We start from the raw sequence: 72,089 nt of genomic DNA on the forward strand, positions 1-72,089 counted from the left end.
GGTTCAGATCTTTTTCTTATGAGTTGTTTGAATTCCGCGTCATGAGAGGTCAGTACTAGCCTTCTTTCACATGATTCTGCAGTGTGCTTTCATATGTTGTGCTACTTGTACAGTAATGTTGCTTGATTTTAGTGAACTGCACAAATGGAGACAAGACTTCCAATCTGTATGTGCACAGTAATATCCCATTGAGGTAAGATAAGGATATTTCACAACTGTTAGCCTGTATTTTGCCACTTTCATCAGAAAATTAATGTCATTGTTTAGTGCTATAGTTGTGCTCCCTAATTGACATGCCAAATCTTACATTGAAGGCGAAGCTTGTCTGTTATTGAACCAAGTGATGAAGGGGAAGAACCAGCGGAAGAAAAACAAAAATAAACTCCCGGTGCTGTAATGAAGCACTGCAACTGTGATGACACAAGTAATGATATAGTTTTGCATCTTAATTTATTGCTATGGCTGGAACGAGCAATTGTTTTGCCACTGATTTGATGCCATTCTTAATGTAATACGTAATTATCTCTACTTGTGCAAACAAGGATCTTCTTTGAAGATACCATATATTTTAGTGGAACTGCACAAGAAGATGTTGGAAACATTAAATGAATCGAGGAGTATATAGTAAGAATGGCCACCACAGTAGATAGCAACAGATGGTTCTAGAGAAGTGCTTCATCTGTATGCTCTACACAATAAGCTTCCTGACAAAGGTTGGTACTCGCCCACTGATTTCATCCATATGATTGAGCTTTGTCATCTCTATTGGTGTTGAGCTACTATTTAGATACTTTCATGAAAAAGTGGTATTGTCATTGAGAAGTGCTTCGTTTGTTCTGTTTTAAATATTTCCTTTCCTTTTTTGAGCAAACAGGGATGCTAGCATTTAGTTGTCCTCTTGTCTTTGCACAACAGGATCATCCTCCTCTGAAGACTGACAAATCTCCATGGACCAAACTAACTTCATTAGAAGGAGCAGTTGAAGGATGGTTACATTACTCCCCACAAGACCAAACTATCTTCAGCTCAGAAGGACTGACAAATCTCCATTTTCTTGCTGTGATGCGCGAGTACAATGTTGTTCTAGGATTCTTTCCAGTGAGTTCCATTTTTCTAAAAGTGTGCTCTACATGGACCATGTAGGTGATTGTTTAAACTGCCAATCCAAAGTACAATTTGCTTTATACTAATCACTTTTTTTGTATTTGTGCAAACAGGGGTGCTCAGCTTGATTTCAATGGGAACTGCACAAAATGTTCACGAATACATCAAACCATTCATTTCCACCACAAGAAAGGAGGTGCTGATAAGTTCTATGTGTTGCAACATATAAGGGCGAAATCATACAAGCTACGTGCGAATTTGGTTGATTTTGGTGGAACTGCACAAAAAGAACAGCTGGTTTATTTAGCACGAGGTGCCATGTCAATGTCTGAACAGATGGCAAACCCTGCCCATTCCACAATCATAGGCATTTGATATTTTGGAATGGGACAACCTTGTCAAATTTTGCTCATTGATTTTAGCAAGAAGACATGTGTTTGATATTTTTGAATGGGACGCCCTTTGCTGTCAGCAGCGTCGATCAATTTTTTCTTTATTATTTAGTTGTGAAGTAAATATTGGCTCTGACATGTGAATCACTGAGATGCATAATCATCGATTGTTTTGATTGTTCTCTATGAATTTCCAGGCCTGTGTGTTTGATTGCAATGTACAGGAACGTTAAAAAGCTGCTCAAACTCTTTGTACTCCTTCTGTTCCTTTTTTACTTCACACATTGTGAAAGTGCATACTTTTTTCTATAAGATTGGTCAAAGTAGAAATACTTTGACTGGAGACAAAACTTGTATGCAGACTAGAAAGGACCGGAGGGAGTACATGTGAAACTACTGCAAACGAGGTGATCACCCTGGGAATAATGCTAGTACGTATTGTTTTGCATGTTCATCCAATGCCAGTGATACAAGAATTCGAACTAATAGAAATAAATTCATTCATATATGGTCAGATTTCATATAAACATGTCGGATTTCATTACATTTCATACATTCTTCAACTAAAAAGGGGTGCGCTGGAGGTATAATTAATCAACTGAAGCTACCCACATGTGTCCGGCTGAGCCGAACAAAAGCTTCAGTGACTTAACTGCAGGTGCAATTGTGTAACTGACATGTGGCCTAGACGCCTGTTGGGCACATGTGTCAGTCAGCCAACTGCACCAGCAGTTAAGTAGAAGCAGCGTTCTTCTCCAACATAGCTCTCCGACTCCACGTCGCCGCGAAGAAGCTAATCGGCCGTCAATGGTCAACCCACCTAGCTTGGCTTCAACCGGAGGGTAGCAGTGGTGGCCTTACTTGGACCCGAGTGGCGGCAACTTGTCGTGCTCTACTCTTCCTTGTTTTCTGTGTGGCGCGGCCTCGTTGGCAGCGGAGTGGGGGCTCGACGGAGTAGGGCCTCTACCTTGATGTCATCCGGGTGGGGCCACGGCGGAGCCGGTGATGTCCTCTGTCTCGTTGCCGGTGGGAGGCGCCTCGGTGGAGCGTGGGAAATCCTCCCCCTCGTTGCCGGCAGGGTGGGGCCTCGGCTGAGCCGGCGATGTCCTCTGCGTCGTTGTTGGATATGGTGCGACCTATGATGCGATCTATGGTGTGTCCGAATGTCGTAACCGTACTTTAGTGGATATGGTGCGATCTATGATGTCTCTTACTAATTTACCGCTATTGTTTTGGGGTTATGCTTTAGAGACGGCTGCATTCACTTTAAATAGGGCACCATCAAAATCCGTTCAAACGACGCCTTATGAACTGTGCTTTGGCAAGAAACCAAAGTTGTTGTTTCTTAAAGTTTGGGGCTGCGATGCTTATGTGAAAAATCTTGAACCTGATAAGCTCGAACCCAAATCGGACAAGTGTGCCATGACGTAATTGTACCTTCTCCCTTATGGAAAGTAGTTCATCACAGAAATCAGTTCCAGTGATTCCTACACCAATAAGTGAGGAAGCTAATGATCATGATCATGAAACTTCAGATCAAGTTACTACCAAACCTCATAGGTCTTCCAGAGTGAGATCCACACTAGAGTGGTACGCTAATCCTGTTCTGGAAGTCATGTTACTAGACCATGGTGAACCTACGAACTATGAGGAAGCGATGATGAGCCTAGATTCCGCGAAATGGCTTGAGGCCATGAAATCTGAGATGGGATCCATGTACGAGAACAAAGTGTGGACTTTCGTGGATTTGCCCAATGATCGGCAAGCTATAGAAAATAAATGGATCTTCAAGAATAAGACTGACGCTGATGGTAATGTTACTGTCTACAAAGCTCGAATGGTTGCGAAAGGTTTTCAACAAGTTCAAGGAGTTGACTATGATGAGACTTTTTCACCCGTAGTGATGCTTAAGTCTGTCTGAATCATGTTAGCAATTGCCGCATTTTATGATTATGAAATTTGTCAGATGGATGTCAAAACTGCATTCCTGAATGGATTTTTGGAAGAAGAGTTATATATGATGCAACCAGAAGGTTTTGTCGATCCAAAGGATGCAAGCTCTAGCGATCCATTTATGGACTGGTGCAAGCCTCTCGGAGTTGGTATAAACGCTTTGATAGTGTGATCAAAGCATATGGTTTTATACAGACTTTTGGAGAAGCCTGTATTTACAAGAAAGTGAGTGGGAGCTCCGTAGCATTTCTAATATTATATGTCGATGACATATTGTTGATTGGAAATGATATAGATTTTTTGGATAGCATAAAAGGATACTTGAATAAAAGTTTTTTGATGAAAGACCGCGATGAAGCTGCTTACATATTGGGCATCAAGATCTATAGAGATAGATCAAGACGCTTAATTGGACTTTCACAAAGCACATACCTTGATAAAGTTTTGAAGAAGTTCAAAATGGATCTGTCAAAGAAAGGGTTCTTGCCTATGTTACAAGGTGTGAGGTTGAGTCAGACTCAATGCCCGACCACTGCAGAAGATAGAGAGAAAATGAAAGTCATTCCCTATGCTTCAGCCATAGGTTCTATCATGTATGCAATGTGGTGTACCAGACCTGATGTGTGCCTTGCTATAAGTATAGCAGGGAGGCCAAAGTAATCTTGGAGTGGAGCACTAGACAGTAGTCAAGAACATCCTGAAATACCTGAAAAGGACTAAGGATATGTTTCTCGTTTATGGAGGTGACAAAGAGCGCATCATAAATGGTTACGTCAATGCAAGCTTTGACACTGATCCAGATGACTCTAAGTCGCAATCCGGATATGTATTTTTATTGAATGGAAGAGCTATCAGTTGGTGCAGTTCCAAGCAGAGCATCGTGGCGGGATCTACATGTGAAGCGGGGTACATTTCTACTTCGGAAGCAACAAATGAAGGTGTCTGGATGAAGGAGTTCATATCCGATCTAGGTGTCATACCTAGTGCATCAGGTCTAATGAAAATCTTTTGTGACAATACTGGTGGAATTGCCTTGGCAAAGGAATCCAGATTTCACAAGAGAACCAAGCACATCAAGAGATGCTTCAATTCCATCCGTCATCAAGTGTCGGAAGGGGACATAGAGATTGGCAAGATACATATGGATCTGAATGTTGCAGACCTATTGACTAAGCCTCTTCCAGGAGCAAAACATGATCAACACCAAAACTCCATGGGTGTTTGAATAATTACTTTGTAATCTAGATTATTGACTCTAGTGCAAGTGGGAGACTGAAGGAAATATGCCCTAGAGGAAATAATAAAGGGGGAAACTTTGTTTTTGCCAATCTAGCTTTTGCCAATTTTGCTTATGCCACTCTAGAATTTGACATCTCACTTTTTCCATTCTTGGCTTTTGACAATACATCACAAATGCCATTCCATGGCAAAAATGATAATTTTTCATTTCACTTTTGCCACTCTTAGCTTTTGACAATGTATCACAATTGCCACTCTGAAAATTTTGCTTTTCCCATGGAATGGCAAAAGTGATATATTGTCAAAAGCTAAGAGTGGCAAAAGTGAAATGTCAAATTCTGGAGTGGCATAACGAAGTGGGAAAAAACTAGAGTGGCAAAAACAAAGTTTTCCAATAATAAAGTTATTATTTATTTCCTTAATTCATGATAAATGTTTATTATTCATGCTAGAATTGTATTAACCGGAAACTTAGTACATGTGTGAATACATAGACAAAACATACTGTCCCTAGTATGCCTCTACTTGACTAGCTCGTTCATCAAAGATGGTTATGTTTCCTAACCATAGACATGTGTTGTCATTTGATAAAAGGGATCACATCATTAGGGGAATGATGTGATGGACATGACCCATCCTTTAGCTTAGAAATATGATCGTTACAGTTTCATTGCTACTTCTTTCTTCATGACTTATACATGTTCCTCAGACTATGAGATTATGCAACTCCCAAATATCGGAGGAACACCTTGTGTGCTATCAAACGTCACAACGTAAATGGGTGATTATAAATATGCTCTACAGGTGTCTTCGAAGGTGTTTGTTGAATTGGTATAGATCGAGATTAGGATTTTTCACTCCGTATTTTGGAGAGGTATCTCTGGGCCCTCTTGGTAATGCTTGATACGTCTCCAACGTATCGACTTTGTCTCACGCTTTTCCTCTTGTTTTGGACTCTAATTTGCATTATTTGAATGAAACTAACCCCGGACTGACGTTGTTTTCAGTAGAACTACCATGGTGTTGTTTTGTGCAGAAATAAAAGTTCTTGGAATGGAACAAAACTTTGCGAGGATTTTTATATCAATAATAAGAATTTCTGGAGCCAAGACTTGCAGGAAAGGGGCACCTGGGTGGGCACAACCCACCAGGGCGCGCCCCCCTATCCTGGCGTGCGTAGGTGGGTTGTACCCACCTGGTGACCCCGTAGACGAACCCTCGGATACTATAAAATCACATATTTCCAGAAAAAAATAAGGGAGAAAGAATTATCATGATCCACGAGACAGAGCCGCCGTCAAGCCCTGTTCTTCCTTGGGAGGGCAGATTTGGAGTCTGTTTGGGGCTCTGGAGAGGGGGTTCTTTGTTCTTCGTCATCACCAACCCATCTCCATCGCTAATTCCATGATGCTCCCCACCGAGAGTGAGTAATTCCTTTGTAGGGTCGCTAGTCGGTGAGGAGTTGGATGAGATTCACCATGTAATCAAGTTAGTTTTGTTAAGGCCTGGTCTGTAGTATCCACTATGTTCTTAGATTGATGTTGCTATGACTTTGTTATGCTTAATGCTTGTCACTTTGGGCCCGGGTGCCATGAACTCAGATCTAAACCGTTTATAAATTCATCATTATATCCATGTTTTAGATCCGATCTTGCAAGTTATAGTCACCTACTACGGTTATGATCCGACAACCCTGGAGTGAAAACAACCGGGCCCACTCTTGGTGATGACCATAGTTTGAGGAGTTCATGTAGTCACTATGTGTTAATGCTTTGTTTTGTTTATCTACTAAAAGGAGGCTTAATATCCCTTAGTTTCCAATATGGACCCCGCTGCCACGGGAGGGTAGGACAAAAGGTGTGATGCAAGTTCTTTTAATAAAGCACATATGAATATTTAAGGAATACATGCCTGCCATATCGCCCTAGGTTATAACTGTCACATGATGAATATCATCCAACAAGTCATCGATCCAATGCCTATGAATTTATCTCATATTGTTCCTGCTAAGTTACTACCGTTTCTACTGCTATCATTACTGCTACAATATATCACTGCTATCACTGTTACTGTTACTCTTGCTACTGCTACTATCATCATAACTATCATACTATTGTGCTACTAATCACTTTGCTACAGATAATTAATCTTCAGGTGTGGTTGAATTGACAACTCACTTGCTAATACCTTCAAATATTCTTTGGCTCCCCTTGTGTCGAATCTATAAATTTGGGTTAAATACTTACCCTTGAGAACTATTGCGATTCCCTATACCTATGGGTTATCAAGACCTTTTTCTGGCGCCATTGCCGGGGAGCATAGCTATATTTATTGAGTCACTTGGGATTATTATCAATTTATCACTATGAAGAATCTGAAGGATGCTAAGACTAATATATTTCCCTCAAAGACGAGGGGAGGTAAGGAGCTACCATCCAGTTCTGCTTTAGATTCACCTTCTGTTATGAGTAAACTTGCAACGCCACCACATGCTATTAATTCTGATATGTCGCAAGTTATTGGTGATGCTACTTCTACTATGAATGATGCTTATGATGATGCTAGTACCATGCTTGATAATGATGATGTGCCACTTGGTGAATTTCTTGATGAACACATTGCTAGAGTAATACAACATGATGTTGTTGAATCTGATGATGAGCTTGAAACTGAAACTCATGAAACACTTGCTGGAGCTAGCCATCCTAGATATTAATTGCCTAAGGTACCGGAAGGCTATGTTATGAGTGAAGAGGCAACTAGAGATATTCTTGCTTGTAAAGATAGAGATGATCTAGAGAAATTATTACACAAGTATAAAGAAAAATCTCTGAATTCTAGAATGAACTGTGATCCTAAATTTCCTACTTCACCTATTTCTATTGCTGATAAGGATTATGAATTCTCTGTCGACCCAGAGTTAATCACTTTGGTTGAATCTGATCCTTTCCATGGTTATGAAACTGAAACTGTTGTGGCACATCTTACTAAGTTGAATGATATAGCCACCCTTTTTACTCATGATGAGAAAACTTGATACTACTTTATTATCAAATTATTTCCTTTCTCATTAAAGGGTGATGCTAAATATTGGTACAATACTCTTGCTCCTCGTTATGTGCATAGTCCCTAGGATATGATTTACTACTTCTCTGAAAATTATTTTCCTGCTCATAAGAAACAAGCTACCTTACAGGAAATATTTAACTTTGTTCAAACTAAAGAAGAGAGTCTCCCACAAGCTTGGGGTAGGCTTTGCCAGTTACTTAGTCCTTTGCCTGATCATCCTCTTTAGAAAAATGAAATACTTGATATCTTCTATAATGGACTAACCGATGGTTCTAGGGACTTCCTAGATAGTTGCGCTGGTTGTGTTTTCAGGGAACAAACTATTGCTCAAGCGGAAGAATAATTGAATAACATATTCAAAAATTATGATGATTGGACTATTCCTGAACCACCGCCTAAACCCACTCCGAAGAAGAGGGGTATCTTATATCTCAATCGTGAAGATATGCAAGAGGCAAAAAAAATCTATGAAGGAAAAGGTATTAAGGCCGAGGATGTTAAAATTTTACCACCTATCAAAGAAATACATGGGCTTGAAGCACAACCACCACCCAAGGTGGTAGATGTAAAATCTTTAAGGAAATTCAATGATAGTGATGATCCTCATAATAAGCATCCTAGTCAATGCCTTTATGAGTTTGATAATTACATTAGGAAGCAAGATCACTTTAATGCAAATGTTATGAAACAATTGAAATATAATTCTGATATGATTGCTCGCTTGAGTGACTTGTTATTTAGAATCTCAAATGATGTTAGAGGTGTTGGAAAACATGCTTCGATGGTTCAAACCTAGTTAGAACAAGATGCTAAATCACAAAGAGAATTACTTGATGAAATGAATCATTATATACATGACTTTGCTGTTAGAGTTGCAACAAGAGGGGGTAAAATGACTCAAGAACTACTTTATCCTGAGGGCCACCCAAAAAGAATTGAACAAGATTCACAAAGAAATAAACTAGTGCACCTAGTCCTTCTGAAAAGAAAAGGAAAAACAAAAATGACAGGACTTTGCATGCTTCTAGTGAACCTGAAATAGACAAACCTCCTGATAAAGAAAATGAAACTTCTATCTCTGATGCTGAAACTCAATCTGGTAATGAACATCCACCTAGTGATAATGAAAAACATAATGTTGAGGTTCATGAAGACACTCAACCAAATAATGAAAAAGAACCAGATAATGATGTTGAGATAGAACCACCTGTTGATCTCTATAACCCACAACCTAAGAATAAAAGATATGATAAAGGAGACTTTGTTTCTAGAAAACATGGTAAAGAAAGAGAACCATGGGTTCAAAAACCTATGACTTTTCCACCCAATTCAACTAAAAAGAAAGATGATGAAGAATTTGAACGCTTTGCTGAAATGTTGAGGCCATTCTTTTTGCGTACTCGCTTGACTGATATCCTTAAAATGCCTCCTTATGCCAAGTATATGAAAGATATCATCACAAATAAGAGAAAAATATCGGAAGCTGAAATCTCCACTAGGCTTGCTAACTATACTTTTAAAGATGGAGTACCTAAAAAACTTGGAGACCTAGGAATACCAACTATACCTTGCTCTATCAAAAAGAATTATGTGAAAACTGCTTTGTGTGATTTAGGAGCTGGTGTTAGTGTTATGCCTTTCACTTTATATAAAAGACTTGACTTGAATAAACTCACACCTACTGAAATATCCTTGGAAATGGCTGACAAATCAACTGCTGTACCTATCGGTATCTATGAGGATGTGTCTGTTGTTGTTGCTAATCTTACTATTTTGACTGACTTTGTTATACTTGAGATGCCCGAGGATGACTACATGTCGATTATCCTTGGTAGACCCTTCTTGAATACTACAGGGGCTGTTATTGATTGCAATAAAATCAAGGTCACTTTTCATATTAATGGTAATGAGCATACGGTGCACTTTTCGAAGAAACAATTCCAAGTGAATGGTATTAATGTTATTGAAAAATATCCGACAATCACTATTGGAAGTTTTCAAATAGCTCTACCTACTGTTAAAAAGAAATATGAAATGCTTATTGTCGGGGCATTGCATATCGCCATTAAGGTAACTTAGTGATTTACGAAAGTTCTTCAGTTTCATGCTAATCAAAAGTGGTTGTTAATAAGACCTGATCAACCTTATTAATGAAGCATTTTTGAACTATATGAAGTTGATGAATTTAGTAAGCACTATCTTTTGCCCCTACTTTTGGTTTCGTGTTTTTACTAGTTAAATAAAATAAAATGCCATGTTTTATCTATTTTCTGAATTTCCCGTGCAATGAGAACTGACCCAAAAATAAAAGTTCACGGGATACTATGAAAACCTGATTTTCAGAATTTCTCGTGCGAATAATACGAGAGGGAGGTGCACCAGGGGGGGCACAACCCACTTGGGTGCGCCAGGACCCCCAGGCGCGCCCTGGTGGGTTGTGGTCCCCATGTGGGACCCCTCACTTATCTCTTTAGCCCACATCATTACTTCCCTCCAGAAAAAACTCTCCATTGCTCTCTCTCCCGTGTTCTTGAGCTCAAACCCGCGGATTTTGATCTCTTAGCTCGAAGCTACGTTTCCGAAACTGTTTCGGGGGATTGTTGCTTGGTATGTGACTCCACCATTTGTCCAATTAGTTTTTGTTTTAGTGATTGATACTTTGAATAATTAGCTACTATTGGTGCTGCTGTAGATGAGCTTGCATGTTGAATTTTTAGTGTTCTAAGTAGTTTGAATGATTGCTATGGCCTCTATGTATCCCTATGAGTAGCTGCTATCAATCTTATAAAGTTCTATTGACAAATTTTTGTCACCCCACAATTTTTATTTTTAGAAAATTGTACGCGAACATAAATATCTTCAGGAAGTTTGGCTCGAGGAAGAACTCCAAGGGTGTTATTGGGGAGTCTTCTGACAGTGATCTCCTCCCTTGGAGGTTGGCGGAAGTACGACCGTGCGAATGGTCGCACACCCCTTTCCTACAACAGGCTGGAATTCTTGAGCAGTTCATGCAATATATTGCTAATTCCGGCCTCACTAACTTCATCACAGATGAGTGTGACCAGCACCAAATCTTCACACACATCTTTGTTCAAAGTTTTACTTTCCTGCCTAGGAATAATTCTCCTGAAGTGAGCTTTGATTTATATGCTGAAAACCATCAGATACCACTTACTAAAATTTGTAACATATGCATGACCCCTTCTGATGGGAGCTTGGCTGAGCCTAGGCCGACCGAGTTTGAGGCCTTTTATCACACTTTGATGGTGGGTGATGAGAGAGGAGTGTCAGCCATCACTGCCGCTGGCTTACATTTTCCTGTTGTTCGTTACTTTGCACTTTTCATTACTAAATGCTTGCTTGCTAGGGAGAAGATGGCTGCACTTAGTTCACCAAACCTTGCTGTTTTACCTCGTGCACTTGAGGGCGACGACACGCATAGCTTGGGAGCTATCGTGGATCATCGCCTGCATCTTAATAAATCTCAGGGCAAAATACATGGTGGGGTTTATGCTACTCGTTTGGCGGCTCACTTTGACCTTGAGATACGCCCTCATGATTACCCTCTGACTAAGGTTTACCTAGATCGTGCAGCCATGGAACACCATCACTTTCTTATACATGATCGTCCTGACATCCCTATTCCGTATAACCTAGTCTATAGCGTTGAAACTTGTGATGTTATTCCATTGCTTGCGCCTGCTTTGTTTGATTCTGCTGCCAGGGGCGGATACCGGATTATGCCTGCGGACATCATCGCCTACTGGAATGCTCACGTTGCTGCAGAGGCTGCGGAGGAACCTCGGCAGTTGGATGAGTGGATGCCTGCTCCTCAGCACCCCTTCTACCCTCCAGGCTACTGATCGATTACCAAGTTAGGCCAAAAGCCTAAGCTTGGGGGAGTACGTGTCTCCACCGACCTTACATTCATGTCCCCATAATTTATTTGTCGGTGTTCACACTTTTTCATTGTATCATCCATGCTTAGATTTATTTTGTCGCTTTCTTCTTGTGTGTTTCAAAAACTTTAGGGAAAAAATTAGTTGTAGAAATTTACTTTCTATGCATGCTTAGTAATATAATTGAAAAGAAAATCCAAAAAGATTTCCTTGTTCTTCTTTTGCTTGTTGGTAGCTTTCCCGTGTAAATAGTTTTTCTCATTTTTGCTTTTCCCTTTTATTTGCCCATTCTAGAAAATCAAAAACTCCAAAAATATTTCAGCGTGTTTCTCTGAATTTCTTTTCCTTTTACTCGAGTTGTACCAAGGAGAAGACCACAATGAAAATGTTGAGTGGCTCTCATATGAATAACTGTTGAACTAATAAAGAGCACATTTTACCCTGTCTTCTCCTGTTGAATAAAATGTTTGCAGATTCTAGCTTAGTCCATGGAATTGTTGCACTATTATTATTTTCATATCGTTCGGTCATGCAAGTGAAAGGCAATAATGACGACATCTGATGAACTGGCCATGGTAGGGAGAAACTGGTATGAACTCAACTTTTTTTGTTTTTGTAAATATGTTTAACCTAGTATCCATGATCCATCCCATTATGATTAAACATGTTTGCAATGACAATTAGAGATTATAGTTTCTCATGCCATGCATAAGTAGCTGGGAGTTGATAATGATTTATCTTGGATATCAACATAGCATTAAAATGATTGTGATGTAGTATGATGATATGGTATCCTCCTATCAATGTTCGAGTGGCTTGACTTGGCACATGTTCATGCATGTAGTTGAATCAAAACCAACATAGCCTCTATGATATTTATGTTCATGGTGTCCATATCCTACTCATACTAGTGTCCAGTGTTACTTACACATAATGCATGGTTATGATCGTTGTTGCTCTCTAGCTGGCCGCTTCTCAATCTAAATTGCTAGCCTTCGCATGTACTAAGTGGGAACTCTGCTTGTACATCAAAAACCTAGAACCCAAAGTTATTCCAGATGAGTCCATGGTACCTACCTATATGCGGTATTACCATGCCGTCCTAAGTAAATTTGCATGTGCCACCTCTAAAAACTTCTAAAATTTATCCTTTTTGTGTGCCTGGATCGTCCGTGGAATGACAAGAGGTGGTCGGTATCTTCCATGCTAAGCGGATTATTCTCAGGTCGAGTGTTTATTAACTCGCCATCGCATGAGAAAATGGGCAGTAATAGGGATTCCCAGTCCTGAAGTCAAAAATGCAAATAATTAAACAAAACTCCCCCGGGGCTGATGTTGGTATGGATGGCACCCGTTGTTTCGGACAAGCCGTGGAGTGTGATTGATGGTGGAGGGGGAGTAAACCTTTATTTTTATCGCGTGGGAACCACCACTAGCGTGCTTAGCATGGAAGATATTGATAACTGATGGTCGTGAAGTGAATAAGAAGGGTGCATGTCTCAAAATATCATTTATCTCTGTTTTAAAAATTGAGCTCTAGCACCTCTACAAATCACTGCTTCCCTCCGCGAAGGGACTATCTGTTTACTTTTATGTTGTGTCACCACCTTCTAAAACAAGCGCCAGAAACTGAGTAGAGCACAACTTTCATGATTTATGCATTATGTGTAGTTAATGTTGGGTGCATCATGACTGGATCTTTTCTACCATGAATTACAATGTTTAGTCACTGCTTGAACTTTGGAGGTGCTCTGCATTTATGTTTTGTGGTCTCATAAAGGGCTAGCGAGATACCACTATTGTCATATTATATCATGGTTGTTTTAACAACGTGTTGCTGTTTGAGAAATTTTATTATTTCTCGCTAGCTGATTATGTCATTGATATGAGTCATTATAATCTTTAATTGTTATTTTGACATGGTTAGTTATAATGTGGCTGAAAACCTTGGTGTTGTTTAAGCTTATTTATGCAAACAAGAGCAAAAGAGTTTTAAAAGTTCTTCTTTCTCACTTTCATTTTATCAATTGAATTGCTTGAGGACAAGCAAAGGTTTAAGATTGGGGGAGTTGATACGTCTCCAACGTATCGACTTTTTCTCACGCTTTTCCTCTTGTTTTGGACTCTAATTTGCGTGATTTGAATGAAACTAACCCCGGACTGACGCTATTTTCAGCAGAACTACCATGGTGTTGTTTTTGTGCAGAAATAAAAGTCCTCGGAATGTAACAAAACTTTGCGAGGATTTTTATATCAGTAATAACAATTTCTGGAGCCAAGAACTGCAGGAGAGGGGCACCTGGGTGGGCTCAACCCACCAGGGCGCGCCCCCTCTCCTGGCGCGCCCAGATGGGTTGTACCCACCTGGTGGCCCCGCAGATGACCCCTGAGACTATAAAATCACATATTTCCAAAAATAAATCAGGGAAAAAGAGTTATCGCGATCCACGAGACGGAGCCGCCGCCAAGCCCTGTTCTTCCTTAGGAGGGCAGATCTGGAGTCCGTTTGAGGTTCCGGAGAGGGGGATCTTCGTTCTTCGCCATCACCAACCCATCTCCATCGCCAACTCCATGATGCTCCCCACCGGGAGTGAGTAATTCCTTCGTAGGCTCGCTGGTCGGTGAGGAGTTGGATGAGATTCATCATGTAACTGAGTTAGTTTTGTTAGGGCCTGATCCCTAGTATCCACTATGTTCTTAGATTGATGTTGCTACGACTTTGCTATGCTTAATGCTTGTCACTTTGGGCCCGGGTGACATGAACTCAGATATGAACCGTTTATGAATTCATCAATATATCCATGTTTAGATCCAATCTTGCAAGTTATTGTCACCTACTACGGTTATGATCCGACAACCCCGGAGTGACAACAACCGGGCCCACTCTTGGTGATGACCGTAGTTTGAGGAGTCCATGTATTCACTATGTGTTAATGCTTTGTTCCGGTTCTCTATTAAAAGGAGGCTTAATATCCCTTAGTTTCCAATATGGAACCCGCTGCCACGGGAGGGTAGGACAAAAGATGTGATGCAAGTTCTTTTAATAAAGCACATATGAATATTTAAGGAATACATGCCTACATTATATTGATGAACTGGAGCTAGTGCCATATCGCCCTAGGTTATAATTGTCACATGATGAATATCATCCAACAAGTCAGCGATCCAATGCCTACGAGTTTATCTCATATTGTTCCTGTTAAGTTACTACCGTTGCTACTGCCATCGTTACTGCTACAATATCACTGCTATCACTGTTACTGTTACTCTTGCTACTGCTACTATCATCACAACTATCATACTACTGTGCTACTCATCACTTTGTTGTAGATAATTAATCTCCAGGTGTGGTTGAATTGACAAATCAGCTGCTAATACCTTCAAATATTCTTTGGCTCCCCTTGTGTCGAATCTATAAATTTGGGTTAAATACTTACCCTCGAAAACTGATGCGATCCCCTATACTTGTGGGTTATCAATGCTCATCACGATAAGCCTTGAAAGCAATGTGACTAATGAGTTAGTTGCGGGATGAAGTATTACAGAGCGAGTAATGAGACTTGCCAGTAACGAGATTAAACTACGTATGATGATACCGACGATCGAATCTGGGGCAAGTAACATACCGATGACAAAGGGAACAACATATGTTGTTATGCGGTTTAACCGATTAGAATATGTAGGAGCCAATATGAGCATCCAGGTTTCGTTATTGCTTATTGACCAGAGAGGTGTCTCAATCGTGTCTACATAGTTCTCGACCCCGTAGGGTCCGCACGCTTAATGTTCATTGATGATATAATATTGAATGAGTTATGTATTTTGGTGACCGAATGTTGTTCAGAGTCCCGGATGTGAACGACAAGATGAGGAACTCTGGAATGGTCCGGAGATAAAGATTGATATATGGGATAATAGTGTTTGGTCTCCGGAAGGGTTCCGGAATTTGCCAGAAGGGGTTCCGGATGTTTCCCGAAATGTTTGGGTATGAGAACATTTTATTTGGGCTAAAGGGGAAAGCCCACAAGGTTTTTGGAAAGCACAAAAGGAAGTTTTGTGGAGTCCAGGGGCCAGTCGCCAGTGTCCCTAGCATTTGGGTCTAGACGCCAGGAACCCTGGCGTCTGGCCCTGGAGTCCGAGAAGGACTCTTGCCTTTCGGGTGAAACCGACTTTGTGGAGGCTTTTACTCCAAATTTCGACCCCAGGGCTCAACATATAAATAGAGAGGTAGGGATAGCACCAAAGAGAGATGAAGATACACAAGTTTCTCTTAACCGTGTGCGGTGCCCCCCTCCACAATTACACACCTCGATCATACCATCATAGAGCTTAAGCGAAGCCCTGCGCCGGTAACATCATCATCACCATCGCCACGCTGTCGTGCTGACAGAACTCACCCTCATCCTCAACTGGATCAAGAGCATGAGGGGCATCATCGAGATGAACGTGTGCTGAACATGGAGGTGCCATATGTTCGGTACCTGATCGGTTGGATCGTGAAGAATTTCAACTACATTAACCGCATTATTGAAACGCTTCCGCTTTCGGTCTACGAGGGTACGTGAACACACTCTCCCCTGTCGTTGGTATGCCTCACCTAGATAGATCTTGCATGATCGTAGGAATTTTTTTTAAATTACTGCGTTCCTCAACAATGTTGTTACTCAAATCAATGTTGCCCAAACCAACTCATCCCTCGCAAAAGAAAAAGGAAAAAAACATTCAAACTACCCCGGCCATTGCCTACGAAAATTGCCAGAAAAGTGCCGGAAGGAATGGAATTGGGGCCGTGCGCTTTCCCGCCATTGGCAGCGGTTGCGAAATCCATTGCTCGCTCCAATGGACAGACACAAGGCCGCCGCTCGCGTGCAGGAGCCCTCCCTCCTGCAGCCAGCAACCAGTAGTACTGACTTTTCACTCCATACATGCCAACAGTGAATTTCTTTCTTTTTCAACGAGCAAGTCGAGCGAGACTACTACCTGCACAGTGAATTACCCCTAAAAACCTGCTCATCAAATTGGAACAAGTGGTGGACATAACAAACATTTAACAGAAAAGGATGCCACTTGGGCTCTCCCTGATTCAGCGAATCCCCCGATCTGGTGCATCCCACGCCTATATAAATACACATTCCACACCGCCGGTTCATCTGGCTCCCATCTTCACCGCCCCAAAAATCCCAAACTCAGCAACCCCTCCCCAAGCACAAGCAGCATGGAGTCCATGGCAGCAAATTCGCTGCGCTACCAAGCGACGAAGAGCTCATGGCAGCAATATCACAGCAGCAACGCCACGACGGGAGCGGCATCTTCCATAGTGGCGGCCTCATGTCCACTACCGGCACGTCAGCCAGCAACCAGATCACCCCGACCTCGAGCGACCCATCTCAGTCCCTCACCAAGGCAGTCATCGAGGACGAGGATGAGGATGTCATCTACCTGGTGAATGTGGATCTCCCCGTGGCTGAGGGAGTGGGAGGGGAGGCATAGGTACACTATCCCGCAGCATACGCAGAAGCTATGGTCGTAGACCACTGCCGGTGAGTGGAGCTCTCGGAGCTGTTCGCATCGAAGCTCCACCAGGGGAGCGGCGGATCCGTCGCCACAACCGCACGCATCACCGCCTCCGAGCTGGCCAGACAAAAGGAGCGGCCGCCACGGGCCCCAATGTAACAGCCCCAAAATTGGTTTATCAATTTTTGTGTTGTTATTCCTTCCTGGCACTCATTTTCAAAATCCTTCTCCTGAGTTTGTTAGATGACTCTGAGAAATTTGTCTTTTCCAACCTTTCAAAACCTTGCTCATGTCTTTGTCAGTGGGCAAGACCTGTTTTGCATCATCTCAAATCCTCTCAAACCCTAATTCCGAAATTTTGGAATTTGAATGTGGCCTTTGTGATTACAAAGGAGCCATCATTTTCCTTGATCTGTTGATCATCCCATTTGTTCAAAGAGAACCTCCTATCCTTCTAATCCTTGGATATGCAAAAATATTGCTAAGTCTTATGCAATATTTTTGAATTATGATTTATTCCTTTTCTTGCCTTTCTGAGGAATAAAATCCAAAGGCATAGCTAGCCATCTCCTAAATTCATGTGAATTGGTTGAGTTGATATTTAGTCCTAATCCAATCCCTCACAATTATATTGGCCATAATTAAATAAGGAAAATTGCCTTTTCCTATTTAATACCAATATTGCATTCCTGCCCTTTTCTAAAGGAACTACTATTTTATAGCAGGTAAAATTGTCACATAAATTGTGAAGCTTGTCCTTGCTATATAATCACTAGTTCCATTCTTTTCTCATGTTCCACAGATCAAAAATTGGGCACATGATCCAATGCAAGTCTCTGCCTTCTTTGAAATTTTGCAAAGGAAGTGCTTTATTACTAATTCCTTTTGAGCTACAATTTGGCAGGGTGATTTACCTTCATAAATCACCCATGGATACCAAAGATGAGCTCAATCCATTCACCCTAGCTCCATGTGCAATTTTTCAAATTTTCTGGCCAGAATGCAACTTTGTGAAGGAAGTTTCCAAATGGGATGAAACTTTGAAATCCTCTCAAGTATTCCAAATAATTATCTTACACCCAAATTCAGATCATTTCATTGATCTATGTGAGCACAGGAGCAATTCTTGTTTTTTGTCCAAATTTTCAGTTTGTGTAGCAAGTATATTTTATCTTGCTCCATTATGGCTGAAAATATTTCCAAACCTTCTCCTATCCATAAAACCCACCTACCCAAGAGAATGGATCATTTCATGTAGCTAATATTTTCCTAGAATTTTCTCAATTTTCTGGTCAAAAGAGATGCTTGTGAAGCAAGTACCAATTTGGCAAGTCCATTTGGTATGATCTTTTTGCAGCATCTACATATGACCAAATCATAAGGAATTGCCAAGTGGTAGCCCAATCCAACACACCTAGTGAGTGTTTCTTTCTCTTTTGTTTTCTGGACCAGATTTGGCAGTTACACTGCAACTATGTTAAATACTTGTACAAATGCCCTCATAATTCCCAGGACCGTAGTCCTTACCACCCTAAACCTCCTAGGCATCACGCTTAGTCCTTAATTTCTCTAGTTGATCACCAATATGTGGCCAAGTTTGCAACAACAAACTTGGCGAGCCTATTTCCCTCTGCTCCCTGCATTTCTGCCCGTGCCATCACCCCAGTTATAATGAGCCTTGGAAGGACTCCACTGCTGACAAGGTTTGGCAGGATGTAGGTGGCCAGAGCATGCAATGCCCATGGTGATCACGAGTGGTGCCAGCCAAATCGATGGTCTAGTTCCTGTTGGCCACAGTAGAGCAACTCCGGCTGGCTCTGGCTCATACAAGCTTGTCAACCAGCTTAGCCTCATGGTAGCCGTGCGCCTTGACCCGTTTCCCCCTTCGTTTGCTTCCTCGGTGAGCCGTCGCCGTCGACCAAATAGTGCGCGCCCGTGAGCTCGTCTTCTTCCTCGCCTCTGTCCTCTTCTTCCGTTCGTCCGCAAATATTGCTCGTCTCCGTGACCTCCTGCGCATCGTCCGCATCCCCCTCGTCGCCTTCCCGCCGCTACCCGTGACCCTTGGACGCGCGTGCGCATCGCCGGCGCACGGACACGTAGCCGAGCCGCGTGTCACCTCGCCCCTCCCTCTAGAGCTCGTCCCTATGGCTATATAAGTAGCCCTCGAGCTCTCTCGCAGCTCACAACCCCTCCCAAGCATCTCCCTGAGCCCAGAGCTCCTCTCAGACCCCTCCCCATCGCTATGGCCGCCGCCTCGGGCTCCTCTTGATTCAGCCCCCGAGCCCCGTACACACCCTGGATGGATGCACCACACCTCGGTGGACCTTCCCGTAGCCTCGGCCCATCCTCTCCCCCACCCTAGCCCCGTGTCCGCCGTGACCGAACCCCTCTCCGCCGCAGGCCCTGCAGCTCGCCCTCTGATGCTCCTCGGCGCCAGAGACCACCACCCGAAGATGCACCTGTTGTCGCTGATCGTCTTGGTAAGTCGGGCATCACGAACGCTGCCCGGAGTCGCCGGTGATGGCCATCGAGGAGACCGTAGCCCTCGGCTCGTCGCGCTCGAGCGGGAGGAAGAGGGAGGAGCTGACCTGGCCAGGCGGGCCCCGCGCCGTTTCCCCGACCCCACCTGGCAGCGACACAGGCGCCCGGCCCCGCCGCTGCCGCGTTGACCTGGTCCTGCCAGCGTGGATAAGTGGAAGCGTACTCCATGGAGTACGTTTTCCCTTTAAAAAAACATATTCGGCCCAAAGGAGCGTTCACTTTTTCCTCCAGGGGCCTGTTTGCAGAAAAAATTGCACCGATAGGTCCCTGAACTACAACCCTTCGTATCTCGACAACCGTAACTCCGATTAAGGTGATTCCAACGCTCACGTCTTCGTCTCATCGAACTCTTTCCGTTGGTATCATTTTCATAATGTTTTCACACAATTAAAATAACCACTTTACCCTTGACCGTAAACAGCCCCCTCCGAGAGAGAACAATTTCTAGCAAATCTTTCCACGATCGTTTCACACTTCTTCCCGAAGTATTTGTTGATCCCAGGCAAGCCAACCTCTTATCATGAGCCCCGAACTTGCATGTTGACTTTGCTTGCACCTCGTATGTGTGTTTAGTTGCAGTAGTTTCCCGTCTGTTCCGTGTGCTATTATTTTAGTCGTGCTATATATTTTTGTTATCTGTCTTGCATGCTTATGATTTCATCAAATAAGTTGACATGCTAGTTTGATGTTGTTACTAATAATAGCATGCCTCTGTCCTGTTTAGTTTCATGTTAGTAGTATCGATGTTATGATAATTCTGTTGCACTGTTAAGTTTGCTAGTACTTGGTATTGCCATGTTTCGCATGCTATCATTGTTCTTCTGAAATGCTTGATGTTTTGTTACTGCATCGGTATGTTGCATGTTAGTTGTTGCATTCATGTTAAAATGCTCGCATAATGATTGATCATGGAGAAGTTAATAATATGACTTAATAAGAAACCTCCTCCGTCATCACTGGGATATCATAGTGCCAACCAAATCGAGCTTTCTCCAGTGCAACCACATTTACCTTATGGGGAGGTCCTAGCTGAGTATATTGTCATGCCTCTCGTCGGTGCCTCCCGCGAGGGAAGGTTATGGGAATGCGATACCCTAATCTGGTAGGTGGACATAACCTTGTGTGCTCGTTTTGGTACCTTGTCCCTGTTTGGGACCGTTTTGCCACGATGGTGGCCCTTGGTGTCTTTGGTAGACACGGGGCCACCCAGGACTGAACCCCAAGGGGGTGTTGGTCGGAGTGGCCGGGAGAGTTTCATGGCAATAGCTCAGTTTTGTCAGAACGCCGTGGCCGCACGTATGGGAGTGTGAGGCAATGGGTTCTGTGGTGCGGGTACAGTGTGCTACCTCTGCAGAATGTATTCAATCTATCGATAGCCACGTCCTCGGTCATGGGCACACGTTCGTAGTAGGTCACATTATTGGGTCTTGGTCGAAATGGAGGATAAAACTAAAATAACTAAGTTGATGATTAAAATGTGCAATAAAAGAATGTGATGACTTGGACTATGAGATAATCATGAGAGGTCACGATGATGCGTTGATATGACCCTGAGACGAGGTCTAGGTAAGTCATGAGTGTGATGAAAGGAGCCGTGGCAGAGTAAGTGATTGTTGCATAAGGTTGATACAACATATCTTCACGGGAGGTAACTGGTAGTTTATTTTCAGCATAGTTTCCTGATGCCATGCCATGTTTTGATATGCTATGCTTTGTTGTTGCTTTGCTAGAAGTAAGTTTGATATGCCATGCTAGTAGATGATGTGTTGTTATTCATGCTTAGTTTGCTTTATGATTAATATCATGCCATGCTTAGAAGTTGTGTGAAGTATACCGTTGCATATGCTTGGTTCTTGCTTTGTCATCTGTTTGTTTGGATGCTATGTATTTGGTTGTCTTGCAAGTACATTCAATGTACTGACCTGGTGTGTCGTGCCAGTTTTGTAGGTCGTGCCCAGATTATTCGCTTGTTCTGTCGTGCTAGGTCGTAATCTTGCCAGTCCTGTGAGTTATGGAGCCCAGCCAGAGAGAGACGCTACCAAACCACGACTTCCGCCACCATTTATATGGACTTCCGCTGCCATGTAAATAGCCTTAGGGCTATGCCAGAAGATTGTACTCATCAATGATGTAATCTTTTACACCTATATTTGATGAATATTCTTGTACCTGGAATGTTGTATCATGGACATGTCGTGCGTCAGGTGTTATCCCGTGTGACGTGCGAAGGCCCCCTTCTCCAAGCGGATCGGGGTGCCACAGGAGTTGGTATCAGAGCAGCCAGGCTGGCATAGGTTATCCTAGCATTAGATCACCGCTACCATCAACCTGTAATGACCCTAAGGGATTTGACCCATCCTTGGCATCCGGCATGGCCGCTGTTAATCAACAGGTGGTGCAGCCGGGACCAACACATCATCACCCCGCTGTCCCCGCCTAGTTATCCGTGGAGCGAATATCAACCCTATCTTTTCTGTTCGGTCGCACCGCTTTCCCTTCGCCATTAAGGTGAAGGGGCCACACCATGCTGGCTTGTCCTGCATAGCTGCCTATAAAACCCCTTTCTGCTAGCCGTATCGCTCACTCCTCAGTCAGCCATGTCCCTACAGAAAAGCTTAGCTAGTAGCTCCCCAACCATGGCTAGCACCTTCAGAGCTCCCAAGTTTTACACCCGCACCTGTGCCGTCAACCACACTTGCTTTCCACCCCTTCTCGTCGAGATGCTCACCTTCATCGACTACCTGGTGTTCCAACCGACACCCGTCCCTCACCGCTATTTGATGCAAGAGTGCACATCAGCCTAGGTCCCGCAGTAGATGTCCAACCTTTGGTTTTTCAGGGTAGAGCCATGCCTACCGCTGATTTAGCCATTCAGGCCGCTGCTGTGGAGGCCATCCTATACCTCCGAACCAAGTTCCCGCATGTGGCAACAAGGCGCGAGTTCTACTTTTTCCCTATTGTGGTCGAAGCAGGAATTCAGCCTTCTCCCGCTATCCAAGGAGAGGATCCCGCAATCGCTCGCCTAGTGCAATATATCACTGCCCAGGGGATGATGATTTCAAAGATGCTTGCCGAGTTTAGAACCATGGACAATGATGTGGTAGGAGTCGTCAAGGAAGCTTATCGTGAGGCTCGTAAGTTTGCATCTCAAGCTGTTTGCCCAACGCCATCCGAACCAGTGCTATCCTCTCAGCTTGTGCTGTGGCCTAAGCCCAACATCATCACCCTTGACAAGGCTCTTTTATGGATCCACCAGCAGCATTTGCTTGGATCGATTTCAGCCACACCTCCAGCAGAAGAGCTCCAACCCATAGTATTGTCAAACGATGAAGATGGAGATTGGCTCAGTCTTCGTCCTCCAAGAGAGCCCCAGCAAAGCCAGTCTTCTGCATGACCTCACTCACGCAGTCGATGGTTTCTACTAGTAGGTCAGTCTGTCGTTTCATCCCTGATATGAGGATAGAACCATGTATACCGCAGCGAGTAGTTTCGATTAGCGCATAGTGCGTTCATGCTTTGTTGTATGATGGTACTGTTGTAATCAGTATGCTGTGTTCTATGTATGCTTGCTTGCTTTTGTTTGTGCCTTTGTTTTTGCGTGTGTCTCTGTCAAGCAGAAATGTTTGATAGGGTTGGCACTGTGTTGTTAACAAGATTTTAATTAGTACGACACATACACTAAAAACAACAATGGCTCATCCCGAGTCTCTAGTAAAATGCGTGCTGGTGTAGGTATATGTATGCCAGGAGTACATATACCCACTAGCATTAAAACACCTTAGTGTGATTTTCCTGGTGTTTTTTTGCTGCCTGTATGTTGCACCTATCTACTTGCTAGTTAGTTTAGACTACATTGCATCCTACACGCATACCCGGTTCCACCATGAGTACATTAGGGCCGTACTCGTGGGAATGCAAAGTCACATATCCCTCTCTATTTGTGCATAGCCCATGTGCCAGATTTTTAAACCAAGAGCCTCGAAGAGGCATTTCAATCTGGCCATTTCTCATCCCTAGTTCTTTTTCGTTAACCCAATCGTGTTTCTGGAGAAATGCTGCCAGCTTTATTCCACTTGATCCAGTACAACTCCCTGATGTCGGCGTTCTGGGAACGGGGGTCCCCAGACTTGCCTACCTGCGGCCTGCGGCGTGGCTCAAGTGGGGGCCCAATGCAGCCCAGCTTCATCAGCTCAAGCTCAAGACCCTCGCGAGGGGCCAAGCCTCACGGGGCGGACGACAGGGAGCTTCCTCAAGAGCAGCCTCCTCAGGCAGGCTCGCGAGGAGGCGGAGAGATCAAGGCAGGGCACCTCCCGAGGGGCCCATGACGCAAGCCATGACGATCGAGGACCAGGCGGGCGCCAGGCAGGCGTCAGCCTGTGCAGTGTCCTTGCTTCCCTTTCGGTGCAAAGGGGGCAAGCACAGGCCAAGGCATTAGGCAAAGGTTACCGTTTCGGTGCAACAAGACCAAGACCAACAAAACGGCAGGATGGAGGTCATCATGGAGCCCAGGGCGGCGTCACCGTCAGAGCCTTTGGCAGCCGAAGACCAACTTTAGTCAGGATAAGTGTACCAGATGTTCCCCTACAAAATGGCCAATTGTTGGCGCCCTTCCTGCTCATTATTTGGGGAGAGGCCCAGGGCCTCGCTCTATAAATAGGACTAGGCACCCATAGGGTAGAGGATCGAGATCATCTAGAGATCAACCGAAGAGAGAGAGAGAGAAGCGACTGAACTCACCAAAGCAGTTCATCGCACCAGCTCAAGAACAGCCCCTCACGAGGTTGTTCTCCATTTGTACTATTCATCATCAGCCCATGAGGCAATCCACCACACCACACACTGGAGTAGGGTATTACACCACAATGGTGGACTGAACCAGTATAAATCTCGTGTCCCTTGTGTGTTCATCTTTCTTGCTTAGATCTTTGCGAGACTTAGAGACATGAGCTTGTAGGGGAGAGATCTTCGTGCGCACCCCAGTGTTCGAACCTCAAGGGTGTGCCGGAACCCGAAATCCGACATTTGGCGTGCCAGGTAGGGGTGTGCCGGAGTCCTCCTTCCACCTCCTCGCGTTTCGTCGCCCCGTCGTCCTGATGTCAAGCGACCCGACTGCCAACGCCGACCGATGGGCAGCATGGCCCATCCACGCCGTGCCGCCAACCCAGGGAGACCGCAACCTTGCGCCTCAGGCAGCCCGCGCTCTACAGGGCGCTGCGGGGCGTGGGCGACGCGGCCAAACACCGCCTGCCCTCACACCACGGCAGGTGCGGTCAGCAGCAAGAGCTTTGAACCACGCTGCGGCCACATCACTGCATACCCGACGGGAGCAGGCGAACTCCAGGTCCGCACTCACGGTGGCCCAAGAACTGCTATGGTGCCGACTGTTGGAGGGCAGCCCTGACGTGTTGCTGGAGCGAGTAGCCGAACTCCTGGACGCCGCCGCCTCGGGAGCGCCTCCCTTCTGCGTCCAGCTGCCACCCCAGGTCCAGGGCGGGCCGTATGGCGGCCCCATACGTGCCCACATGACTCCGAGTGGGCTCCAGGCCCAGCTCAACGCCAACCCGGCCATCAGCACCGGGCGCCAAGTCGCACCACCCCCATCTGTGGCCAGCGAAGGAGCACACCCCGCGACCTTCGGCCTTGACGGGCCACCGTGCCATCACCCTCAAGACAACGCTCAAGGCCGAGCTGCGTGGCATGTGGGGCACTACGGAGAGAACCGTGGAGTTGCGGTGCCAGAAGCTTATGTGCCCCACATGGTGGACCGAGAATGCGCACTGGAAGAATAACATGGCTCGTTCCTTGGGCCAAGCTGGGGCGAGGAGCCACCAGAAGCTGAGCTCTTTCAAGAGCCCTAAGAGGGCCTCGACGACCGCGCCGGTGGCAACAACTATCTGGTACCACTACTTCCTCAGTAGCAAACTTATACTAACCATGGGTCACAGGAGGTACAGGTCGCCGGAGCAGATGGCTGCCCCAATGCTGCAGCTTCCTACCCCTCTGGAGGAGGGCACTGGGGGCTGCAGGAGAGGGGCTGGGATCCGGGTTCGTCCCCGTGGCGCTCGGCATCAGGCGCACTCCGGAGGTAGGCCCTCTGCCGGGGAGGTGCCATAGGGCCTGCCCCCGGCAGAGGACCCATGGTCGTCGGGGGAACCGCTGGCGACCGCTCTACCCCATTGGCGTCGTCCTTGGTTTCCGGTCGCCGTCGGTGGTGGTAGAGTGTGGCGCAAGGCGGGGCCCTCGTCTGGCGATATGAAGCAAGGCCGGTACCTGTGAAGAAGGCCCAGTGCCTGTGAAGCTCGCCACCCCGTGACACTCTCACGTAATAATGAGTGGGGCTGTACACACCCCGAGTCTCCGGAGAGCCGCCCTCAGGCCTCGGGGGCTCCCGCCCACGCCTAGTGGCAGCACTTAGCTCCGCGTTGGTGAGAAGACGTCGAAGACTAGACTAGGTGTCGGACGCGGCTTTTTGCCTTTTGCCTTTTCCTCTGTTGACAAGTTTCTTTGATTTGAATTTAATTTGGATTTGAACTTGAGGCTTGCATGTGTTTGGGGAAGGGGAGCTTAGTCTCGTTCAAGCAATCTCTTGTGTTCTGGTTTCGGCTTTACGTCCAAGTTAGCGTCAGCTGCCTCCCCTCGTGAGCCCCTCGCGAGCCGGGCCAGGCCATGCACGTATACAATTTGGACTGCTGTCGCCACACCCTCTCCGGAGGTTCTCACCGCAGGATCGACAGGACCATTCAGAAGACACTTGAGGCGTAGCAGCCCCCACAGGCCCACTTGGGACTCGTCGGGGTTAGGAGGTAAACAGGTCAGCTGACCCATCACCAGGCCAGTGGCTGAGCTCACGCGCAGCGTTACACTTACAGGGATATTGTGCGCAAACCTTTACATGAGGGGCTTCCCCTCCCAAAATGCTCTTACAATCTTCAGGGCCGAGCCCGAACTTTCTTCACGCAGGGTGGACTGCGAGGACGCACGATCAGTCGGACATATCACTCGTCGCGTCATCTGGGGCGCCTCCAGAGGCGTCCCTGGCGTCCCTGGCGTCATCACCGTCACCACCCATACCTCCGCCAGCGCCAGGTGCGTCCACCATGCCACCTTCATCGGCGGCCACGATCACGCCACCATCATCAGACGTGAAGGCCCTAACGAGGGTGTCCACGTTGTCTTCCACCCATTGCGCCAGGTCGCCCCAGATGGCTATGGGCACGGGTGCAATGGCGGCGTCGAAATCGAAGTGGGGGTCCATGTTTTGCAGATGGCTGAAGACACGGGAGAAGGCACGCCCAAGCAAGGCTCGGCTCCTATCCTCTACGAGCCAACAAGACCTCTCGGAGCGGTTCTCCAGAAGCGTCACCACGCTAGTGAAATATTGGAGGTTGCCGGCATAATTGGTCTCATGCGGTGCCTCGGCAGCGGCCTCACAAATGTTGCCCAGGGCCGTGTTAGCCCATTCGCTGAGCGTTCGGAGCATGGGGGCGTGCTCATGCTCCATAAGCCACCTGTGACGGATCTCGTCCTCGTTCTGCCGCGCGATGGCCTCGACGCCATCGACCCTCTGTCGGAGAAGAAGCAGGTCGGCGCGGGAAGAGGCCAGCTCCGCCCGTGCTGCGCCAAGGGCAGCTGCTGGGAGGTCTGTGCCCCGCGTCACTTCGTCCAGCTTGGCCTTGAGTGCCGCAGTCCTACCTTCAGCTTCGGCCCTGATCAGCTCCAACCTTGCTTCGTATTGGCACTCGAGACTCGAACGAGCTTCCACCATGCAGCGGTCAACCTCTTCCTGGGCTCGGGTTTCGCGCGCGGAGACGTCATCCTCCGCCCGAGCAACCAGGCGCTCCCTCATCTCCAGCCGGTCAAGGTCACGGTTGCGCTCGGCGGCCTCCAGCTTCGGCGTTTCCTCGCGCTTTTGGAGCTCCACCTGGTCGATGGAGGCCTCCTTCAGCGACACAAGGGCCACCTGGTGCAACTCCACTTGCTCCTCCAGGGAGTTGCTCCAGGCTTGGAGCTCCCACACGCGCTCCTCCACGTCCTTGCACCAATGGTCTGCTTCCCGGGCCTCCTCGACGGCTCGGGAGCAGGCCTCCCGCGAGGCCACCAGTGAAGCTTCAGCCTTCACGTTGTCAAGGTCACGCTGGTGACGTGCAAAGGCAACGGCTACCTTCAGCTTGTGCCTCTCTTCAGCGAGGCGCAAGCCGTCGGCCTCAAGGCGCGCATCCTCGCTAGCAAGCTCTGCTCTGATCCGGCTTACTACGTCTGTTGCCCGCTGGAGGAATTCTTGGCGAAGGGCGCGGCGCTCGCAAGCACGCCTGAGTACATCTTCCTCGTCATCCTCCGCCGCTGGGGAACCAGGGGGGCACTGGGGTGGCATGCCCCCTCCAGCAATCGCCAGACGGGCCGCACCAGGAGCCCGGCTGGGTACCGGTCCGTCCCTAGAAGAGAAGCTTAAGGCTGACTTCAACCAATCGCCGCTCACGATCAGGGAAGGAGCACGGGGCAAGCTGGTCGTGCCCCAGGATAGCTCGTGAAGGGAGGACAGCAGGCGCTCGACGCCCTACAGGACGGGCCACTTCTCCGACTGGCCGAGCGGCAGGAGCGTCGCTCGAGCCCGGCACGCCCAGGGTCAGCAGCAAAGGCGAAGCTTGGGGAGATGGCTCCTTGGCCGTCTCCGTGAATTCAGCAGGAAGGGCCCTAAGAAGGCCGCGGTCAGCTACAAGAACTGGGAGATAAAGGAGCAAAGAAGAAAGATGACTTACTCATCCGTGGCAAAGTACTTCCTACGCTTCAGTAGGCGGCAAGGGCGATCCTCGCTGCCTGAGGCCTCCTTCCTCCTGCGGAGGGCCTTGAACTCTACTCGTTACTTGGCGCAGGAGTCGACTTGCAGCATGTTGGAGGCGTCGGGATGATCGGTGCTAATGGGACCGGCCTGAGGAGCGCCACCGGGAGCCACCTCGTGAGGGACGACCGGGGCCTCGAGAGCCCCAACCTCGGGAGTCGAAGGCCGGAGCTCCTCGCCAGCCACTGCCCCAGGGCAGGCTTCATGGGATGTCACCTCCGGATCCCCGCGAGGCATCTGCACCTCCACAACATCATCCTTTTTGGCTCCCCGCAGTTCTCGTCTCCCTGCTTCGTCAACTGGGACGAGGCCGCTTTGGGCAACTAGAAGGGCAACCATGGCGAGAGGATTCTCGCGGGGCCCCCTGAGGCCAGTCGGGAGCGGTCCCCATTCATCGAAGTTGGGCATCTGCTTCACAAAATCGGCCCTCCCCGAACAAAGGTACATGAGGGGACCATCGTGTCGGAGGCTGCCCGAGGAAGGGTCGCCAATCAGGACCTTGAGCACCGTCCTCAGTGCTTCAGGCGCCAGGTCCTCCTCCTGAAGCCGCGTGCGGTCCTTGTGCCCCGCATAATCCCACATTCGGCGAGAGTGGCGCTGGCGAGGAGCAATGCGACACTGGAAGAACTCCTTCACCACCTTGGGCGCCGTCACGTTGAGCGCCCTCAAGGTCTCAAAGCGGCGCTAGATGAAGACAAGTCGGGGGCTCATGAGCGCCTCATGAGCCCAGACTGAGCTGGGAACAGCCGGCGCGGTTGGGTGCGAGAGCAGGGGGCTAGGTACCCCAACGTCCACGTATAGCCACCGCTCTCTGAACTTGGCCTCAGAAGGAGGGAGGCCGAAGTCGATCCCTGAAGCAGCCGTCTCTGGCACGGCAAGAAAGCTCACACGCCTTGAGGATTGAGTAGGATCGCTTAGGCGCAAGGAGAAGAATGGCGCTGGAGGGCAACGGAAGGAGGATCGCCCACCATTGCCTCGCACACAAAAGCAAAGACGGCCAGGAGAGTAATGGACCCAGGTCCGAGGTGCATCATGTGGATCTGATAATGGGAGAGCACCGCATTGAAGAAAGCAGAGAAAGGGGGAACCAGACCCGCCAACAAGGCGTCGGCGAAGAACCGGACCTCTGTGGCGACCCTGTTGATAGAAGCATGGGACGCAGGCCAGGCCGTTGTCCGGCCGCACTCATTGAAGATGGTGGCGAGAGCATAGCGGACCTTACGCAAGGCCTCGGGATTGAGTATGATTGACCGATCGACGGCGGGGGCACCGCGGGAGGCGAGCGGGCGGAAGGCGCGGGCTTCTTCCCCTTTTCCTTCTTCGTTGGCGCCATGGCAGGCGAGGAAGGGGAGAGCTCGAGTTGGATTGGAGGCGGAGGTTGAGGTTCGAGGAAGAAGGAAGGGCAGGAAGCGCGCGGGCAGCAAGAAGGGAGTAGTTGTGTGCAACCACGGGTCCGCCTAGCTAGGCGTATAATGAGGCATCGTGGGGAAGCGGAGACGCCCACATCCAATCAACCGCCACGCGACGCTCGAGGCCGCAGGCTGTTGGGGCCCGCGGCGCTTCGCACTTGCCACTTCGCTTATCTGCTAAGCCAAGTCCTGGCGCCCCTTGGGCCCGGGGGCTACTGTCGGTGTTCTGGGAATGGGGGTCCCCGGACTTGCCTGCCTACGGCCTGCGGCATGGCTCAAGTGGGGGCCCAATGCAGCCCAGCTTCATCAGCTCGAGCTCAAGACCCTCGCGAGGGGCCAAGCCTCGCAGGGCGGACGACAGGGAGCTTCCTCAGGAGCAGCCTCCTCAGGCAGGCTCACGAGGAGGCAGAGAGATCAAGGCAGCGCACCTCCCGAGGGGCCCGTGACGCAAGCCATGACGATCAAGGACCAAGCGGGCGCCAGGCGGGCACCGGCCTACGCAGTTTCCTTGTTTCCCTTTCGGTGCAAAGGGGGCAAGCACAGGCCAAGGCATCAGGCAAAGGTTACCGTCTCGTTGCAACAAGACCAAGACCAGCAGAACGGCATGATGGAGGTCATCGTGGAGCCCAGGGCGGCGTCACCATCAGAGCCTTTAGCTGCCGAAGACCAACTTTAGTCAGGATAAGTGTACCAGATATTCCCCTTCAAAATGGCTAATTGTTGGCGCCCTTCCCACTCATTATTTGGGGAGAGGCCCAGGGCCTCGCTCTATAAATAGGACTAGCCACCCACAGGGTAGAGGATCGAGATCATCTAGATATCAACTGGAGAGAGAGAGAGAGAAGCGACTGAACTCACCCAAGCAGTTCATCGCACCAGCTCAAGAACAGCCCCTCGCGAGGCTATTCTCCCTTTGTACTATTCATCATCAGCCCCTGAGGCAACCCACCACACCACACACTGGAGTAGGGTATTACACCACAATGGTGGCCTGAACCAGTATAAATCTCGTGTCCCTTGTGTGTTCATCTTTCTTGCTTAGATCTTTGCGAGACTTAGAGATGTGAGCTGGTAGGGGAGAGATCTTTGTGCGCACCCTAGTGTTCGAATCTCAAGGGTCTGCCGAAACCCGAAATCCGACACCTGATACAGATTTCAACTCCGATTCTACCTCGAGACCTACATTTCGTGGAGCAATCCGCGAAATTTTTCTTGTTCCCTAGTTTGATTCCTGAGCTGGCGTAGCCACCTCACCTGCATTCGAAAGCCTTCACCACCACCATCAATGCCTTGTGTGACGCAGGCAAGTTGCCACCCCGCTCCACCGCAGCACGCGATTACTCCTACGGCGCAAAGCAACGGAGGATCAAGCATGGAGGAGGACCACCCCGTGCCCCATCTTCAACCGCGCCTCGAGCCACCACACCCAGCCGCGCATTGTCTCGAGCCCGCTTGTTCCTAATGAGTATCACCAGAAGGAACGACGAGCCGATCAGCTGTTGGGGAACGTAGTAATTTCAAAATTTTCCTATGCACACGCAAGGATCATGGTGATGCATAGTAATGAGAGGGGAGAGTGTTGTCCACGTACCCTCGTAGACCGAAAGCAGAAGCGTTAGAACAACGCGGTTGATGTATTTGTACGTCTTCACGGCCCGACCGATCAAGCACCGAAACTATGGCACCTCCGAGTTCTAGCACACGTTCAGCTCGATGACGATCCCCGAACTCCGATCCAGCAGGGTGTCGGGGAAGAGTTCCGTCAGCACGACGGCGTGGTGACGATCTTGATGTTCTACCATTGCAGGGCTTCACCTAAGCACCATTACAATATTATCGAGGACTTTGGTGGAGGGGGGCACCACACACGACTAAGAGATCAAGAGATCAATTGTTGTCTCTATGGGGTGCCCCCTCCTCCGTATATAAAGGGGGGAGGAGGAGAGGGCCGGCCAAGGGGAGGAGGCGCGCCAAAGGGGGGCAATCCTACTCCAAGTAGGATTCCCCCTCTTTCCTAGTCCAAGTAGGAGAGGGGAAGGAAGGGAAGGAGAAGGAGAAGGAAGGAGAGGGAGGAAAAGGAGGAAAGAGGGACCGCCCCCCTAGTCCAATTTGGTTTGGGCTAGGGGGGCTGCGCGCCCTGCCTCCTCTCTACCACCACTTGGCCCATGAGGCCCATTGCTTCTTCCTCGTATTCCCATAACTCCCCGGTACCCCCAAAAATACCAGAATCACTTGGAACCCTTCTGATGTTCGAATATAGTCGTCCAACATATCGATCTTTACGTCTCGACCATTTCAAGACTCCTCGTCATGTACCCGATCTCATCCGGGACTCCGAACTCCTTCGGTACATCAAAACTCATAAACTCATAATAAAACTGTCATCAAAACCTTAAGCGTGCGGACCCTACGGGTTCGAGAACTATGTAGACATGACTGAGACACGTCTGCGGTCAATAACCAATAGAGGAACTTGGATGCTCATATTGGCTCCCACATATTCTACGAAGATCTTTATCGGTCAAACCGCATAACAACATACGTTGTTCCCTTTGTCATCGGTATGTTACTTGCCCGAGATTCGATCATCGGTATCTCAATACCTAGTTCAATCTCGTTATCGGCAAGTCTCCTTACTCGTTCCGTAATACATCATCCCGCAACTAACTCATTAGTTACAATGCTTGCAAGGCTTTTAGTGATGTGCATTACTGAGTGGGCCCAGAGATACCTCTCCGACAATCGGAGTGACAAATCCTAATCTTGAAATATGCCAACCCAACAAGTACCTTCGGAGACACCTGTAGAGCACCTTTATAATCACCCAGTTATGTTGTGATGTTTGGTAGCACACAAAGTGTCCCTTCGGTAAACCGGAGTTGCATAATCTCATAGTTATAGGAACGTGTATAAGTCATGAAGAAAGCAATAGCAACATACTAAACGATCAAGTGCTAAGCTAACAGAATGGGTCAAGTCAATCACATCATTCTCCTAATGATGTGATCCCATTAATCAAATGGAAACTCATGTCTATGGTTAGGAAACTTAACCATCTTTGATTAACGAGCTAGTCAAGTAGAGGCGATACTAGTGACACTATGTTTGTCTATGTATTCACACATGTATTATGTTTCCGGTTAATACAATTATAGCATGAATAATAAACATTTATCATGAAATAAGGAAATAAATAATAACTTTATTATTGCCTCTAGGGCATATTTCCTTCAGTCTGCCACTTGGACTAGAGTCAATAATCTAGTTCACATCGCCATGTGATTTAACACCAATATTCACGTCTGTATGTGATTAATACCCATAGTTCACATCGTCATGTGATTAACACCCAAAGGGTTACTAGAGTCAATAATCTAGTTCACATCGTTATGTGATTAACAACCAAAGAGTACTAAGGTATGATCATGGTTTGCTCGTGAGAGAAGTTTAGTCATCGGGTCTGTCACATTCAGAGTCGTATGTATTTTGCAAATATTCTATGTCTACAATGCTCTGCACGGAGCTACTCTAGCTAATTGCTCCCACTTTCAATATGTATCCAGATTAAGACTTAGAGTCATCTGGATCAGTGCCAAAACTTGTATCGACGTAACCCTTTATGACGAACCTTTTGTCACCTCCATAATCGAGAAACATATCCTTATTCCACTAAGGATAATTTTGACCAATGTCTAGTGATCTACTCCTAGATCACTATTGTACTCCCTTGCCAAACCAGGGCAGAGTATACAATAGGTCTGGTCCATAGCATGGCATACTTTTATAGAACCTATGACTGAGGCATAGGGAATGATTTTCATTCTCTTTTCTATTTTCTGCCTTGGTCGGGATTTGAGTCTTACTCAATTTCACACCTTTGCAACAAAGGCAATAACTCTTTCTTTGACTGTTCAATTTTGAACTACTTCAAAATCTTGACAAGGTATGTACTTATTGAAAAAACTTATCAAGCGTCTTGATCTATCTCAATAGATTTTGATGCTCAATATGTAAGTAGCTTTACTGAGGTCTTTCTTTTAAAGAACTCCTTTCAAATACTCCTTTATGCTTTCCAGAAAAAATTCTACATCATTTCTGATCAACAATATGTTACTCACATATATTTATCAGAAAGGCGGTAGTGCTCCCACTCACTTTATTGTAAATACAGGCTTCACCGCAAGTCTGTATAAAACTATATGCTTTGATCAACTTATCAAACCGTATATTCCAACTCTGAGATGCTTGCACCAGTCCATAGATGGATCGCTGGAGCTTGCACATTTTGTTAGCACCTTTAGGATTGCCAAAACCTTCTGGTTGCACCATATACAACTCTTCTTTAAGAAAACCATTAAGGAATGCAGTTTTGACATCCATTTGCCAGATTTCATAAAATGTGGCAATTGCTAACATGATTCGGATAGACTTAAGCATCGCTATAGTTGAGAAAATCTCATTGTAGTCAACACCTTGAACTTGTCGAAAACCCTTTTGCGACAAGTCGAGCTTTGTAGATAGTAACACTACTATCATCATCTGTCTTCCTCTTGAAGATCCATTTATACAATATGGCTTGCTGATCATCGGGCAAGTCCACCAAAGTCCACACTTGTTCTCATACATGGATCCTATCTCAGATTTCATGGCCTCCGGCCATTTCACGGAATCTGGGCTGATCATCGCTTCCTCATAGTTCGTAGGTTTATCATGGTCTAGTAACATGACTTTCAGAACAGGATTACCGTACCACTCTGGTGCGGACCGTACTCTGGAAGATCTACGAGGTTCTGTAGTAACTTGATCCGAAGTTTCATGATCATCATCATTAGCTTCCTCACTAATTGGTGTAGGAATCACTGGAACTGATTTCTGTGATGAACTACTTTCCAATTCGGGAGAAGGTACAGTTACCTCATCAAGTTCTACTTTCCTCCCACTCACTTCTTTCGAGAGAAACTCCTTCTCTAGAAAGGATCCATTTTTAGCAATGAATATCTTGCCTTCGGATCTGTGATAGAAGGTGTACCCAACAGTTTCCTTTGGGTATTCTATGAAGACGCACTTCTCCGATTTGGGTTTGAGCTTATCAGGATGAAACTTTTTCACATAAGCATCGCAGCCCCAAACTTTAAGAAACGACAACTTGGGTTTCTTGCTAAACCACAGTTCATATGGTGTCGTCTCAACGGATTTAGATGGTGCCCTTTTAACGTGAATGCAGCTGTCTCTAATGCATAACCCCAAAACGATAGTGATAAATCAGTAAGAGACATCATAGATCGCACCATATCCAATAAAGTGCGGTTACGACATTCAGACACACCATAACATTGTGGTGTTCCAGGTGGCGTGAGCTGTGAAACTATTCCACATTGTTTTAATTGAAGACCAAACTCATAACTCAAATATTCGTCTCCACGATCAAATTGCAGAAACTTTATTTTCTTGTTACGATGATTTTTCCACTTCACTCTGAAATTCTTTGAACCTTTCAACTATTTCAGACTTATGTTTCATCAAGTAGATATACCTATATCTGCTCAAATCATCTTGTGAAGGTCAGAAAATAACGATACTTGCCACGAGCATCAACACTCATTGGATCGCATACATCGGTATGTATTATTTCCAATAAGTCAGTATCTTGTTCCATTGTTCCGGAGAATGGAGTTTTAGTTATCTTCCCCAAAAGGCACGCTTCGCAAGCATCAAATGATTCATAACCAAGTGATTCCGAAAATCCATCTTTATGAAGTTTCTTCATGCGCTTTACACTGATATGACCCAAACGGCAGTGCCATAAATAAGTTGCACTATCATTATTAACTTTGCATCTTTTGGCATCAATATTATGAATATGTGTATCACTATGATCGAGATCCAACAAACTATTTTCATTGGGTGTATAACCATCGAAGGTCTTATTCATGTAAACAGAATAACAATTATTCTTTAACTTCATATGAATAACCGTATCACAATAAACATGATCAAATCATATTAATGCTCAATGCAAACGCTAAATAACATTTATTTAGGTTCAACACTAATCTCGAAAATATAGGGAGTGTGTGTTGATGATCATATCAATCTTGGAACTACTTCCAACACTCATCGTCACTTCCCCTTCAACTAGTCTCCGTTTATTCTGTAACTCCTGTTTTGAGTTACTAATCTTAGCAACCGAACAAGTATCAAATACTCAGGGGCTACTATAAACACTAGTAAGGCACACATCAATAACCTGTATATCAAATATACCCTTGTTCACTTTGCCATCCTTCTTATCCACCAAATATTCAGGGCATTTCCGCTTCCAGTGACCATTTCCTTTGCAGTGTAAGCACTCAGTTTCAGGCTTTGGTCTTCTTCATGGGAGTGACAACTTGTTTGCCATTCTACTTGAAGTTTACCTTTCTTTCCCTTTTCTTGAAATTAGTGGTATTGTCAATCATCAACACTTGATGCTCTTTTTGATTTCTACCTTCGTCGATTTCAACATCACGAAGAGCTCGAGAATCGTTTTCGTCATCCCTTGCATACTATAGTTCATCACGAAGTTCTAGTAACTTAGTGATGGTGACTAGAGAATTCTGTCAATCACTATCTTATCTGGAAGATTAACTCCCACTTGATTCAAACGATTGAAGTATCCAGACAATCTGAGCACATGCTCGCTAGTTGAGCGATTCTCCTCCATCTTTTAGCTATAGAACTTGTTGGAGACTTCATATCTCTCAACTGGGTATTTGCTGGAAATATTAACTTCAACTCCTGGAACATCTCATATGGTCCATGACGTTCAAAAGGTCTTTGAAGTCCCGATTCTAAGCCGTTTAAGCATGGTGCACAAAACTATCAAGTAGTCATCATATTGAGCTAGCCAAACGTTCATAACGTCTACATCTGCTCCTGCAATAGGTCTGTCACCTAGCGGTGCATTAAGGACATAATTCTTCTGTGAAGCAATGAGGATAAACCTCAGATCACGGATCCAATCCGCATCATTGCTACTAACATCTTTCAACACAATTTTCTCTAGGAACATATCAAAATAAACATATGGAAGCAACAACGCGAGCTATTGATCTACAACATAATTTGCAAAATCCTATCAGGACTAATTTCATGATAAATTTAAGTTCAATTAATCATATTACTATAGAAATCTCACTTAGACATACATCTCTCTAGTCATCTAAGTGATCACGTGATCCAAATCAACTAAACCATGTCCGATCATCACGTGAGATGGAGTAGTTTTCAATGGTGAACATCACTATGTTGATCATATCTACTATATGATTCACGCCCGACCTTTCGGTCTCCGTGTTCCGAGGCCATATCTGTATATGCTAGGCTCGTCAAGTTTAACCTGAGTATTCTGCGTGTGCAAAACTGGCTTGCACCTGTTGTAGATGGACGTAGAGCTTATCACACCCGATCATCACGTGGTGTTTGGGCACGACGAACTTTGGCAACGGTGCATACTCAGGGAGAACACTTTTATCTTGAAATTTAGTGAGAGATCATCGTATAATGCTACCGTCAAACAAAGCAAGATAAAATGCATAAAAGATAAAAATCACATGTAATCTATATAAGTGATATGATATGGCCATCATCATCTTGTGCTTGTGATCTCCATCTCCGAAGCACCGTCATGATCACCATCGTCACCGGCGTGACACCTTGATCTCCATCGTAGCATCGTTGTCGTCTCGCTAACTATTGCTTCTACGACTATTGCTACCGCTTAGTGATAAAGTAAAGCAACTACAGGGCGATTGCATTTCATACAATAAGGCGACAACCATATGGCTCCTGCCAGTTGCCGATAACTCGGTTACAAAACATGATCATCTCATACAATAAAATATAGCATCACATCTTGACCATATCACATCACAACATGCCCTGCAAAAACAAGTTAGTCGTCCTCTACTTTGTTGTTGCAAATTTTACGTGGCTGCTACGGGCTGAGCAAGAACCGTTCTTACCTACGCATCAAAACCACAACGATAGTTCGTCAAGTTAGTGTTGTTTTAACCTTCGCAAAGACCGGGCAGACACCCGCTAGTCACATGTGTGCAAAGCACGGCGGTAAAACCAGTCTCGCGTAAGCATACGCGTAATGTCGGTCTGGGACGCTTCATCCAACAATACGGCTGAACCAAAGTATGACATGCTGGTAAGCAGTATGACTTGTATCACCCACAACTCACTTGTGTTCTACTCGTTCATATAACATCAACGCATAAAACCTAGACTCTGATACCACTATTGGGGAACGTAGTAATTTCAAAATTTTCCTACGCACACGCAAGGATCATGGTGATGCATAGCAACGAGAGGGGAGAGTGTTGTCCACGTACCCTCGTAGACAGAAAGCGGAAGCATTAGAACAATGCGGTTGATGTAGTCGTACGTCTTCACGGCCTGACTGATCAAGCACTGAAACTACGACACCTCTGAGTTCTAGCACACGTTCAGCTCGATGACGATCCCCGGACTCCGATCCAGCAGGGTGTCGGGGAAGAGTTCCGTCAGCACGACGGCGTGGTGACGATCTTGATGTTCTACCATTGCAGGGCTTCGCCTAAGCACCGCTACAATATTATCGAGGACTTTGGTGTAGGGGGGCACCGCAGATGGCTAAGAGATCAAGAGATCAATTGTTGTCTCTATGGGGTGCCCCCCTCCTCCGTATATAAAGGGGGAGGAGGAGAGGGCCGTCCAAGGGGAGGAGGCGCGCCCAAGGGGGGCAATCCTACTCCAAGTAGGATTCCCCCTCTTTCCTAGTCCAAATAGGAGAGGGGAAGGAAGGGAAGGAGAAGGAGAAGGAAGGAGATGGAGGAAAAGGAGGAAAGAGGGGCCGGCCCCCTAGTCCAAATCGGTTTGGGCTAGGGGGGTCGCGCGCCCTCCCTCCTCTCTTCCACCACTTGGCCCATGAGGCCCATTGCTTCTTCCTCGTATTCCCGTAACTCCCCGGTACCCCTGAAAATACCCAAATCACTTGGAACCCTTACGATGTCCGAATATGGTCGTCCAATATATCGATCTTTATGTCTCGGCCATTTCGAGACTCCTCGTTATGTCCCCGATCTCATCCGGGACTCCAAACTCCTTCGGTACATCAAGACTCATAAACTCATAATAAAACTGTCATTAAAACCTTCAGCGCACGGACCCTACGGGTTCGAGAACTATGTTGACATGACCGAGACACGTCTCTGGTCAATAACCAATAGCGGAACCTGGATGCTCATATTGGCTCCCACATATTCTAAGAAGATCTTTATCGGTCAAACCGCATAACAACATACGTTGTTCCCTTTGTCATCGGTATGTTACTTGCCCGAGATTCGATCGTCGGTATCTCAATACGTAGTTCAATCTCGTTATCGGCAAGTCTCCTTACTCGTTCCGTAATACATCATCCCGCAACTAACTCATTAGTTACAATGCTTGCAAGGCTTATAGTGATGTGCATTACTGAGTGGGCCCAGAGATACCTCTCCGACAATCGGAGTGACAAATCCTAATCTGGACATACGCCAACCCAACAAGTACCTTCAGAGACACCTGTAGAGCACCTTTATAATCACCCAGTTACGTTGTGACGTTTGGTAGCACACAAAGTGTTCCTTCGGTAAACGGGAGTTGCATAATCTCATAGTTATAGGAACGTGTATAAGTCATGAAGAAAGCAATAGCAACATACTAAACGATCAAGTGCTAAGCTAACGAAATGGGTCAAGTCAATCACATCATTCTCCTAATGATGTGATCCCGTTAATCAAATGACAACTCATGTCTATGGTTAGGAAACTTAACCATATTTGATTAACAATCTAGTCAAGTAGAGGCATACTAGTGACACTATGTTTGTCTATGTATTCACACATGTATTATGTTTCCGGTAAATACAATTCTAGCATGAATAATAAACATTTATCATGAAATAAGGAAATAAATAATAACTTTATTATTGCCTGTAGGGCATATTTCCTTCATCAGCGTGCCCGGCAGAGCAGCTAGGAACCACCGCAGCGCCACCAGGAACACAGCCTCGCCGAAGGAGCTCGGCTCGATCCCTTCCAAACCAAAGGGGTAGTAGAGTGGCATTGTGATTGTGTGTTGGAAGCGAGCCGCGCTGCCATTTTTTATAGCCCAACCCCGCTGTAGGGTGAGAAAGGTCCAGGAGAACCGCTCGTCGCTCGATCACCGGTGTCCAGGAGCCGAATCCGCGAGCAGTGCCGACAAGGTGCTGGCACGCGACGTGAGTGCTCGCTGCACCGGCGCCGTGCATGCCGTGCACTATGGCTCTAGGGTCCTCATCTCCCTAGGAGCTAGATGCACGCTACGCCAAGCTATACGCATAGCAGCAACACAGGAGAAGTAGCTAGTCGAAGGTAGAAGAAGGAGGCTACCAGTGGGCCCTAGACCCACGTGTCAGCAGGTGAAACCACTGTTCATTGGGGGCATTTAGCAAAAAAAAAATCGAGAGTCTGATCTCGAGTACCCTAGCCGTGGATTTAACCGTCTTTGCCCATATCTCTCCCTGGGTCTACCAATTATCGGTGCCCCAACTCGTTCAAATATGACCGACAGTTTAAAATTAACCCGAAGGTTTTTCCCGGAGTGTCTATCTTTGCTTTGGTGTTGTAACCCTAGGAATCTCGAGGACGAGATTCTTTTTAAGGGGGGAAGGTTTGTAACAGCCCCAAAATTAGGTTATCAATTTTTGTGCTGTTATTCCTTCCTGACACTCATTTTCAAAATCCTTCTCCTGAGTTTGCTAGATGACTTTGAGAAATTTTGTCATTTCCAACCTTTCAAAACCTTGCTCATGTCTTTGTCAGTGGAGAAGATCTCTTTTGCATCATCTCAAATCCTCTCAAACCCTAATTCCAAAAATTTGGAATTTGAATATGGCCTTTGTGATTACAAAGGAGCCATCATTTTCCTTGATCTGTTGATCATCCCATCTGTTCCCAAAGACCCTCCTATCCTTCTAATCCCTGGATATGCAAAAATATTGCTAAGTCTTATGCAATGTTTTTGAATTATGATTTATTCCTTTTCTTGCCTTTCTGAGGAATAAAATCCAAAGGCTTATCTAGCCATCTCCTAAATTCATGTGAATTGGTGGAGTTGATATTTATGCCTAATCCAAGCCCTGGCAATTATATTGGCCATAATTAAATAAGGAAAATTGCCTTTTCCTATTTAATACCAATATTGCACTCCTGCCCTTTTCTAAAGGAACTACTACTTTTATAATAGATAAAATTCTCACATAAATTGTGGAGCTTGTCCTTGCTATATAATCACTAGTTACATTGTTGTCTCATGTTCCACAGATCAAAAATTGGACACATGATCCAATGCAAGTTTCTGACTTCTTTGAAATTTTGCAAAGGAAGTGCTTTATTCCTATTTAATTTTGAGCTGCAATTTGGCAGGGTGATTTAGCTTGATAAATTACTCATGGATACCAAAGCTGAGCTCAATCCATTCATCCTAGCTCCATGTGCAATGTTTCAAAGTTTCTGACCAGAATGCAACTTTGTGAAGGAAGTACCTTCATAGAGTTTTCAAATGGGCTGAAACTTTGCAATCCTATCAGGTTTTCCAAATCATTAGCATCCACCCAAATTCAGCTCATTTCATTGATCTATGGGAGCACAGGAGCAATTCTTGTTTTCTGACCAAATTTTCAGTTTGTGAAGCAAGTATATTTTATCTTGCTCCATTATGTCCGAACATATTTAAAAGCCTTCTCCTATTCATAAAACCCACCTACCCAATATATTGTCTCATTTCATGTAGCCAATATTTTTCTAGAATTTTCTCAAGTTTCTGGTTAAAAGAGATGCTTGTGAAGCAAGTACCAATTTGGCAAGTCCATTTGGTATAATCTTTTTGCAGCATCTACATATGTCCAAATAATGAGGAATTGCCAAGTGGTAGCCCAATCCAACACTCCTAGTGAGTGTTTCTTCCTCTTTTGTTTTCTGGACCAGATTTGGCAGTTACACTGCAACAATGCCAAATACTTGTCCAAATGACCTCATAATTCCCATGACCGTAGTCCATGATACCCTAAAACTCCCAGACATCATTATGAGTCCTTAATCTCTCTAGTTTGATCACTAAGATGTGGCCAAGTTTGCAACAGAAAACTTGTCGAGACTATTTCCCTCTGTTCCCTACACTTATTCCCATGCCGTCACCCTAGTTGTAATGATATTTGGAAGGACTCCAGTTCTGACAAGGTTTGGCACGATGTAGGTGGCTAGAGCGTATAGTGCCCATGGTGACCTCGAGTGGTGCCAGCCAAATTGGTGGTCTAGTTCCTGTTGGCCACAATAGAGCAACTCCGGTTGTCTTTGGCTCGTCCAAGCTTGTCAACAAGCTCAGCCTCATGGTCGCCGTGCTCCTTGACCCGTTTACCTCTTCGTTTGCTTCCTCTATGAGCCGTCGCCGTCGACCAAATAGTGCGCGCCCGTGAGCTCGTCTTCTTCTTCGCCTCTGTCCTCTTCCTCCAGTCGTCCGCGAGTGTTGCTCGTATCTGTGATCTCCCGCGCTTCGTCCACATCCCCCTCGTCGCCTTCCCGCCGCTCCCAGTGACCCTTGGCCGCGCGTGCGCATTGCCGGCGCACGGACACGTAGCCGAGCCGCGTGTCACCTTTCCCCTCCCTATAGAGCTCGTCCCCGTGGCTATATAAGTAGCCCTCAAGCTCTCTCGCAGCTCACAACCCCTCCCAAGGATCTCCCTGAGCCCAGAGCTCCTCTCAGACCCCTCCCCATCGCCATAGTCGTCGCCTCGGGTTCCTCTTGATCCCAGCCCCCGAGCCCCGTACGCACCCTAGATGGATGCACCACACCTCGGAGGACCTTCCCGTAGCCTCGGCCCATCCTATCCCCCACCATAGCCCCGTGTCCGCCGGCGACCGAACCCCTCTCCGCCGCGGGCCCTGTAGCTCGCCCTCTGATGCTCCTAGGTGGCAGAGACCACCACCCGGAGATGCTCCTCTCGCCGCTGATCGTATGGGTAGGTCGGGCCTCGCGAACGGTGCCAGGTATCACCGGTGATGGCCGTCGAGGCGGCCGTCGCCCTCGGCTCGTCACGTCCCGAGCGGGAGGAAGAGGGAAGGAGCTGACCTGGCCACGCGGGCCCCGTGCCGTTTCCCCGACCCCACCTGGCAGCGACCCAGGCGCCTGGCCCCGCCGCTGCCGTGTTGACCTGGACTTGCCAGCGTGGATAAGTGGAAGCGTACTCCGTGGCATACGTTTTCCCTTCGGAAAAACGTATTCGGCCCAAAGGAGCGGTCGCTTTTTCCTCCAGGGGCCTGTTTGCTGAAAAAAATTCACCGATAGGTCCCTGAACTTCAATCCTTCGTATCTCGACAACCGTAACTCCGATTAAGGTGATTCCAACGCTCACGTCTTTGCCTCGTCGAACTCGCTCTGTTGGTATCATTTTCATAATGTTTTCACACAGTGAAAATGACCACTTCGCCCTTGCCCGTAAACAACCCCCTCCGAGAGAGAACTGTTTCCGGCAAATCTTTTCACGATCGTTTCACACTTCTTCCCGAAGTATTTGTCGATCCCAGGCAAGCCAACCTCTTATCATGAGCCCCGAACTTGCATGTTGACTTTGCTTGCACCTCGTGTGTGTGTTTAGTTGCAGTAGTTTCTTGTCTGTTCCGTGTGCTGTTATTTTAGTCGTGCTATATGTTTTTGTTATCTGTCTTGCATTCCTATGTTTTCATAAAATAAGTTGACATGCTAGTTTGATGTTGTTACTAATAATATCATGCCTCTGTCTAGTTTAGTTTCATGTTAGTAGTATCGATGTTATGATAATTCTGTTGCACTTTTAAGTTTGCTAGTACTTTGTATTGCCATGTTTTGCATGCTATCATTGTTCTTCTAAAATGCTTGATGTTTTGTTACTCCATCGGTATGTTGCATGTTAGTTGTTGCATTCATGTTGAAATGCTCGCATAATGATTGATCATGGAGAAGTTAATAATATGACTTAATAACAAACCTCCTCCGTCAGCACTGGGTTATCATAGTGCCATGCAAATCGAGCTTTCTCTAGCGCAACCACATTTACCTTATGGGGAGATCCTAGATGGGTCAATTGTCATGCCTCTCGCCGGTGCCTCCCGCAAGGGAAGGTTATGGGCACACGCTACCCTGATCAGGTAGGCGAACATAACCTTGTGTGCTCGTTCTTTTTTTTACGGTACATTGTCCCCGTTTGGGACCGTTTTGCCACGACGGTGGCCGTTGGTGTCTTTGGTAGACACGGGGCCACCCAGGACTGAAGCCCAAGGGGGTGTTGGTTGGAGTGGCTGGGAGAGTGTCATGGCAGTAGCTTGGTTTTGTTAGAACGCCGGGGCCGCACGTATGGGAGTGCGAGGCAATGGGTTCCGTGATGTGAGTACAGTGCGCTACCTGTGCATAGTGTATTCAATCTATCAATAGCCGCGTCCTCGGTCATGGGCGCAAGTTCTTAGTAGGTCACACTATCGGGTCTTGGTTGAAATGGAGGATAAACCTAAAATAACTAAGTTGATGATTAAAATGTGCAATAAAAGAATGTGATGACTTGGACTATGAGATAGTCATGAGAGGTTACGATGATGCATTGATATGACCCCAAGACAAGGTCTCGATAAGTCATGAGTGTGCTCAGAGGAGCCGTGGCAGAGTAAGTGATTGTTGCATAAGGTTGATACAACATGTCTTCACGGGAGGTAACTGGTAGTTTATTTTCAGCATAGTTTCCTGATGCCATGCCATGTTTTGATATGCTATGCTTTGTTGTTGCTTTGCTAGAAGTAAGTTTGATATGCCATGCTAGTAGATGTTGTGCTGTTATTCATGCTTAGTTTGATTTATGATTAATATCATGCCATGCTTAGAAGTTGTGTGAAGTAGACCATTGCATATGCTTGGTTCTTTCTTTTTCATCTGTTTGTTTGGATGCTATGTATTTGGTTGTCTTGCAAGTACATTCAATGTACTGACCTGGTGTGTCGTGCCAGTTTTGTAGGTCGTTCCCAGATTATTCGCTTGTTCCGTCGTGCTAGGTCGTAATCTTGCCAGTCCTGTGAGTTATGGAGCCCAGCCAGAGAGAGACGCTGCCAAACCAAGACTTCCACCGCCTTTTATATGGACTTCCGCTGCCATATAAATAGCCTTAGGGCTATGCCAGAAGATTGTATGCATCAATGATGTAATCTTTTACACCTATATTTGATGAATATTCTTGTACCTGGAATGTTGTATCATGGACTTGTCATGCGTCAGGTATTATCCTGGGCTAATGTGTGAAGGCCCCCTGCTCCAAGCGGATCGGGGTGCCACACCCAAGAGGGGAAGGGCCCAACTAAAACTTAAACTAGTAAGAACTATACAAGTAACCATCTCAACATGTTGATTATGGCACTCCCACCTCCCACCACAGCGCTGACCTCCTCACTGGTGATCTCCTTCTCCCTCCACTAATTTGTGGATCATCTCCGGCGTTCTCATCGGATCAAGGTAATACCCATCTTCTATGTGTTCTTCTGGTGGATCTACTCTTGGCTTGGATTTATCCAAGGGTAGGGTTTTCTCATATGAGGTTTTCAAATTGGTCACACGGTTCATCCAATGGTGCGAAGGAGGGCATTCACATTGGTTGTTTCTTTTAGTCGTCCTGGTTTCCGTTTGTCGGAAGATTCTGTGGCAGCAGCATTGGAAGCTGCATGGTGGCTCTGCGATTGATCTTTGAGTGGGTCATGTCAAAGATAAGGTTTATTCCTTTCAAGTCTCCTGCAAGCAAGTTGGTTTTCTTATTATGGATCTTCGATCTTTTGCTTGTGATCTGTTTAAATGTTACTTTAATCTCTGGGGCAATGGGGGGCCTAATTGGGTTAGAGAGCTTAAGATCTGGTGGAAAGAATGTGATGCAGAATGGATTTTGGTTAGTCCAACTAAGCGTCGATCATCTCTAGGTCCCTTGGCCATGCATAAACCTCCTACTAGATCTTCTATCAAATCGGCAGACTTGGCTAAGAAGAAACTTTATTTTGCCACTTTTGAACAATACTCAGCATGCAAAGGTTATAGATATCCTACAACGCAGAAATGTATTGAATGATCATAGATGGTGGCTATGAGGTTTCTGCTCATGAGCATGTTGTCATCGGGCAGTCTCCTCCCATGGACTTGTATTGGATAGTGGCTCGACCACCCATTGTGTATAGTATGGTTGCTCCATTACCGGAGTTGGGCAGGCGGGCAAGCCCCATGCCGGGGAGCATTCCGGAGTCTTTGGAATGAATTCTCATGCATTACGGCGATCTATCCACGCGAATCGCGGAGGCGGGTTTGATATCTATTCAAACTGATCAATTAGTTACTGGCCCAATGCAATGTGAGTTCCTGTTGGGCGATGGCCCATCGCTGCAGAATAGCCTAATTTTTGGTGGGCCTTCTATCCTCTCTAGCCCGAGCCCAATGCCCATTGCTCAGGATATTCCTACCTCTCAAGAGGCTGCTCGGCAATTTGAAGAAATGGTCGATGACATGGTGGACCGCATTGTTACTTGCACTATTTGTTCTTAGAGGGGCCACCTGTCATTTGACTATGGAATTCGAGCGGTCTGCATGGCTTGCTCTCGCCCGGGTCACTCTAGGAAGGATTGCAATTATTTCACACGCTTCAATGGATTGGTTTGGAAGCCAATTTCTCAGCAACAAAATACGAGTATTTCGGAATCCTCAACCTGTCATGGGAAGGGAGCTGGAGTTATTGGGATAGACTATCCGGTCACATCATGGCTGCCCACATTGCTGCAAGCTCCCTCTCCTCCCTCCCAAGAAAAGCCCAGGCCAGCCTTTCCATCTCCATCCATGGCAAACTACGAGCTCGATCCTCCACGCTTTGTGCCCGCTGGGCACCACATCATTGATGGTGGTGACTGTCATCTTCCTCGCACCTTCCTCATGCCGGCAGCGTGTCCACCTCGCCACCATGAGGATTGCATGGTGGCTGAGGTGATGCTTTCCCGGGAGGGGCCGCTGGGGCCAATTTGCGAGGAGGTTGTGCAATTCCTGCAAAACAGAGGTATAATGGTTCACTTTGCTCAGCCATGGTTTCATGGGGTTGGTCTGTTCCAAGTTAGAGATCCAACTGTCAGATATTCTCTAGTTTAGCATGCTCCTTTCCCGACTGGCGATGATCGATTTTTTAGATTTATGAAGCATGATGAGGGGGGGGGGGATTTTAAGGGGACTCATGGTTTGCGCAATGACTGGATAATGTTTATTGGCATTCCTCTATATTATCGCACTACCGAGTTCATCTTGCAAGCGATAGGTACTTTTGGGAAGTTTATCTCCTGGGACAGTGAAGATCCACACTTTGTGAGAACTTTGGTTGAGGCTAGTTTCCCTAACATGCCTCTGGTTCCAGGTGATGTGGTTTTTGGTGATTATGCTGAATGGGGTGGAGCACAAGTTTCCTGGACTGCGGCGTGGTATGTTCTGGGTGTAGATTTTGCTAATCAGATGCCAAATGATGAGGACCCAATGCCATTAGATGGTAACTGTCGTGGAATTAACACGTCAGATGTCCTTAGCGTGAGGACTTAGTCGCGAGGCTAACACATCTATGTGGTAGCTTGAGAGGGGTTGAGCGGAATCGAGAGACGCAACACGCAAGACAAAGATTTAGACAGCTTCGGGCCCTGGGAAACATCATCCGGTAAAAACCCTACATGCTGTTTGAGGCTAGATCTCATTATCATCACGAGGGAGTCGCCGTAAACCGGCTCTCCTTTAGTTGTGTCTATCCCTAAAGATTGTTTCTTGCTTCTCCCTCTTTTGGGATCCCCGTCTCTCCTTATATAAGTTGAAGGGGTGGGTTACATGTAGAGTCCATCTCGGACTAAGACTTAAACTATTTTCACTTCCTTTCCTGGGCTTCTTAACGTCTGCCGGTTTAACATTGTCTGCCGGTTTAACATTGTCTACCGGTTTAACAATGTCTGTCGGTTCTACCATCTATCTTAACTCTGCCGGTTTTACACTTGTCGGTTTATCGTCTGTCTTAGCCATCTATCTTAACTGTCTGCTGGTTTACCATCCGCCGGTTTACCAAGTCCCAGCCGGTTTATGACTCCGGCCGGGTCATACCGCGGGGTATATCCCCGACATTAGCCCCCAGTTTAATTTGGATTTATCCATGTTAAACTAATCCTGATCATCCTTAAGTCCTTGCCACTTCCTTCTTCTAGAAAATCCGGTTTAATAGGCCATCTTCGTAATCAATTTGCTGACATTGGTTTGTCACAGAGAAAAATTGTGAAGAATAACTTCTTTGACTCAGCTCCCAATGACTTAACAAAAATAATGGTCCTTGAAATCCTCATCTGATCTTCAGCCGGTTTAAGAATGTAGAACTTACCGTTTTATAAATATTGATAGCACCGGGTCATACTTGTAGTTAACATCCAGCTTGAAAATATACCTCTTATCTGCCTATCACTTGTAGCCCCCAAGTCTTAAGAAGGTAGCATAGCAACAACTTAAGACTTGCTTCAATATAAATATCACAATCTTGAAGAAATCCAAGATGTTCATCTCAATCACTAGTCGGAATTGAGTATTCCACATATGTAGCCCCCAAGTGCCGGGTTGTCATGCTTGCAGCAACTTGGGACTTGTAATTTCCTGATGCTCATAAAAACTTCAACCAGTGTAACCCCAAGGGTCGGGTCATTATGTAATAATGAGCAGGGACTTTGTACATATAATCATGTAAACTTTGAACAGCAACGGTGTAGCCCCCAAGGGCCGGCTTAGTAAGATAATATTGAGCTGGGACTTGATATATACTTCAATAAAAATAACATCATACGATGTAACCCCCATCATGGGGCTTGAATCCATGTCCACAAGGTTAAGAGCCTTGTGCTTTACCAACTGAGCAGTGGACAATGTAATGGATAAAAAGCTTTGTACCTTAAATTGTTGACAGAAGCAATATGTAGCCCCAAGGGCCGGCTCATTACAATGTGATGAGTCGGGTCTTCAATAAGGTGATCAAAAAAATGACTTTGCATTAGCCCCCAAGTGTCATGGTGCATGCTTAAAGCGACATGAGACTTGCATATTTGATGTAATCTCAACGGAGATAATGTAGCCCCCAAGTGCCGGGTTGTAAGCCTGCAGCAACTCGGGACTATTCCTTCAATTGTAGAATAAATCATATCCATTGATAATATGATAACCATTGCGCTAAAGCGACTCTGAAAACCTTAATCATAATACCGGTGATTAATAACCATAATAAAAATCCAGCCATGTTGGCTATTAAAGATTTGAATAATATACCCAATGATTTATGAGCGCATGATTCCAATAGCGCAATCCAAATATATACTGGTGACTTATAGTCAAAAGCCAGGCCGGGTCAATAAACACCGGATTATAAGTGATTATGTACTGACAACTTGTAGTTGAAAGTCGAGCCGGGTTAATGAACACCGGGTTAATTTGATGACCGATGGTCATGCCGGGTCAATAGACACCGGTTCGACATAAAATTTATCAAAAGAGAAAAATGACAAACGCAAATAAAACCGTGTAGTCGAGGCTTTTTGAGGGCTGCCAGGCCCAAATTCGAGGCTTTTCATGGGCTGCCAGGCTGCTGAGTTGAACCATTTAACAAATCCTTTTAAGATGGACCTCCAACTAACCAATCACCGTTTTAACTTTGACAAGTGCAGGGTCTCAATGAGAGTAACTGTCAAATGTTCGGAGGGTCGTGCTAGGATGACCTGGATAGGAGTGTCTTACTTGATGAAGGCAGGTTAACCCGTGGTTTTAGGTAAATATACCAGGCTTCCAAGCCATGGGTCGATACCCGGCTACAAGGGTCCATTCAAACTCCTTGGTATTTGACACAAGGAGCCCCCAAGTAACATGATGAGCTGTGCTAATTGGGTGCCTATATTTGAGTTGTGCATAGCAACAAGACTCTCTTTGGCCCCTTGGGTGTGAAGCTCCCAAGCTTTGTCATGGCGTGATAGCCGGATTAATGGACAGAACTCCGCTTTGTCAGCTGAAGCCCCCATGTAACCAATAATATGATAAGCCAATAAGGTGGGATACCCATGTTTGAACCGCGCGTTAGGGCAACAGGTCCTCTTGAGCAACCTTTAACTTTTTGCAAGAGATAAATTCTTCTTGAACCAGGATTTTGAACCGGATTTGAGAGCTTCAAAGCTTCGTGATATATAAATTTCCCTTGAACCGAATTGTACACCGGATATTTGGAGAGCTTCAACACTTTGAGAGAAAGATGTCTCTTGAACCAGATTTTGAACCAAAATCCTTTCTGATGACCCGGAACTTCTTCATTGAGCCGGGAGTTGGAACTGTCATATACTTTTTAAGTTGGAAATTTTTTGACGACCTTTATATTTTCATCAATATAACAGTAGCCTCCGGGACCTGGTTTTTTTTCATCGTCTTGGGGTTCTGAAACTTGTTGAAACTGGCAAGACTTGCTGAATCATATCATCGTAGCCCCCGAGTCTTAAGATGACTCAAGGAGTTGTCTTGAGATTCTTCGTACTTGACCATAGCAGAAGGTATATATCATTGGTGTTAATAACGCAACGTGAATCCACAGAAGATTGAGGTGACTGTGGCGAGTTATAAATGATCCCGTATGAGCCGTGTCAGCAACTCGGCCAATGGTTCCTTCCAACTGGCTGTTTGAAATTTAACTTAACTGTAGTGGCAACGATTTGTGCGCATGTCCATGGATCCATCCAGTGCAGACAGCGGTTGATGATAATTTCCCTACAATTTGTTGGAAGAAAACCGGGCTACCCAAGCAGTGACTTGCTCATAATCAAGAAGTAGCTCACGCAGACATGTGCGGCCCAGGTGTGTCGATGTAAACCAGGCCGCAATAAATGGACGGTAGATACGTCCATAGTATCAGAGGTGGCTCGAACAGATGAACCGGCCGCGGTGTTGTAAGCCGGTGTAGGCGAAAAAGACGGCCGTGGTGTTGTAAGTCGGCCGAATGAGCAAGCTGTCCTCCGCGTTGTAAGCCGGCGCGGACGCGAGAAACGGCCACGACGTTGTAAACCGGTGCGGCAGTCCGTTAAGTAACGACAATCACCGGTGCCGAATGATGTTGGCGCGTCTCCATCTCCATGGTATAACAACCCCTTTGTCATCAGTAATTATCCTGCATAAAATATTGCAAGACCAAGTAATTGTTCCCAAACAATTTAATATGTACTGATAAAATAGATGGAATAGATAGCATCTGATATTTTTTCACAGCTGACAGCCGTGCATATCTCTGGGACGTCGAACCAGACATATATGTTGGTGGTGAGACGCAGAGGCTGCAGCAGCTCAGAACAGACCCACCGAGTCATAGGCTCTTTTTTTACCGTAATCAAGGCATATTAGATGTCTGATGCGTCCATTGTACTTTGACTTTTCCAACAACAAAGCCTATTTCTTGTTACTGCAGCTCCATAATGTGAAGACCCTGCGACGGCCTGGCATAGTCGATGTTGGAGGGAACAAAAACGCTGTGGCTTACAGCGGTGATGGTGATCCGGTGCTGGCTCAATGCAGAGGCAAAACCAGCAAGGCGCGGTGTTTCGACGAGAGCGGCCGAGAGTGAAATCCACTACAACGACTCCATGAGGTGGCCGGTGAAGGCGGAGACGGAGGCGCCGGACCTCGGCAAAGGCGAAGACCGCGACAGAGGGATGCCGGCGATTCGGCGGATTAAGACTATGGTGACGGGACGCGGCTGAAGCGCGGCGACTCCCTGGCGCGGGGGCGACGGCGGAGACGCGATGGCGAGTCTGAGCCGCGAGGGCTCCAGCTGAGGCCACGCAGGGATGACAGCAGTAGCAGTGTAGCGGCTTCGCGCGATGGTGGGTTGTCCATCGCCCCTACGAAAGCTATCACAAAACCACGGGGATGACTCGGGCAGGAGCGGGCGATCCACGGAGAAGCGGCAGTCGCTACAGTCGGGTTGCGCGAATGCAGCCAGCAGTGGCGACTTGGCAGTTTGTATGCCGGTTCACCAGCGGAAGCAGAGTCACGTGGCGGGAGGGCAGTTTGAGACGAGGCCGGGCATGGCTTGGTGTTGATCCGTCGTAGAAGAGGTAGAGGATCTTGGGTTGTGACTCGGGAGTAGGGGGACCCAACGCGGAGAGCCGGCACCGGCTGGAATAGTAAACCGGCGAGCGCGGCTAAAGCGGAAACCGGATGCTTGAGGCCGGATGCCTGAAGTATGGCAGTGCCAGAGGAGTAAATGGCCAGGCGGGTCGGAATCAGTGCCAGGTTGCTGGAGGTGACTCGGCAGGAAACAAGCAGCTCGCAGCAGTTTGAAGCACAGGGTGGCTCTTTAGCATGGGGGCGATGGCGGTTTAGCGACAGCAGTAGCTATGCCAAGCCATGGCAGTTCATGAGGCAACCAAAGCAGAGGAGCAGGAGCCGGCCCTCAAAGCGGCGCTGGCGCGCAGCTAAGCTAGAGGCAGGACAGGCAGAACTCGGCTGGGCCGAGCCGCAAGCACGTGAGGCCGGGCGACTGCAGAAAGCAGGCTGCAGACCGGGAGGAGGCGCGGTTGGATCCGGTGTCGGGTTGGGGAAGTGCGGCTCCGGGTTGGTGATGGCGAGTTGGGCGTCGGACAGGGCATGCTACACAGAGCCGGCACAAGGCCGGGTCGCGCACGTGGTCGGCGAGGTGGCGAACGAGGCCGGCCGGACTGCGGGGAAGCCGGCGTGGAACCAGAACGACACGGACCCGGCAGGGGCGAGCGGGACGACTGACACGCAGGAGGCCGCGACATGAGGCCGGACGCGGCCAGGCTCGGGGCGGGTTGAATTGGCGCAGCGACGAAGAGCAGAGGAAGGACGGGCGCAGCAACGGCAACGACTATTGCTTGACGGGTCAAACGTGGGCATCTTGAGTGGTGTTGCGGCAGAGGTGGCGGTTGACGCAACCGGCCGGCTCCATGGCGGCGACTCACGGACGAAACAAAGGGCACGTTGCTCCGGGGCTACAGTGAGGTGCAGCGGTCGGCGGGTCAGCCATGGTGGATCGACCACGGCGTGCGGCAGCTGAGGCGGCTGCATTTAACTGAGGTATGCCAGAGCCGGCAAGGCTTCGAGGGCACGGGCGAGGCTGGCCAGGACTCGCGTGGCTCAAGGCCGATCCCAGCAGAGGTGGAGGTCCGGATTGTTGCCTCGAGGCCCAGACGGCGAAGGAGTCCTTGATCGCTACCTTATCCGGTTCCGGGTCGTGGCCTCCGGCTCCTTTTCTCTCTTTCCCTTTTTTTTAAACTTGATCTTTGTGAGCAGATCGAACATGGCTTTGGCAATTCAGGAATAGTGAATCAGCTTTTCACGTGAGATGAACTATTAGGCTGGTCATAGTGGGGAGTAACTTAGACTAGTGTCATATGCATGACACTAGTCTAAGTTACTACCTTCATAATGCATAGTAACATGATAGTAGTGTCATAGATGGCTTCATTTATTAGCTTGTAGACTCATCTTGTCTTGGGAAACGCTATGTTACATATTATGTTACCACCTCACATTAAATACTTGCCACATAAGCAAAAATTTATTGAAATGCGTTATGTTACTAGCTAAGTTACTCCCACTATGACCAGCCTCGGGCAATTATTGGCCTGGGAACTTGTGCCTTTGTAGATTTGCCTCTCTTTGTAGCAAAAAAATATACCAAAACTGCAACTTGACTATGTACGACTCGGTCTTTACGCCAGGGAGCAGTACGCTTCAGACTTTTTTTTTACTCTTGTTGGTCTCGGCGATTTGATCCTTGTGCTGATTAAACTCGGATAGGTCTTTGACTTGCAGCAGCGGCGGTGCACCCGATGCAACCCTAACTTTTCTTGAATTTTAACCTTGTATATTCTGTATCGACTGCTCATTAACCTTGTATATTCTGTATCTTGAATTTTAAACTTCATAGTGGACACGTGAAAACTGTTGTCGATGTGAAGCTTTAGCACCGGTTCTTCATCATTCCGATGATTGCAAACTTCTCGACCCTAAAAGATATCCCTCCAAGAATTCAACACCATCGTGCGCTGGCCCCATGGTGGGTGCCAACTGTCGTGGAATTAACATGTCAGATGTCCTTAGTGTGAGGACTTAGTCGCGAGGCCAACGCATCTATGTGGTAGCTTGAGAGGGGTTGAGCGGAATCGAGAGACGCAACATGCAAGACAAAGATTTAGACAGCTTCGGGCCCCGGGAAACATCATCTGGTAAAAACCCTACATGCTGTTTGAGGCTAGATCTCATTATCATCACGAGGGAGTCGTAGTAAACCGGCTCTCCTTCAGTTGTGTCTAGCCTTAAAGATTGTTTCTTGCTTCTCCCTCTTTTGGGAGCCCTGTTCCTCCTTATATAAGTTGAAGGGGCGGGTTACATGTAGAGTCCATCTCAGACTAAGACTTAAACTATTTTGACTTCCTTTCCTGGGCTTCTTAACGTCTGCCGGTTTAACATTGTCTGCCGGTTTAACAACGTCTGCCGGTTCTACCATCTGTCTTAACTCTGCCGGTTTAACACTTACCGGTTTACCGTCTGTCCTAGCCATCTGTCTTAACTGTCTGCCGGTTTACCATCCGCCGGTTTACCAAGTCCCGACCGGTTTACGACTCCGGCCGGGTCATACCGCAGGGTATATCCCCGACAATAATCCTTATCCTTTACCCGGGAATTTAGTACCTGATAATATGCCATTTGTGTTGCCTCCTTATCCTATGTTGGGATGGAACGATGCTCTTGTTGTTGCTCCTCCTTAGACCAAGAACAATGCCGACGCTAGTTGGGGCCATGCTCTTTGGGAAGAAAATGAGGCATAGATTGAACAACCTCCACAACCTGCAGCGCCAGAGCGAGACCAGGTTTCCATTGTCATTTATCAACCAGAGGGATCAGTTTCTGTGGAACAACAAATGCAAGTTGAGCAGAATGTGCAGGTCTAGCAACAACTACATGCTGAACAATAAATGCAGCTTGAGGAGCAGGCTACTTTTCTTGAGAATTCACTGGCAATTGTGCCTTATCAGCCTCCTGTGATTCAACGTCATGAGATCTTCATTGGCATGGCTCCTATTGTGGCTGGACCACCTCTTCCTCCTGAGATGATATGGAAGAGGTATTTCAAGAATTTGATGTTTGACTTTACTGTCAAAGAGGTGCCAAGGTCAATCTTCTTCGAACCTTTGGGCATAGTTACCTACTCCAAGCACACCTGGTCTATTCCATTTGATGAAACCAGGAAGATGTCTTTGTTGGTAGCTAAATTGCCCAGTTTTGCTCCTCTGAGGAAGTCTGTTTTGGTTAATCGCCCAGTTGCTAGAGTCTTATTTGAGGAACTTCCTGATGCTCCTACTCCTGTCACTGATGATGTTTTGCCTGTTGAACCTGGTGAGATGTCTCAGTCCTCACCAGTGGTTTTTACTACAGAGAAGCAAGCCAAGGAGAAAAAAATAGAGAGGGAGGAAGAAGATGCCTGCACCCCTTGTGGACACTTCCTTGAGGCGCCGCACGAGAAGCGCGACAAAACTTGATGGTTTTAAACATGTGGCTTTTGAGCAGCTCCCTCTACAGCCCACGAAGAAACAACCTTGCTCCAAGTCCATGGATGTCAAGGCCCAGCCCAACTCTGAAGATGCTCATAGCCAGGAGAAGCAAACAGATTTCCCTCCTCATACACCAATCAAGGTCCTACAGGCGGTGGGAGCAGAGCTGGAGATTGAGCCCTCTCTCCTTTCTACGGACAAGCTTATGGATGATTCCAAGGAGGACTCCTCTTCTTGTGCTGTTTAAATGTTAATGTTAGCTACTTTAATTAGGTGTAGCGAGCCTGTTAAATCTGCTACTTTTATTGTCGTGCTGGATTTTGTTGCAAATGGTGCAGACTACTTTATTGTCGTTTGTAATACTCTGGGATGTATGGAATTGTATGTCATGCTACTTTTGGTTCAATCATGTTTAGTTACTAATGAATCAAGTGTCCACGCATAGCTGGAAAATCCTCTGTTGGAATGTCATAGGTCTGAATTCTGACGCACGACAATGCTCTGTCAGAGAAAAAGTGCTTGGGAGTCAATGTGTTGTTGTTTGTATGCAAGAAACCAAGCTTTCTCGATGCACTCATGCGCTTATTAAAAGCATTTGCCCTACTTGTTTTGATCAGTTTATTGAATCTCCCTCTAGAGGAGCTTCTGGTGGTATTTTAACACTGTGGCGTTCAGATGTTTTTCATGGTAACTTGGTGGAAGTGAAACCGTTTGGCATTGTGATCAGTTTCACCTCAGTGCATAACAAAGAGCAATGGTTTATGGTAAATGTTTATGGGCCTTGCCAGGGTGAAATGAGGGATGAGTTTGTTTGATGGTTATATAATTTGGAGGTTGAACCTAAACAAAAGTGGATTTTGATGGGGGATTTTAACTTTATAAGATCTCTTGATAATGGAAATCTTCCTCGAGGAGATGTGAATGACATCTTCATTTTTAATGAGATCATAGGGCACTTGGGTATTTTGGAACTTCCATTAAAGGGGAGAAGATTCACTTGGTCAAACATGCAGGACATACCACTTCTGGAACAACTTGACTGGGTTTTCACTTCTACTAGTCTGATCAATCTATATCCTATGACACAAGTTACTCCTCTTGCATAAAGTTCTTCAGATCATGTGCCCTACCTAATATCTATTAGCACTTCTATACCAAAATCTCACCTGTTCAGGTTTGAAAATTATTGGGTTCATCAACCTGGTTTCATGGACTCTGTGCAACAAGTTTGGGCTAGAAGCTCTCACAAGTCTCATATTTCTGCAATAATTGTGGATAAACTAAAAGCTTTGAGGCTTGATTTGAAGAAATGGCAGAAGGGGTTGTCCCACATCAAAAGGTTGATTGAGAATTGCAATTGGGTGATTCTTTGGTTGGATAATTTAGAGGATTTGAGTCCTTTATCCAGGCCAAAAGCCAATTTCAGGAAGATTTTGCCAAACTACACCATGAACATCTTTTGGATTTGCAGTATCTCTATTGTGGAAAAAGGTGTACCGTTAGGTATATCAAAGCGGGAGAGGAAAATTCCAAGTTTTCTCAGGCAATGGCCACTGAAAGATATAGGAAGAATTCTATTGCAAGTTTGTAGCTATCTGATGTCACTATTACTTCAGATCATGAGGAAATGGCCAAGGAATTCTTACATTCCTCCAAAAGTGGAATGGGTACTGTCGGTGTCAAAACCGGCGGATCTCGGGTAGGGGGTCCCGAACTGTGCGTCTAGGCGGATGGTAACAGGAGACGAGGGACACGATGTTTTACCCAGGTTCGGGCCCTCTTGATGGAGGTAAAACCCTACGTCCTACTTGATTGATATTGATGATGTGGGTATTACAAGAGTAGATCTACCACGAGATCAAGGAGGCTAAACCCTAGAAGCTAGCCTATGGTATGATTGTTGTTATTGTTGTCGTCCTACGGACTAAAACCATCCGGTTTACATAGACACCGGAGAGGGCTAGGGTTACACAGAGTCGGTTACAATGGTAGGAGATCTACATATCCGTATCGCCAAGCTTGCCTTCCACGCCAAGGAAAGTCCCATCCGGACACGGGACGAAGTCTTCAATCTTGTATCTTCATAGTCTTGGAGTCCGGCCGATGATGATAGTTCGGCTATCCGAACACCCCCTAGTCCAGGACTCCCTCAGTAGCCCCTGAACCAGGCTTCAATGACGATGAGTCCGGCGCGCATATTGTCTTCAGCATTGCAAGGCGGGTTCCTCCTCCGAATAATTTGTAGAAGATTGTGAACACCAGGATAGTGTCCGGCTCTGCAAAATAAATTCCACATTCCACCGTAGAGAGAATAATATTTGCACAAGTTCAATCTGCTGACGTATTTCGTGGCGTGATGTCACACCACAACCAAGCCTTTACTTGAATCATTTTTATTATACCGCCTCAGCGCGTTTAGCGAAGCGGTTTCCTTGGCACGTCTTGTTGAAGTAGAGATCGTGCTCCCCCTATTCCGGTATTCTCATCAATACGGACGTGGGTAACCCAACCGCGCCATAGATTGCGGCACTTGGGAGAAAAGCGAGTTTTACTAGGCCGGTGGGGACGCATAGTTTCGTCCGTCCATATATAAGGGGATAAGGATCCACCTTTTCACCTACGCCTTCTTCCTCCTTTGCTTATCCATCTCCGCGCACTCGAGCTCCAGCGCCCAAGTCCGCACATCTCGCCTCGACCTCCTCCAGCCATGTCCGGAGCGGGAGGCAAATGGATGGTCTCCTCCGTCACGGAGGGGCACATCGAGAGGCTGCGCGACGCCGGATACCTGTCCAGCGACATCGCGCACCGGCTCCCCAACAAGGGGCAGCTCATCCCCACCCCCAGGCCCCATGAGAGGGTAGTATTCCTTCCTCATTTCCTCCGCGGACTGGGCTTCCCACTTCACCCATTGTCCGGGGGCTCATGTTCTACTACGGCCTGGATTTCCATGATCTGGCCCCGAATTTCATCCTCAACATCTCGGCGTTTATCATTGCGTGTGAGGCCTTCCTCTGCATCCAGCCCCACTTCGGCTTGTGGCTCAAGGTCTTCAATATCAAGCCGAAGGTCATGAAGGGGAATCAAGCGGAGTGCGGAGGCGCCATGGTGGGCAAGATACCCAACATTACTTGGCTCGAGGGCGCCCTCGTGGAAACCATCAAGGGGTGGCAATCGGGGTGGTTCTAAATCACCGAGCCGCGTGACCCTAAATGGGCAGCGGCCCCCGAATTCAGATCTGGCATCCCCACATGGCTCACCTCTTGGAAGGAGAGTGGCCTGACTTGGGGTGATTCAGAGGAGCTGACCGGACTCCAAGCCTGTATCCATAAGCTGGTGGACAAGAAGCTCAAGCTTGTCAACGTCGTCCAGGTCATGCTCATCCGCCGGATCCTCCCGTGCCAACAACGGGCCTTTAAACTATGGGAGTTCGATCCGGCTCAGCACCAAACCTTGAGCGGGCTCTTCGACACTAGGTATGAAGATGCCTGAAAGGTGCTTTTTAAGGGCGCCGAGGCCCTCGCATCCGCTACCGAAGATCGCGGATTCCGCTCGCAGCGTCTGGCTGACGAGGTAAATGATTTTACCCTTTACGGGATACTTGCTTTTCATAGTTTCACTCTATGCGGGATCTAAACTCCCCTTTCCTTTGACAGGACTGGCTGAAGAAGGCCGAGCAGACGAACTGTCCGGCCCCCTTGCCAGAAGACCCAGTGGATGCCCATCCGGCGGGGCTACTGGTTCCGGCACCCCATGTGGTGCCAGAGAAGAAGGCCAAGAAGGAGGCCACAGGTACTCGAAAGAGTTCCCGTTTTCAGGTGTCCAATGACTCCGAGGCGGACTCTTCCCCCGAGGACAAGGAGAAGAAGAAAAGGGCCTCTCCCCCAGCGGGGGGAGGGAAGAAAAGGAGGGCCTCCCCAACGAGGGAGGCCGAAGGGTCCAAGAAGGGAAGAACTCTTCCCCCGGACTGTTCTGCCAACGCCAGTGACGACGACGAGGATTGGCCTCCGAGGGCCAAACCCCTGGTGAGATCGTAAGTATCTGGACTCCCGAATGACTTCATTATTTTTCTTTTCGCCACTTGGTGTCTTTCTAACGCCGCATACAACCCTGCAGTCCGCCCAAGGACGATCTTCCCGCTTCATCGAGCGGGTCCTTGGGTTCGTCGGATGTGAACAGTACTTCACTTCCAACCGCCTCTTCTCCCCGCGACGCTAACGACGTCGAGGTGGGATCCCAAAGAGGGACCCATCCGGAGGAGGAGGACCCGGAAGTAGCATAGGGTGACCTCCCGGACTTCATGCCGGACTCCGCACCGGAACCTGCAGTGGTTCCGGAGTCCGATGGGCGGCCCCTTCGCAAGGAGGGCAAGACCGTGGCGCCGTCGGCCTCCGTCCAACCGGAGGCGCCGGATAACTTGCTGGAGGCGCTCAACAGTGCTTCCATCGAGGAGGAACACCGCACTGTCATGAGTGCGGTAATTCAGAAGGTCCAGCTCGCCAAAAGCGGGCTGACCAAAGCCTGCAGCAGCCTTCTATCAGACTTTGAGGTAAGAATATTAATATATGTAAAATAGTACCACATAGACAGTAGCCCCTGATGCTCGGTTCGGTGTTCGGAAAGAAAAGCCGGACTGAGCATCTAAAAAGATATACGCAGGAGTCATAAAAAATATGTCGATATGGGATTGGAGGCTACCCTGCTGACCTCTGCCGCACTGACTACGGAGGTCAATGCTTTGAAGCAAAACCTCGAGCGGTCCGAGAACGAGCTCGGCCGTGCCAAGAAGCAACTCGAGGACAAAGAAGGTGAGTAGCACCTTATTAAAATTGTACCTTACATAAAAGGATTTGGTTGCAAAAAGAATGACTAGGATAACATGGGTATTGCAGGGGCCACAAACCAGGTGGCGACCCTGAAGGAGGCAGTGTCCATGGCCGAACGCAATGCGGCCGCGGAGCGCGCCGAGCGAGAGAAGCAGGAGGCACGGGTGGCGGAGGTACGGCAAGAGCTCCTAGCTCTCGTGGAAAAACACGAGAGTTTGGAGCATGACTCGAAGACTCGAGAGTCCGAGCTTGCATCGGCTCTTGAGAGTGCCAAAGCCGCTAAGGCCGAAGCCTACAAGGCCCTCCAGGAAATCGAGGCGTTGAAGAAAATAGCGTCGGGTAAGGCATTTTTCATGCAAAGCAAGCATGTGGATGTGGATTACGTGTTACTTACCCGAATTTGGAGCTCTCCAGGAGCGTTCGCAGATCTGCCTCGCAGTGTGTCCGATGCTGCCGCTTTCTACAGGGCCGATGAGGGGAGCACGACGGAGAAGGTCTTCTGGTCTCAGTATGCTGAGGCTGGACATCTGGTTGCCCTTAGCGATCAGCTGAAGCAGCTGGTCGAGCTCCACAAGGTGGCCGAACAGGCCATGAAGGGCCTCATAGTTCGGTTGTGGCCCAATGAGGCCATGCGTGGGAGCTACTTCGGCCTGGTGCAGCGGCTGGTGGATGCGTGTCCATGGGTTGAGGTCATCAAGCGATCCACCTGTATTGAAGGTGCCCGTCGGGCCCTTGCCCGTGCTAAGGTGCACTGGGGCAAGATGGATGCTGAGAAGCTTGTGACGGACGCGCCACCGCCGGGCAAGGAGTATCGTACGCCCGAGATGTATTATAAGAGTGTCCTGAAGGGTGCCCGCACTATTGCGGGTGAGTGCTCCAATGATGTAATATTTGAGTAAACTCGCATTTTGTTATCCTGTGCGCAGAAAACCTTGTTCATATGCGCTAAGCAACGTTTGTTGATTTAAAATATTACCTTCTATGCGACTATTTATCAAATCTGAGAGATGGCAAGTCGTCGGCTTCAGCCCCCATGCCGCGAGTGCTGGGGTGTTCGGTATAAATTTGAGCACTTTTGTTCCCGTATTTGGGTCCATCGAGGGAGGCGCTCAACACGACGAACTAGGCAACTGGACTTATAATGCTTGAACACTCTCACTTAGCCATAGAATTCTATAATTTTAAATTTCGATGAAGCTCCTAGTGTTCGGAAGACCGAATTCGGGGCACTATCCACGCCTAGGCCGGACAAAGCCGGTTCCTTGCTCTAAGCGGCGTAAGTCTTTAGGGACTCGAAAAAACCTCTCGAACAGCGACCGGCTCTCGCCTCATCATGACGGTCAGTTTTAGCTTTCTCCACTGAGGCGTTAACCCAGCTCAACTGGGGCGCAATCGCAGTGGTTCTCCCAGTGCTACCTTAGCCGATACAACGGAACGTAAGGTACCAAAACATGGGAGCCAGGCAAACCGAACTATTGACCCAAGACATGATTCGGAGCTGATGCATATAATGCTATAAGTTTGGAGTGCCGCACTTGTGAAAGTGTTCGGACTTATCACACCATGATGTGGGGAACATAATCCCCTGGTGTTTTTTAGCCGTACCAAAGTGTACGGATGCAACATGCCGTAAACGAACATATGTATAAAAAAGAAATGCAATTATAGGCAAAAAGGTGCTGCATTGTTTTATTCAAGAAGTACTGCTATGAATGCAGAACGATACAAATAGTGCGATAAGCAAGAGACCGTACTGTTAAACATGTCCCCCTCTAGGGGTAGGCTGTGGAGTGGTGTATAAAACAGATTAAATGCTCGTAAGGGAGACCACCTGGATATTCATCGCAGCCTTTCTCCTTCCCTGGCTGTTGCATCGTGAGTTCGGCCGGTCTACTGCTGGACAGGGCCTCTGGTAAACGGAGTCATGTGGGTAAGAAAAGAAAAGGAAACAGAAAAAAAAGAAATGACGCACTTAGGAGCCCCTGATGTGGTTGAGCCACATTCTGGGCCTGTCGTGGTCATGCCCCTTCCCCTATGCCCATGGTATCTCCAGAGCGTAATGATGTACGCGAAGGGCCAGTCTTGCGATCTTGCGAGGGCTGGGGTTGGGGTCGTATTGCTACGCGTGCTTGGAACGCGCCAGGTGGTCTTGTTGTAGGTTACTTCGGGCGCGTTTGGCCGTGTCTGGTAGCTTAACGGCCGGACTCGAGAATTGCTTTAAGAGGCTGCATTGTACTTCTGCCGCGAGAGCCGCTGTATGTTCCTCCATTTGAAGGGAGCGCTCGGTGTTTCCGTTGACCGTAATGACTCCTCGAGGGCCTGGCATCTTGAGCTTGAGGTATGCGTAGTGCGGCACCGCGTTGAACTTTGCAAATGCGGTCCGTCCGAGCAGAGCATGATAGCCGTTGTAGAACGGAACTATGTCGAAGATTAACTCCTCGCTTCGGAAGTTATCCGGTGATCCGAAGACCACTTCCAGTGTGACTGAGCCCGTACAATTGGCTTCTACACCTGGTATGACGCCTTTGAAGGTCGTCTTTATGGGTTTAATCCTTGAGGGGTCTATGCCCATCTTGCACACTGTGTCCTGATAAAGTAGGTTCAGGCTGCTGCCGCCGTCCATCAGGACTTTGGTGAGGTGAAATCCATCGACGATTGGGTCTAAAACCAATGCGGCGAATCCATCGTGGCAGATGCTGGTGGGGTGGTCCCTTCGATCAAAAGTGATCGGGCAGGAGGACCATGGGTTGAACTTTGGGGCGACTGGCTCCATCGCGTATATGTCCCTGAGTGCACGCTTCCCTTCCCTCTTGGGTATGTGGGTTGCATATATCATATTCACCGTCTGCACTTGTGGGGGAAAACCATTCTGTCCTCTATTGTTCGGCGGTCGGGTCTCTTCTTCGTTATCTCTATGCAGCCCCTTGTCATTGTTTTCGGCGATTAGCTTGCCTGCCTGCTTGAATAACCAACAGTCCCTGTTGGTGTGGTTGGCTGGCTTTTCGGGGGTGCCGTGTATCTGGCACGAGCGATCGAGTATTCGGTCCAAATTGGACGGACCTGTAGTAGTTCTTTTGAATGGCTTCTTCCGCTGACCGGGTTTCGAGTCTCTGAATCCGGCGTTGACTGCCATATCCTCATTATTGTCGCTGTTAATGCGGCGTTTATTCTTGTTGCGATGTGACCTGCCATTGTGATCCTTGGTATCCAGACTGTTGGAATTTTTGCTGAGGTTGTTGCTGCAAGCTAGCCAGCTGTCCTCTCCCACGCAAAAGCGGGTCATGAGTGATGTGAGGGCTGCCATGGATTTCGGCTTTTCCTGTCCCAGGTGCCGAGCAAGCCACTCGTCGCGGATGTTATGTTTGAAGGCTGCGAGGGCCTCTGCATCCGGACAGTCGACGATTTGATTTTTCTTAGTTAAGAACCATGTCCAAAATTGTCTGGCCGATTTGTCTGGCTGCTGAATTATGTGGCTTAGGTCGTCAGCTTCTGGTGGTCGCACATACATGCCCTGGAAGTTATTAAGGAATGCGGCTTCCAGGTCCTCCCAACATCCAATTGATTCTGCTGGCAAGCTGTTAAGCCAATGCCAAGCTGGTCCTTTAAGCTTGAGTGGGAGGTATTTGATGGCGTGAAGATCGTCACCGCGGGCCATGTGGATATGAAGGAGATAGTGTTCGATCCAAACCGCGGGGTCTGTTGTGCCGTCATAGGATTCGATATTTACGCGTTTAAACCCTTCGAGGATTTGATGATCCATTACTTCGTCTATGAAGCATAGTGGGTGTGCGGCGCCTCTGTATTGGGCTATATCGCGACGAAGCTCCAACGAGCTTTGTCTATTGTGTTCGGCCCGGCCGGACTTATTGTGTCCGGCGCGACGGTTGTCGTCACGTATCGTGGCGCGCCCACGGGATCCGTAGATCGATCTTGATTGTCTTGCCTTATCCTCCAATATATCTCGCAAGTCCGGAGCATTCCCCTGTGGCCTTGTGTTGTTCGAGCGGTGCCGGGGTACGGTTATAGTGAAGGGCCTAGAGGCCTCTCTGTTGCGGCCACGAGGTGGCCGGTCAGCCGTATTGTGCTCTGGTGATGCAGGTTTATATGCCTCCTCCTCTAATCGGGGAGCAACTTGCGTTTGGGGTAGCTTTTGGAGGGGCGTTCGAGCTCATGCTCTTCGGCCGCCAGGACTTCCGTCCATCTGTCGGCTAGCAGATCCTGATTAGCTCTAAGCTGTTGCTGCTTTTTCTTGAGGCTGTTTGCCGTGGCCATAAGCCTGCGTTTAAAACGCTCTTGTTCAACGGGATCCTCAGGCACGACAAATTCGTCGTCGTCGAGGCTTGCCTCGTCTCCGGAGGGAGGCGTGTAAATATCTTCCTCTACCTCATCGTCTGCCGCCCTCTTGTGAGGGCTGGCATCCCCGTCCTCCTGCGCTGAATCTTGCTGGAGGGGGTTGTCTTCGGCACTGTCGGGGGTATTATTATCTCCGGTGCCGGAATCGCCATTCTTGCTGTGGCGGGATTTAGAGCGGCGCCGCTGACGTCGGCGCTTGGGCTGTTTCTTGGAGGGGTCTTCCTCCGCTGTTCCTTTGCCATTCCCATCCTTTGGGATATCCTCCATGTATATGTCGTATGACGAGGTGGCTTTCCAGTGCCCAGTAGGCGCTGGTTCTTGGTCGTCTCTGACATCGTCGTCCATACCGTTGATGTCGTCGGAGTTGAAGTCTAGCATGTCGGTTAGATCATCGACAGCGGCTACTAAGTGGGTGGTGGGTGGGTCTTGAATTTCTTCGCCATCCACATCCCAGCCGTCCCGACCGCAGTCCGGCCAGGGCTCTCCTGATAACGAGAGATATTTTAGCGAGCTCAAAACATCGCCAAAAGGTGAGTGTCGAAAGATGTCCGCAGCGGCGAACTCCATGATCGGCGCCCAGTCGGATTCGATTGGTGGGGGCGCGGGAGGTTCGGAGTCCGGCAAGGAGTCCGGCACCTTGGAGTCGCGAGCTTCAAAAGGGACAAAGTCAGCATTCGGCTCTATCACCGTAGAGGTTGCAGCCCCCGAGGCGGTGTCTAACCATCTGTCCTCGATCTGCGCGGCCGGCTCCGAATGAAGGGTCGGAGCGGACTCGTGTGCGGCCTCCGGGCCATTGTCCGGCAGTAGAGCTAAATCATGCCCATCATGACAGTGCGGCACGCTCGGTTGTGGCTCGAATCCATTGAAGATCAAGTCTCCGCGGATGTCAGCCGTGAAGTTCAGACTTCCAAATCTGACCTGACGGCCAGGGGCGTAGCTTTCGATCTGCTCCAGATGGCCAACCGAATTGGCCCGCAGTGCAAAGCCGCCGAATACGAAGATCTGTCCGGGGAGAAAAGTCTCACCCTGGACCGCGTCGTTGTTGATGATCGAAGGAGCCATCGAGCCTATTGGCGACGACACAGAGGAACTCTCAATGAAAGCACCAATGTCGGTGTCAAAATCGGCGGATCTCGGGTAGGGGGTCCCGAACTGTTCGTCTAGGCGGATGGTAACAGGAGACGAGGGACACGATGTTTTACCCAGGTTCGGGCCCTCTTGATGGAGGTAAAACCCTATGTCCTGCTTGATTGATATTGATGATGTGGGTATTACAAGAGTAGATCTACCACGAGATCAAGGAGGCTAAACCCTAGAAGCTAGCCTATGGTATGATTGTTGTTATTGTTGCCGTCCTACGGACTAAAACCATCCGGTTTATATAGACACCGGAGAGGGCTAGGGTTACACAGAGTCGGTTACAATGGTAGGAGATCTACATATCCGTATCGCCAAGCTTTCCTTCCACGCCAAGGAAAGTCCCATCCGGACACGGGACGAAGTCTTCAATCTTGTATCTTCATAGTCTTGGAGTCCGGCCGATGATGATAGTTCGGCTATCCAGACACCCCCTAGTCCAGGACTCCCTCAGGTACTGTTAAGGCATTAAAATTGGAGAGGGACATCCTATCTCTAATTCCAAAGGTGTAGGGGCTAGAGGTCCTCACCAAGCCTTTTGAGGTCAAGGAAATTGAAAATGAGATCAAGGAGTTTCCCATTATTGATAAAGCACTAGGGCTAGATGGTTATAATGGCCTCTTCTTAAAGAAATGTTGGCACATGATCTCTACTGAGTTTATCAGGTTGGTGCATGGATTTCATGCTGGAACTGCTCATTTGGGAAATCTCAATGATGCCTTCATTACCCTTGTTCCAAAAAAGCAGTCTCCTGAGTCCCTTGGTGATTTTAGGCCAATCTCTCTCACCAATGTTGGTCTGAAGTTCCTCACCAAACTAGCTGCTAATAGGTTTCAGGAGGAAATCACCAAGTGTGTGCATAAGAACCAATATGGTTTCATTAAGTCAAGGACTATTTAGGATTGTCTTGCTTGGACTTTTGAGTACATCCATCAGTGCAATCAGTGAAAACAACCCATTATTTTGCTTAAGATAGATTTTGAAAAGGCTTTTGATTCAATTCAGCATGAGTCAATTATAAAGATTCTATTTGCAAAGGGTTTTGACAATAGATGGATCACATGGATTCAGCAACTATTGTCCTCTCGAACTTATTCGGTTTTGTTAAGTGGAGTGACTGTAAATTATTTTAAATGCAAGTGTGGTGTAAAACAAGGAGACCCTATTTCTCCTTTGCTCTTTGTTATTGCTGCAGATATTTTGCAAACTATGATTAATAATGTGTTGCACCAGGGTTTGTTAAGTCTGCCTTTGCTAACTCATGGCCCTGATTACCCAGCGGTGCAATATGCTGATGATACATTGCTTTTATTGTATGTTGAAAGCTCTCAATTGGAGGCTCTTAAAACAGTGCTAAGTTCTTTCTCAATGGCAACTGGTCTGCAGATAAATTATCACAGGTCCTTTGTGTATCCTACCAATGTGAATGCTGTTGTTGCTACTAGCTTAGCTACCCATTTTGGCTGTCAGTTGGGCTCAATGCCACTTACATATTTAGGTTTGCCAGTGGGTACTACCAGACTAAAATCAATTATCTCTTACCTCTGGTGGACTGCATGGAGAGGAGACTCATTGCTAGCTCTTGGGTTTTTCCCCAAGGAAGCAGGCTGCAACTGGTTAATTTAGTAATTTCTTCTCTGCCAATTTACTTTCTTTGTAGCCTGTCAATCCCTCAGCTATGTTGAAGCAGTTGGAAAGAATTCAGAGACAATGTTTATGGAGAAAATATGGTCAGGAGAAGGGTCATTCCTTGGTTGCCTGGCCTTTGATTTGTAGGCCCAAACACAAGGGTGGTCTTGGAATTCTCAACCTGGGTCTACAAAATGAAGCTCTGCTCCTAAAACATCTCAATAAATTTTATAACAGAGTGGATGTGCCATGGGTTCATTTGGTGTGGGATTCATATTATTTTCAATGACTTCCTGATGACACAACCATTTGTGGATATTTTTGGTGAAGAGATATTTGCAAGCTCATGGATAAATTTAGGGCAGACACATCTTCTACTGTTAGCAGAGGGGACACTGTGCTCTTTTGGTCTGATCATTGGCAGATTGGCAGCAATTTCAACCAGTTTTGGCAAATCCCATTCTGAGTTGGGTCTGGAAGAGTTGTTGCACCATGTCGATCAAAATGTTTGCCTGGCTAGTCATAATGGACAGGGTTAACACTAAATACATGATTAATTGATGGCATTAGAAAATTCATGATGGGCCTAAATGTGTCCTTTGCCCGACTGGTGCATGATGTCTACTATGCAACTTTATTCTTGTACACTCGTGTTGGGCCTCCAAGCGCAGAGTTTTGTAGGACAGTAGCAATTTTCCCTCAAGTGGATGACCTAAGGTTTATCAATCCGTGGTAGGCATAGGATAAAGATGGTCTCTCTCAAACAACCCAGCAACCAAATACAAGAAATCTCTTGTGTCCCCAACACACCCAATACAATGGAAAATTGTATAGGTGCACTAGTTCAGTGAAGAGATGGTGATAAAAGTGTAATATGGATGGTAGAAATATATTTTTATAATTTGAATAAATAAAAACAGCAAGGTAGCAAGTAACAATAGTGAGCACAAACGGTATTGCAATGCTTGAAAATGAGGCCTAGGGTCCGTACTTTCGCTAGTGCAATCTCTCAACAATGCTAATATAATTGGATCATATAACCATCCCTCAAGGTGCAATGAATAATCACTCCAAAGTTCCTATCTAGTGTAGAACATAATACGAAATTGTTTGTAGGGTATGAAACCACCTCAAAGCTATTCTTTCCGTTCGATCTATCCTAGAGTTCGTAATAAAATATCACCAAACCAAATTAAGATTCATAATACTCAATCCAACACAAAGAACTTCAAATAGTGCCCCAAAATTTCTACCGGAGAAACAAAGACAAGAACGCCCATCAACCCCTATGCATAGATTTCCCCAATGACACCTCTGGAATCCGCGAGTTGAGTGCCAAAACATGCAACAAGTGAATCAATATGATACCCCATTGTCACCACGAGTATTCATTTGCAAGAAATATATCAAGTGCTCTCAAATCCATAAAAGTATTCAATCCGATAAAAATAAATCTCAAAGGGAAAACTCAATTCATCACAACAAGCTAGAGAGGGGAAAACACCATATTATCCGATTTTATTAACAAAGCCTGTGATACATCAAGATCGTGACATCTCAAGAACACAAGAGAGAGAGAGAGAGATTAAACACATAGCTACTGGTACAAACCCTCAACCCTGAGGGTGGACTACTCCCTCCTAATCATGGAGGCCACCGGGATGATGAAGATGGCCACCGGTGATGATCTCCCCCTCTGGCAGGGTGCTGGAATGGGTCTAGATTGGATCTCATGGATACAGAGGCCTTGCGGCGGTGGAACTTCTGATCTAGGACTATCCCCGAGGGTTTTGGAATATTCGGTGATTTATAGGGCAAAGAGGGTGCGCGGGAGGCTACTGAGGTGGGCAGAACCCACCTGGGCATGCCTAGGCCTCCAGGCACGCCATGCTGGATTGTGCCCCCGTCGGGGCACCCCCTAGGTGCTTCTCTAGCCCACTGGATGTCTTCTGGTCCATGGAAAATCCACAAACCATTTCGTGGTGTTTGGACTCCGTTTGGTATTGAGTTCCCGTGATGTAAAAAACAAGCAAAAATAGCAACTCGCACTGGGCACCAGGTCAATAGGTTAGTCCCAAAAATGATATAAAGTTGCTATAACATGATTGTAAAACATTGAAGAATGATTAAATAACAGCATGAATACTTCATAAATTATAGATACATTGGAGACGTATCAACATCCCCAAGCTTAATTCCTACTCATCCTCGAGTAGGTAAATGATAAAAGAAATAATTTATGAAGTGAATGCTAGCAAAGTTCATCAGTTTGATCAATGATAATTTCAATTACTTCACCTAGCATCATAACAACAATTCTTTCTCATAAAGCTCACCATGAAAAAGTAGCAACCAATTCACATGTTGAGGTTCAAACAATGAATTCTCTTGAAACTCAACAACTTATATTCTTAGTCACCAAACAATTGCAATTCAACTTATTCAATAGAGTCAAAGTAAGATCTCCACATACTCAACCATCATATAGTGTTCTATGATTGCTAACACTCACCACATACACATGAGGAAAATGTTTCAACCAAACACATAGAAAGATAGGGGCTTATAGTTTCACCTCCCAACGTATTCACCCCAAGGGTGATGTCAACAATAATAACTCATGCTACCCATATTCAACTGGACATATGTGCCTAGATCTTTCCTCACCACATGATACTTGCCAAGGAGAAAAATAAAAAGGAATAGAGACAAAAACTTTGACTCTTGCATAAAAGTAAATACATGAAGTAAAAGATAGGCCCTTCGTAGAGAAAAGCAGAGGTTGCCATGCGCTTGTTTGTTTGTATGCTCAATCCCTTAGTGCAAAAGAACGTCACGTTATATTGCCCCTTGTGATGGCAATCTTTATTATGCATTCTGTCGCTTTTATTCTTTACCATCACGAGTTCAAACAACGCTCAATTTTCTCTTACACTAAATGATCTCACACTTTTAGAAGCAATTTTTATTGCCTTATTGCACCGATGACGACTTACTTGAAGGATCTTAATCCTTAGGTAGGTATGGTGGACTCTTGAAAATAAGATTTGGGTTTTAAAGGTTTTTGGATGCACAAGTAGTATCTCTACTTGGTTTGGAGTTTTTGTCTAGCAAAGATGGGGGGGCAAGCACCACATGTTGAAGGATCTATGACAATATAACTTCTATGTGAATATGAACAAACATAAATCATTACATTGTCTTCCTTGTCCAACGTAAACAATTTTGGCATATAATATTTTGACGGGGGCTCACAATCACAAAAGATTTCCAAGATAGTGTATTTCCACGTGAAAGTTCTCTTCCTTCTACTAATCATTCAGGAATTGCATGTATGACCAATACTGTGATTGTCAAGCTTCAAAAGATTTCACTTTCTAAACCCAATGTGAAGCTACCACTAGGCATGATATGAAAATATAATTTCAAGTTCATGATATTTAATTCATTCAACAATTTACTCATAGGATATAAGTGAAGCAAAAGAGTAAATGACAAACTACTCCAAAGAAGATATAAGTGAAGATCAAGTGAGTAGTTATGTAAATGGGTAGCTATTTGAGGACTCTCTTTTATTCAAAACTTTCAGATCTAAGTATTTTATTAAAATAGCAAGAAAAAAAATGACATTCCGAGGATAGCACACATCATGTGAAGAAGCAAAAACTTAGGCTCAACCGATACTAACAGATAATTGTTGAAGAAGAAAGGTGGGATGCCTACCGGGGCATCCCCAAGCTTAGGTGCTTGAGACTTCTTGGAATATTAACTTGGGATGCCTTGGGAATCCCCAAGCTTGAGCTTTTGTGTCTCCTTAATTCCTCTCATATCATGGTTTCCCTAAATCTCAAAAACTTCATCCACATAAAACTCAACAAGAACTCGTGAGATAAGTTAGTATAAATCAATGCAAAACCTTACCATTCTCTACTATAGAAAATAACTAAAATTATTATTCTACATTGCATACTAAATGTCTCTGCATATTTAATACTGCTATCCTCAAATAGAATCATTAAACAAGCAAACATATGCAAACAATGCAAACATAACAGCAATCTGCCAAAACAGTACAGTTTGTAAAGAATGCAGGATTATCAATACTTATTTAACTCCACAAATTATGAAAATTTACCACACTGTAGAAAATTCATCAGAGCTTACTTTGCAAAAAGTTTCAACATTTTATCACATTCTGACTTTTCTCAGGAATTTTTGCAACATCTGTCGGGGAAACTGATCCACAAACACCTATGGGGCCGGCGGACCGGGCCCCTTTTGGTTCGGCGGGGGGCGGAGATCGCACGAAGAGCAGATCGAGGCGAAACACACGAGCAGTTTACCCAGCTTCGGAGCTCTCCGGAGAGATAATACTCCTAGTGCTGCTTGTCTGATTGTATTGTGTTCTTGCTCGGGAGCGCTGAGTGCTACAGTACACACGAGACCGAGCATGAGTGTTCTCTGGTTCCCAACCGAAGCGAACCCCCCTCTCTGTTGCGC

Source organism: Triticum aestivum, chromosome 4B (genome assembly GCF_018294505.1).
Source record: "Triticum aestivum cultivar Chinese Spring chromosome 4B, IWGSC CS RefSeq v2.1, whole genome shotgun sequence".
NCBI classification, from domain to species: domain Eukaryota; kingdom Viridiplantae; phylum Streptophyta; class Magnoliopsida; order Poales; family Poaceae; genus Triticum; species Triticum aestivum.